Source organism: Girardinichthys multiradiatus, chromosome 14, assembly GCF_021462225.1.
Source record: "Girardinichthys multiradiatus isolate DD_20200921_A chromosome 14, DD_fGirMul_XY1, whole genome shotgun sequence".
Taxonomy (NCBI): domain Eukaryota; kingdom Metazoa; phylum Chordata; class Actinopteri; order Cyprinodontiformes; family Goodeidae; genus Girardinichthys; species Girardinichthys multiradiatus.
Genome location: NC_061807.1, coordinates 34,605,415 through 34,677,503, shown reverse-complemented (window position 1 = coordinate 34,677,503; position 72,089 = coordinate 34,605,415). Strand labels below are relative to the sequence as shown.

The 72,089-nt window shown below is 40.1% G+C and overlaps 1 long non-coding RNA gene across 1 annotated transcript; it reads left to right on the top strand.

The window, feature by feature from the left end:
- Positions 1 to 37,681: 37,681 nt before the first annotated feature.
- On the top strand, positions 37,682 to 57,398 carry LOC124881258. The gene is made up of 2 exons (XR_007041593.1): positions 37,682 to 42,263; positions 57,294 to 57,398. It is a non-coding gene; the product is annotated as an uncharacterized LOC124881258 (long non-coding RNA).
- The last annotated feature ends 14,691 nt before the right edge of the window (positions 57,399 to 72,089 follow it).

The following is a 72,089-nucleotide window of genomic DNA, read 5'->3' as shown; positions in this document are numbered from 1 at the left end:
AACACCGTTTGCTTCTGTGGGGCCTCGGAGAGAAAATGTAAGCAACTCTTACACCTTAATTTCTCCGTTCATGAATGAAAATACTGGATACACAGACAGTATTTCATTCTACTTAACTTTTGCAAATGATCAGTGATCGGTCCTTGGATCCAGTTGAATTTATGTCCTTTTGCCAGCAAAAGACATTCAGCGCGCTGTGTTCCCTCCTGACCCGATGGTCATCGGTGTGGAAGAGAAAGACTTGTGGAAAGGTGGGGCTTTTATTTGGGTATTGGCGCCACAGGAAGTCCGCAGTTATCCCATTTCCTGGCTGTGCTGGAAGAAGGTTAATGCACTTTATTTTGAAAGGTTCCAGGAAAGTATGTACCGGAGTTTTAGTGTTGAACACCCATGGCTGTGTGGTCCCAACAATTGTCTTAGTAATGTTTTTATGCTACACTGTATGGAGTTTTGTATTTGGCAAATTATTTAGTTGTGTAGACAAGTTTGTAAATTGAGTTTGTTTTTGTTTAGATTGTATTTTTGTTTTAACCTATTTTCTAATGGTGCAGACTGATGAGGCTTAAATATTCCAGATCTTCACAACAGGGGGGTTAAGGTGGAAAACTGTGAGAGACAAGAATGCCTCTTATTCCTCCAACACAATTGGTAGAGAATGTAGAAGTCTGTGAATAAATCCAAGAAGAAATTGTCTACACCTTTCTTTAAACTTGTTTTAAGTTACCTCACAGTAGTGCCCTGAGAACTTATTAATAAAATTTAAAAACAAAGACTGTTTATTTGAAATAAAAGTATGTTCCCCCAGTCAGAGTAGAAATAGGAGTTGTAAATGCAAGGTCTAGGAAACATAACATGTTGGTTAAACTACCACTTTCAAAACAGAAAGTCTACAAAAGTGACAACTGCTACAAATAAGTTTTGTGAGTTCAAAATCTCACTGGCACCCATAAGAAACTTAAATGTCATGTCAGAAAATGATCATGTCAATGGATGTTTTTTTTCCCTGTCTTTAATGATGCATGTTGAAATTCAGTGGAAGTAAGCTATTGCTGAAAATGATCTGATGACAGTGACTCAGCTGCCTGCGCATCTTTTACACCAGGACCCTGACCACTACTACCCCAACTCACAGATGGATCCCTGAAAAAAAGTGCGCCTCATTGCACTTTTGAAATGTCAGGGCAGAAAGGGCATTTGTGTCATTTCCCCAACATTCGTTACAGTTTCCTAAGTAGATGACAGAAAATTAAATAGTGAAGTATTTTAATGTACTCTTGTCAGATTTAAGAAGAAAACTGTGTAAAAATTTTTTGGATGCAGCAATGTTTATAACAAGGCAAATTCATACACTGTCAAATGTCGATGATGGGACCTCTGCCCTGTCTCTAACCACTTAGCTGCCCGTCTATTTATAACTAAAATGATTCCATTCGCTTTCAGGCTTTGTCTTTCTCCACCTCCTCTCTATTTCGCTGCATGATCCATTAGCACATCTTTCCATCCACATTTCTTTTCCCTACATCTTTTCCAATTAATGTTCTTTTAGTCACTGCTTTCAATCCTTAGTTTCTGATTTCTATGTAGTACTTTACCATGTCATTTCTTTGCTCTTTATTGAGCTTTAACCCTCCCTTGCAGTGAGTTTATGTAATGAAATCTGATCCAACATTTTAGGATTTAAATGCTTATTGTTTATAAAGTATCTCACAAAAGTGAGTACACTCCTTACATTTTTGCTAATGTTTAATTATATCTTTTCATGGGACAACACTGAAGACATGACACTTTGATACAATTTTAAGTAGTGAGCGTACAACTTGCATAACAGTATAAATGTGCTGGCCCTTCAAATAACTGAATACACAGCCTTTGTCTCAACCGCTGGCAACAAAAGTGAGTACAGCCTACAAGTGAAAATGTCCTAATTGTGCCCAATTAGCAATTTCCCCTCCTGATGTCATGTGACTCATTAGTATTACAAGGTCTCAGGTGTGAATGGGGAGTAGATGTGTTAAATTTAGTGTTAATGCTCTCAGGGCACATTTACACTACTGGTGCTCAAACCAATGCTGGTACTCAATCCATACACCATACACTGCATAAAGTTGGTCTGCATGTCTGTTGGGTTAGAAAGAAGCCTCTTCTAAAGATGATGCACAAGAAAAAACGCAAACAACTTGCTGAAGACAGCAGACTTAGGTCATGGAATACTGGAATACAATAATAAGTGTCCTGTCTACAGTCAAGCATGGTGGTGGGAGTGTCATAGTACAGGGCTTTATGACTGCTGCCAGCTGTGGGGATCTACAGTTCATTGAGGGAACCATGAATGCCAACATGTACTGTGACATACTAAAGCAGAGCATGATGCCCTCCCTTTAGAAACTAGGCCTCAGGGCAGAATTGCAAAATGATAACGACCCCAAATACACCTCCAAGACCACCACTGCCTTGCTAAAGAAACTGAGGGCAAAGGTGCTGGACTGGCCAAACATGTCTCCAGACTTAAACACTTGCATCTGTGGGGCATCCTCAAACGGAAGGTGGAGTATCACAAGGTTTCTAACCTCCGCTAGCTCCATGATGTTGTCATGGAGGAATGGAAGAAGATTCTATTGGCAAGCTGTGAAGCTCTATTGTTTTTAATCTATTTTATTTTGGCCAGGGGAAAAATACTGTTTCAATGGAGCAAGGGGTGGGCAACACTACAGAAGCTGCAGAGTCTTTTGTAGGAGTTGACAATCTGTATATTATGGCTTTGCTAATTTTAAAACATAATGTCACTTAACTGTCCTGCAAAGAATTACATTTAACATCTATTTACATAAAAATAAATTATTTTCCAATGATTTTACTGAATTCGCTTTGTCTGTGCACATAACTTCTTCTGTGCACTTTGCCATGATCAGCTGTGTGCGAGTTCAGCAGATAATATCACTAATAGCCATGGTGCACTGGAATGATCCAAACGCAGGAAAAAAAAGTGTTGCAAGGTGTTTTATCACAGGAGATATGTCATGGCTTTTGTTTGTGATTGGCTTCAAATAAGACCTTAGAAAATCCTACACAGAATCTTCTATTCTCGTCTATTTTTATTATTTTCAGTTTTGACAACCCAAATCTGTTGACACATGTATGGACGATTCTCTCTCTCCGTCATCCGTTAATCTATCTATGCCTCCTTCTGGCCAAAGTGACAGCAGACATTTTTGCATCCCTGTTAGTGCATATGGAGGACCAATACTGCCATAATTAAAAATAAATACAGAAATGAATAAATGCTCAATACATAAATAAGCATACAATTATATGCACAAAAATAAAGTAAATCAATATATGTTGGCAGTAATTAAATTATACGACGAGACATAAATGTATATATCATTTTAATTAGCTTATTTATTATTCACCTTTGTAATAATTACTTTATTTATGTATTAGATACTTATTTTTTAAATGTATTTATTTATGTGTATGTTTTAATATTTTCAGTTTATTTCTTTCTTTGTATTTTTGTTTTACTCTATTTATTTATTCAATGCTATTTATTTCTGCCTGTCCTTTTTATATTTCTGCCTGTGTCACAGCAACAGAGAGCATGAAGTCAATGGGAGAAACCAGTAAGGAACAAAGAGAACCAGCATATATAGCTAGTGAGGCAGGTAGAGAAATGACACGCTAACCAGGTGAGCTAATTAGAGCGAATGAGTTGCAGCTGAGGCAGAAAAAAAAAGCATAAACACAAAGAAACCTAGTGTAGCACACTTAACACTAGGACTCTCAGAATTCTAACACTACTAGAACTCCCAAGCCCATCAATTTGACGGCGAGCATTCTGGATTCGAGGGCAGTGATGACGTCATCGCATTACATACGGTCAGAATGCAAAAGGTTTTCTTGCATGCTATAAAATTATGGTTTTGATAAGAATTAATAATAGTATTTGATCAAAACCTATTATGTTTTATTATTATTTATAAATAGTACTGAAAAATAATGCTGAGTAGCAGGTAAATGTAAAAAAAAAAAGCTTTACTAATCTGACCAAAAGCTAGACAGCTCCTTGTTACGCTTCCCTTCACTCCGTAAACTAGTGCTAAAAATGCCTTCAGCTCATCCACACTCATGTCCAAGAAGGAATCATCTCCTAAAACTCTGCGGGCCTCAGCCACAGCGCAGCCCTCTACGTGGATGAGCATTTCGGCGTCCACCAAGCAAAGGAATGTGGTCTGGGCATCTTGGATCTCGCACTTTGCGTATGTGGTGGGTCCCTCTGCCTCTTTCAACATGTTCTGGTTCTGACGCGTCCCTCTTCTCTCTTCCTCCCCTACCACTGTCCACACTGTACCATCCTTTTCTATCTCCTCCTCCTTCCCAGGTGTGCGCTCGTCTTGCGATGAAAACACTGTAAAGCGCAGAATAGATTGTTGTTACTGGGCTTCTATATCTATGGCCTAACTTATTGTTTATTTCTTTGTCCATTATCAGTACCTTGATTTGTAGCTTCTCTCCTGCCAGTGAGCTGGTTTTCTGGGTTTATAGCTGGACACAGGGCACCTGGCTCATCTCCCTGTCTCTGAACCTGTGCAGATTGTGGCACTGTTGGTGTAGTTTATATATTATTAGTTTACTAATCTATAAACTATAGCCTAAAATGATAATACCGTTACATAAGCTAGTCTTTTACTACCTTGAAATAATGCACCACAACCTCCTGCTAATGGGACGACTTGCGTTTTTTTAGCCCCGCTTTCACTGGAACTGAATAGTGACCAAGAGCCGTCAGAATCCCTCTCAACCTCAGAATCACGATCATCTAATTTTTGAAGCATTTCCAATGCCTCTTAAGCAGAAAAATATCCATCTAGAACCCATTTGTAGGATGCCAACAATCTCCTTCTCAGACTGCGACCTAGAGTGGTGGTTGCTTTGCAATGCTCGCGCATATACTCAGCCGTGGGAGAAAATGTCAATGTAATTAATAGGCCTGTCAAAATAGCGGCTGTGGTAGTTAGAGGTAGAAATACTTAGATCTTTTATTTGTTGTTGTTTTTTTTTTTAAAGAGACATAGGAAATCACAAGACATAGGTTTAGAAAAAGTCAGGATGCCAAGAATACAAGAGTTTTAATAAACCAGAGATATGGCATGTTAAACTTTCAAAACCGTCAAATTGACAGCCCTGGGAATTCTAGTGTTAAAGAGGACCAGTATGGGAGAGGCACTATACATCTACTAGGTTCTGCCAAGAGTAGCGATAGGTCACACCAACTGAATACTGAATGGATTATTTAATTGCTTCCGAACAGAGCAATTAAAACCTTTGTTTACAATGACTGAAAATCCAATACAATAACCAACATAAATAGAGCTCTTTCCCTCTCATACTCATATTCGTAGTCTTCCGCTTTATCCGGGACCGGGTTGCGGGGGCAGTAGACTGAGCAGAGACACTCAGACGTCCCTCTCCCCAAACACCTCCTCCAGGTAGTCCGGGGGGAAGCCGAAGGCGTTCCCAGGCCAGGAGAGAGAGATAGTCCCTCCAGCGTGTCCTGGGCCTCCTCTCGGTGGGACGTGCATGGAACACCTCCCAAGAAAGGCCTCCAGGAAGCATCCGATATAGATGCCCGAGCCACCTCAACTGGCTCCTCTCGATGTGGAGGAGCAGCGGCTCTACTCCGAGCCCCTTCCGGAGGGCCAAGCTCCTCACCCTATCTCTAAGGGAGTGCCCGGCAACCCAACGGAGGAAACTCATTTCAGCCGCTTGTATACGGGATCTTGTTCTTTCGGTCATGATCAAAAGTTCATGGCCATAAGTGAGGGTAGAAATGTAGACTGACCGGTAAATCAAGAGCTTTGCTTTTCAGCTAAGCTCTCTCTTCACCACAACAGACCGGCACAGAGCCCCCATTACTGCGGCAGCCACACCGATCCCTCTGTCGATCTCCTGCTCCATTCCTCCCTCACTCGTGAACAAGACCCCGAGATACTTGAACTTCTCCACTTGAAGCAGGAACTCCCCTCCAACCTGAAGACAAGCCACCCTTTTCCAGTCCAGAACCATGGCCTCGGACTTGGCCTGGTTCTCTTGGCCTTGGTTCTCGGCTGGCCTGGGAACGCCATGGGCTCCCCCTGGAGGAGTTGGAGGAGGTGTCTGGGAGAGGGACGGCTGGGTGTCTGGGGTTTGTTGCCCCTGCGACCCGGTCCCGGATAAAGCGGAATACGACGAGTACGAGTAAGACGAGTACGAGTACGAGTATTTAATTTATGCAATTCTGGCCTTGGACAAAAGTTTGCACTTCATGAGTTTGCTATGAATTAATAATTTAATTTCCAGTGCTTTATACAAATAGTTGCAGAATTCACAAAATAGCTTCTGTGAATACTGCAAGCCACAAGCTTGAGATTAGATTTACAGTGCCTTGTTAAAGTATTCATATTTGTTTTTTTCACAGTTTATCTTGTGACAACCAAAAGGTTTATGTACTTAATTTGGATTGAATGTGATGGACCAGTAATTTCATTCCACTATAAATGCAGTTGTTTTGTCAAGTCCTCAGAGGTTTCTTAGCGAACAAACTTTAAGACATATAAACACACCCGAGAAGTCAAGTTTGGAAGATGTTTAAATCGGATTCATGTTATAAAAATATGTAAAATGTTGAACATCTCACAGAGCACAGATTAGTATATTGTCTGAACACAGAAAAGTATGACTCAAGTCAAAAAACCTGCAAAGACAAGGCTGCCCACCATAACTTATAGTCCAAGCTAGGACACCATTTATTAAAGCTGCTGTCAAAATAATCATGGTAATTCTGGAGGAGCAGCAAAAATCCACACCTCAGGTGGGAAAATCTGTGGACAAGATAAGTGGTAGTGATGCAATGTATTCTGAACTTCATGAAAAAGGTCCAAGAAGAAAGACTTTGGTAAAGAAAGCCATACGAATGCTGTTTAAAGTTTACCAAAAATACCATGTTTGGCTGTTGTTCTACAGGTCCTTCTCAAAATATTAGCATATTGTGATAAAGTTAATTATTTTCCATAATGTCATGATGAAAATTTAACATTCATATATTTTAGATTCATTGCACACTAACTGAAATATTTCAGGTCTTTTATTGTCTTAATACGGATGATTTTGGCATACAGCTCATGAAAACCCAAAATTCCTATCTCACAAAATTAGCATATCATTAAAAGGGTCTCTAAACGAGCTATGAACCTAATCATCTGAATCAACGAGTTAACTCTAAACACCAGCAAAAGATTCCTGAGGCCTTTAAAACTCCCAGCCTGGTTCATCACTCAAAACCCCAATCATGGATAAGACTGCCGACCTGACTGCTGTCCAGAAGGCCACTATTGACACCCTCAAGCAAGAGGGTAAGACACAGAAAGAAATTTCTGAACGAATAGGCTGTTCCCAGAGTGCTGTATCAAGGCACCTCAGTGGGAAGTCTGTAGGAAGGAAATAGTGTGGCAGAAAACGCTGCACAACGAGAAGAGGTGACCGGACCCTGAGGAAGATTGTGGAGAAGGGCTGATTCCAGACCTTGGGGGACCTGCGGAAGCAGTGGACTGAGTCTGGAGTAGAAACATCCAGAGCCACCGTGCACAGGCGTGTGCAGGAAATGGGCTACAGGTGCCGCATTCCCCAGGACAAGCCACTTTTGAACCAGAAACAGCGGCAGAAACGCTTTACCTGGGCTACAGAGAAGCAGCATTGGACTGTTGCTCAGTGGTCCAAAGTACTTTTTTCGGATGAAAGCAAATTCTGCATATCATTCGGAAATCAAGGTGCCAGAGTCTGGAGGAAGACTGGGGAGAAAGAAATGCCAAAATGCCAGTAGTCCAGTGTCAAGTACCCACAGTCAGTGATGGTCTGGGGTGCTGCTGCTGGTGTTGGTCCACTGTGTTTTATCAAGGGCAGGGTCAATGCAGCTAGCTATCAGGAGATTTTGGAGCACTTCATGCTTCCATCTGCTGAAAAGCTTTATGGAGATGAAGATTTCATTTTTCAGCACGACCTGGCACCTGCTCACAGTGCCAAAACCACTGGTAAATGGTTTACTGACCATGGTATCACTGTGCTCAATTGGCCTGCCAACTCTCCTGACCTGAACCCCATAGAGAATCTGTGGGATATTGTGAAGAGAACGTTGAGAGACTCAAGACCCAACACTCTGGATGAGCTAAAGGCCGCTATCAAAGCATCCTGGGCCTCCATAAGACCTCAGCAGTGCCACAGGCTGATTGCCTCCATGCCACACCGCATTGAAGCAGTCATTTCTGCAAAAGGATTCCCGACCAAGTATTGAGTGCATAACTGTACATGATTATTTGAAGGTTGACGTTTTTTGTATTAAAAACACTTTTCTTTTATTGGTCGGATGAAATATGCTAATTTGTGAGATAGGAATTTTGGGTTTTCATGAGCGTTATGCCAAAATCATCCGTATTAAGACGATAAAAGAACTGAAATATTTCAGTTAGTGTGCAATGAATCTAAAATATATGAATGTTAAATTTTCATCATGACATTATGGAAAATAATGAACTTTATCACAATATGCTAATATTTTGAGAAGGACCTGTAAGCCGTGGCTCTCAGGGTCAACTACCTTGCATTTTTTAGGCATCTCCATGCTGCTGCACACCTGGCCTAAATGAATTGGTGAGCAACAGCCTTCTGTGATGCAGAGGTAATGCAATACTTTCAATCAGCTTTGCTAGAGCAGGAACATGTCCAAAACATGCAGGAAACTGGGCCTTGAGGATCATGGTTGGAGACCACCGATGTAGGGGACACAGCAAATATGTGGAAGAAGGTCTCAGATGAGACCAAAATTTAACTTGGCTACATGCAAAGTACTATTGAGAAAGAAAATTAACACAACAAATCTCCCTGCACACACCACAAAACATGGTAAAACATGGTGGTGGCACCATCCTGCTGTGGGATGTTTTTCTTCAGCAGGGAGAGGGAAGCTGGTCAAAATTGATGGTAAGATGTATGGCGCTAAATACAGGTGTTGGGACCATTTAACCGACTTACAGGAACTGAGGAGGGGGGTAGTAGCAGACTTCCCATGATGCCACTGGCTGCATAAAAGCACCCCCCTTTCCAATGGTCCGATCTCTGCCACCCGGACTCCGCTGAGAGACTGGCCGGATAGGCAACGCGCTAATGTCTCTTTGCTGGCAAACAGACATAAACTCTTCAAACTGGATCCAAGGGTGTCATACGATCATCGATCATATGCACTAAGTTAAGTACTGATGAATTACTGTTCAAAGAATCCGGTATTCATTCATAAAAAGGGATAAATTAAGGTATAAGCTTTGCTAACTTTCACTCTGAGGCCTGCAGAAGCAAACTGTCCCAGAAAAGTCCCCAGTAGAGGCGCTGTCTCTACAAGCCGGTTTTCCCTGCCTGAGAGAAGGACACAAGTAGCCGCATAACCGTGGTTACGTGCACTTTGGTCGGCCCGACAGAGTGCCCGCCAGCCACTGCTCTGGAGGTTAGCTGGAAGCTAATCCATTGTTTACAGAGCTCTCTTCAAACTCCGTCGTCGTCCCGACAACCCCTCAGCATGGTTCATGAGGTTAGGTTTTGGGCAGAGAGTAATAGAGCGATATTTAGGATGAAAGGTTCTGAACGTTTTTCATTTTATGAAGTTTGGTTTTGTTTGTGTGAAACTGCTATCTTGGTGCTAGCAAGCTATCTGCTCAGCATATGTGTTCAGGTTGTGTTCTGTGTTTGTGTGTTTTTAAAGTTAAGACAAACTTTATTTAAAGGGTGATATTAAACACAGAAGATTGGCCATAACGCGCCGTCCGCGCTTATGCATTTTAACACTTTTATCTATGGTATTTTTAAAGGTGTGTGTTTGATTCTGGTGCTAAGCTATCAGCCTCATTTGTTAGCTTCAACTGCTAACAGGTAAGGACATGTGCTTGCTGCCAAATAATATTTACCCAGAAAGGTTTAGTTTCAATCCAGTAAATAATGTGTCCCTAACATTATTTTACTAAATTTGACATCTAAGTAAACAACATTAAGCCCCATTCCTCCAGAAAGATTTGGCTCTTTTCCCAAATATTGCCTTTGTTGGGATCCAGCCATGGATTTAAACATCAAACTCCAGTACGAACTCTTCTGGAACTTTTCAAAATAAAGTGGATTAACCTTCTTCCGGCACAGCCAGGAAACGGGATAACTGCGGACTTCTTGTGACGCCACTACCCAAATAAAAGCACAGCCGTTGCTACATCCGCCCTCTTTCCACACGGCCTCTAGTGTGACCGGTCAGGAGAGGCCCAGCGCGCTAATGTCTTTTGCTGGCAAAAAGACATAAACTCTTCAAACTGGATCCAAGATTGTCATAAGATCACGCAATCATATGCACAAGTTAAGTATGAGTGAAGCACTGTTTGTGTACCCGGTGATTTCATTCATAAAGAGGGGAAATTAAGGTATAAGCATTGCTTACTTTCTCTCCGTGGCCTGCCAAAACTGTGTCACAGAGAAATCCCCAGTAGAGAACCTGTTTCTAGCCGAGTCTGAAGGAAGGACAACGGCCCGCATCACCGTGGGTACGGTAATGAACAGCTGGTTGACGGACAGAACAAGCCGTCTTTCAAGCCACCGCTCCGGAGGTCAGGTTAGCTGAAAGCTAACCGCTTGTTGACTGTGGACGTTTCTTCAAACTTCGCCCCTTGGACAACATATCCTCACCATGGTCAGAGGTTAGGTTTGGGCAGATTAACAGTTAGGATGAAATTATCTGAACGTTTTCATTCTATGAAGTTTGGCTTTGTTTGTGTGAAACTCGGCCATCTTAGTGCTAGTAGACTATCTGCAAAACACGTGCCCTGTTTGTGTGTTTTTAAGTTAAGTCAAACTTTACTTGAAGGGTGATTTTAAACACAGAAGATGGCTCATAACGCACCGTTCACGCTTATGCATTTTAACCCTTATATTAATCAAGGTACTTTAAAGGTATGTGTTTGTTTCTGGTGCTAAGCTATCCGCTTCTTCTGTTAGCTCAATGCTAACCGGTAAGAACACGTGCTTGCAACTAAAGAGTATTAAACAGAAAGGTTGTTACTTTTCAAGCTAGTGAATAATAGTCCCAAAGCATTATTTTACTAAATCTGATAACTAAGCAAACACCATTAAGCCCCATTTCTCCAGAAAGATTTGGCTCTTTCCAAAATATTCCCTTAATAATATTTATTCAAATATTATTTTAATAAATAAAGGCAGCTAATGAGACACCATTGAGAAATGGTCATCCAGAAGGTTGGTTTTATTCAGCAGATCATTATTCAAAACATTATTTTATTAAAATAATATTTTATCTGATCTTGCATTGTGAATGGTTGTCTAAGTTAGTTCCAAGACTAACTTATCTTTATTTCCAGATTCTTGAAGATAATCCTTGGTTCTCAAACATAAATAACATTGCATGGTAATGTTGCATCACTCTTTCGATCATGGTTTTCAATTATCTTTAATCAACTTGTTTATATTGTACATAGCCCATTAGTCTTCGTTATTCTTTAATTCTGCTTTGTAGTTCAGTTGGATTGTTTTAGCATAGTAAAGGGTTTGTTGATTGAAATATGTTTGACTTTGAGTTGACTTATTTTTGTTAATAGATTCTTGTATTTTAAGAAATTGTGTGAATTCATTCCATATGTGTGCAGAGTTTTGCTGTTCAATAATGTCAGAGCTCGTCTCACCCTTTTCTAATTTGTCCTAATACCATCGCCTTACTGGGCTAGTATTCACAGGACAACCCTTAACAGACCGAAATATTATTTGATAAAATATTAATATTAAATAATATTCTCAGATTCATAATCCTAACACAGTGCAATCTGAGAAGAAAAACCTGTCAGAGGCTGCAAAATAATTGAAACTGACACAGATCTTCACCATTGAGCAACATTTTATAAACCACAAATTAAGCTGAATCCAGGGTATAAAGAGTTGTTTAACATTTTTGAATTTAAAATTTTAATAAACTTTAGAAATGCTAAACCTTTGTATGAAGCGCTGGAGGGCTTCTTTGGTGACAGACTGCTGCATCCTAACTGCCTATCGTAGGTCTTTTCTCTTTAGACTCTAGCCGTCATTGCTCTAGACAAACCAAACAAGTTGTTTGCATCCTTGCAATTCTTGCCAAAACATTTTCCCTTTTCTTCTAAACAAAATGTTTTTGCATACATATACAAAAGGACACTTTGCACAGTTTCTTTTTCCATTATCTTTTTACACATCTACATTTTGCACCAGTACATTTTGTAGAATCGGCGTCTCCTATATTTCCTCACTTTGTATATTTAACATTTAAAAACAGACTCTATTTTATTTTTATTATTATTACTATTTTTTATGTGTATTTGTATGCTTTCCCCTTGAATGTTAGTTGCTACTGCTATACTTTATTTCCTCACTGAGTGAAAAATAAAAGATTATTGTATATTAAAGTGCTTCGAATCACAAAGAAATTCTTGACAACTTGGGAGCTTTTAACAGTTTTTGACTTCAAAGGTATGCTGGCATCAGTCTCTCAGAAATAAGCAAAACAACAATAGCATTTTTGAGTTTGAGTGGCACATTCAGTAAGAATTATGGTTTCTTTTCACTGTTTTTTAGAAACACATGGTTTTTTTGCTCCTAAAAGGAGAGTTTACAAGGAAAAACATTTACTTTTTGAATTTTTTGAATGAAGCATAAAATCTTTATTGGTACATCCATTTCAGTCCTGCCAACACCTGTAGAAAAATGTGATCAAGCTTGTCATTCAATGTTCTAAAATAGCTCCATCTTGGTTCCATAAGGAAAACGGGTGTACATTCCCAGAAGACACGTTTTCTGAAATGTTAGATCAAAAGCAAACCTTTCCAATATGTTCCTGGCACAAGGAATGCAGAAGCAGAGAAAGTCAACTCGTCTGGTTTCATTCATCAAATATATTGTTAGACCATGTAAGGCATAGAGAAATAGACTACTGACAAAACAATTAGGTCATCATGTTGTAACTGTTTACAATCCTAAGGTTTCCTACTTGTTAGATCTGACGAAAGGGTAAGGTAAAACAGTAGTCTGCAAAGGTCAGAAATAAAGCTTTTAAAAAAATTTGAATCTTGCAGTGAGAACTAAACATACTATATTTCTTGCAGAGTTATTACTGTTCCATATTGAATTACTAATTATCTGAATTTGGTTCCTGGTCCCTACTCAGTATAAATGATATGACAGACTGAAAAAAACAATGACCTAACTAAAGGATTCTTGATTTTAGTACATGACAACTAGCTTATTGGTTGTAACAACATACAATATGGGGGTTGCAAAAATGAGACAGGACAAGAGTTTAGGAATTTTGTTTTTCAGAAACAGGGTAAAGGTGTCCTAAAACACAAATAATCTAAATAATCTGTAATCAGTGTTCATGTGTTTTTTTTCTTGTTTGACCCAGGAAAACAGGTTCCAGAGTGTAATGGTTTAAACAACATCCGGGTCTCTGTTGTCGTGTAGATGGGAAAATTGAATCTTTCTTACGTAGAAGCCCTGTCTCATGCGCAGTATGACTGAAATCAGTAGAAATTAATGAGCACAAGCACAACATAATGTCTGCTGACCAGTTTGAAACCCTATCAATGATAACAATGACAGATTGCAGAGTACTGCTGACTCTTTTGAATCTAACGACTGTTCTCCAAGAAATTGCTCATTTCCTGCCCCATTTTGTAAGCAGGAAGTGTTTGTGCATGTTGTAAAGTTTTAAAGAACACATAATGCATTCTAGTGGCATGGTGGGGAATTACACCATCTTCACATCCCTACTGTTGCAGTGTGACCAGAGATTGTAATTAAAACAATGTCGTTTACGCATGTAAACAGAAACAGAGAAAAAAAATCTAGTTTTAAATGGATTGCTCTCATGTCAACAAGATTGTTCTTTCTGGGTCTCTTATGGCAAAAGTTGTATTTACCAAAGGAAAAGATTGATGGTTGTCATTCAAATCAACTTTTTTATAACCTTGACAAGGGAGATCAGTTTTACAGTGTCAGACATGTGTTCACTAGCCTTGCACAAACTGTTCTGACTAGATAAAGTAAGACAACTATCTTATAACAGCTTCAACGTAATTCCCATGAGACCCAGATTCACAGAGGGGGGACTGAGGTGAAATCTGTGTAATTACTTCGTAGACATTTTGGCTACAGAATTTGAACCCTGCTCAGTGTTGTTTAAATTTTATCTTATACTTTGACTAAAAAGAAGCATCTGCTCTGAACCATTCCATAGATCAACCCTGCTTCAGGCGGACAAAGAAGGGGGTTTGAATACTTTTATCAGGTCATGCAGAGCATCAACCAAGGCACTTTCTAAATTTTCCTCAACAGGTTGAAGGGCGACAGGCAGTTTGTCAGACGACCCCAAACACTGAACTGAAGCCACAGTACACTGTGAAGACAATGAAGCATGGTGGTTCAAGCATCATGATATGCAGAAATTTCTCTTACTATGGTGTCAGGTCTATTCATCGCATGCAAGAGATCACAGATCAATTTGCATTTATCAAAATACTTCAAGAGGTCATGTTGTCTTATGCCTAAGAGGAAATGCCCTTGAAATGGGTGTTTCAGTAAGAAAATGACCCCAAACACACCAGTAAGCGAGCCAAATCTTGGTTCCAGACCAGCAAAATCAAATTTATGGAGTGGCCAGTCCAATCCCCAGACCTTAATCTGATTGAAAACTTCTAGAGTGACATACAAAAAAGCTGTTTTTGAGGCAAAACCAAGAAATGCAGAGGAATTGTGTAATGTTTTCAAAACATCCTGGAATGAAGTACCTGTTCACAGGTTTTAGAAGTTGGTCAACTCCATGCAACTCAGATGTAAGGCTGTTATCAGAAACAGTAGTTATACAACCAACTTTTTGCATAGTGATTCACAAGAATGACAGATCCTACACATTTGTTTAGTTTATGCAGTAAAAAATTAAGTTTGTAAAGAAAATTGCAGACACTGCTATTTTGTTTAACAGCCCAATGTTCACTTTTCTTCATTTTTTGTAATGTGATTAAAAGATTAATAATTTTTTTTAAAGATTTGATTTACAATGTAATGTGTAATGTTCCCAGTGCATAGTATGAAAACTATTTTAATGATTTTCAGCTTTACTCACGCTTATAAAAACAAAGATATTATTTTAAACACAATGTATTTTATAATTTCTATACTTGTCAACACTACATTGAGAATGCATCCTATTTGCATTTGCAAGGTTTTATAAATCCTTATTTTTAGACTGCCAACATATGGCAAATTCAGAACTACCTTCTGTCTTACTTCAAACATAGATGCAGAATGCCAAGTTTAAAGCACTCACCTTCATAGCTTTGGATATGAAGGTGAGTGATTTTACTCATCACATCAGTAGGTCAGTCAAAGTTTATTTGTATAGCACTTTACAACAATCCAAGGGGTGCTCAAGGTGCTTTTCATCTTGGGAGTGCTTAGACAAGAAGGAATAAAAGTAAAAGAGATATGATAAAAGATGATGATAGCTATAAATATATTGTCTGGATGGGCACATATGGGTAGGTGACAGATAAAACATTAACCACAACAAAACAATAACTAGGGTCAAATGCTTGTCTACACAGATTTGTTTTTAGCTATGATTTCCCATGGTGCTACTTGTCAGTTTACATCAGTTGTTGCCTTCAACATACTATGAATATGGCATGCTGAAGTGTTTAGAAACAAAATAGATTCCTGGACTTCAGTAGTGGAAAATTTTATCAGAAGTGCCATCACTTTATTAGAGAATATATTAAAAAAAATGAATTTGCAGGTTAGTGGTTGACCATATAACTATAGGTTTGCATTTTTGTTGCCCATTTGTATGCTTTGCCCTTTGGACATATTGTGTTTTACATGACAAAGTGACATACTGACTGCAACTGAAGAGTGCTATGCAACTTCATCATTACGAGACACATCACAGACTTTAAAAAGATGAGATGTCATACTTGTAAATCACACGGGCCCCCACTATATAACAATTTCCTTTACTGCTAATAAACCTTTTAGCCTTGGGGACCACTTGAAGCATTTGAGGTTACAAGCCCCATTCACAAAGCTCTAAATTATTATCAGGGACACACTATTCACCATACTAGAGGAGGTATTCTTAAATTTAAGCCAATCAACCTAATGAGACTTCGACATGTGGGATTAAATTCCTACACTGTGATGGATGCATACCATTCTCAGAATTCCATATCAATTCTAGAACCTACATTAGCGAAGTAGTACCCTTTTATATGGCATAGATAAAGCTTATTAAACAATCTAAGAGCTTCAATCACTATTTCCTTGTAAAGGTCACTATAGGTACACAGTCACTTCCTCTTCTCTGCTGCTTCAATCTCTTCTTTGAATCTTGGAAAACAGCAGCACAGCCTCTATTCACAGAAATGCTCCAAACAATTCCAATCTATTTTTCTACAGCTTCCCAGCTCTGACATCTTCTGGAGGAGACATGAAAAATAACTCGCCTGAAGATCATCAATAAAGTATTTTACAAAAAAAATGTGAAAGTCGTGAAATCTTAACGTACCTTAATTATAAAGTATATCTCTGAGTTAAGTTGCTCATTCTGTGGAATTGTTTTACATGTCCAAAATACCTGTAGAAGTCAGGTTTAGTGTTATGTGCATTATGTATGCTGTAGTACATATATAGAAAAGCCATTATGGATCATTATTTACTTTAATTTACTTACATAATTCATTTTATTATTAACATAATCCCAAATACTGTATCTTCATATAAAATAGAAACTCAATTCATATATGCAATAGTGAGAGAGGGTATTTTAACTCAAAACATCTGTTTTCACCTCGGGAGAAGAGAACTATTATCTATCATGACTTTGTGTTCATTTAGTACCATTGTTCTTTATCTTGTCTTGTCTTGGTTTTGCTCTTATTGGTACTTCCTTGCTGCCTGTGTTCCTCATTGTACATTTTTAAGTGCGGCTCTTATTTTATTACCGCCACCTTTTTATCCGATGTTGGGACCCCAGCTATAGAAGTGAACATTGACACTGAACTATGCATCTTCGAAGGCCTGTATGCATATTTGCACCTTTCGAAATGACGCTAACCTATTCCTAACACACCCCAGGAAGAGAAAGAGTCAGAGCTGGAATCTCTGACCCAGGCGTTTCCTCCTGTGCTCGGTCTCATTCCGGTGGCAGACAGCAGCTAATGGAGGGACCAGAGCACGCGTCAGCTGAAGGCCTTAAAACTCGCAGGTGAGTAAGGCTTCTACTTTGAAGAATCCTTGGATCCAAAAGTGATTACGATCACGTCGATAGCATGAACAAAGTTAAGTAAGGATTTTGCTGTTCAAGTACCCAGCATTCATTCATAAAAAGGTGAATTAAGACAAGCGTTGTTTGGCTTTTCTTCTGAGGCCTCCAGCAGCCCTAAATGAAGCTGATTTTCCCCCCACGGCTGGAGAACAATGCATCGGGAACGCAGCATCGCATGCCTTCCTGCCTCCACATCCAGGTAGCGAGAGCCATCTCGCGGCCACTGAAGGAGCTGAACATGCCTTCATCGTTCATCGTACAGTTTGGCAGGACAAGCTAAACAGACGACCTCCTTACAGCTGCTGAGATTAGCTGCAACGCTGGTTCCTTTAATGCCCACACGTGGATTACCAGGACAGTTTCGCTTCCCTGAACTCGTTGCCCAGGAAACCTTGTCTTCAGCATGGTTCATGTGAGAGGTAGTGTTAGGGCAGAGAGGATTAGTTTAAAATGAAATAATCTAAATGATGTTCGTTTAAAGAGGGTGGGTTTTTGTTTGTGTTGGCAAAACTCAGCTAAGTACTAGCAGACTAGCTGCTCAGCTAATGATATGTTCTGTGTTGTGCTTTTAGAGTTAAAACAAACTTTATTTAAAGAGTGTTTTTTAAACACATCAATGGTTATGCATTTTGATCCTTTTATTGATGGTATTTTAAAGGTACGTGTTAAATTTTAAAGGGATAGTAACTGTCAGGGTTTGTGGTTGGTTGGGACCAGGATGCAGACAGACGCTTGGAAGCCACATACAGGTCCTTCTCAAAATATTAGCATATTGTGATAAAGTTAATTATTTTCCATAATGTAATGATGAAAATTTAACATTCATATATTTTAGATTCATTGCACACTAACTGAAATATTTCAGGTCTTTTATTGTCTTAATACGGATGATTTTGGCATACAGCTCATGAAAACCCAAAATTCCTATCTCACAAAATTAGCATATCATTAAAAGGGTCTCTAAATGAGCTATGAACCTAATCATCTGAATCAACGAGTTAACTCTAAACACCTGCAAAAGATTCCTGAGGCCTTTAAAACTCCCAGCCTGGTTCATCACTCAAAACCCCAATCATGGGTAAGACTGCCGACCTGACTGCTGTCCAGAAGGCCACTATTGACACCCTCAAGCAAGAGGGTAAGACACAGAAAGAAATTTCTGAACGAATAGGCTGTTCCCAGTGTGCTGTATTAAGGCACCTCAGTGGGAAGTCTGTGGAAAGGAAAAAGTGTGGCAGAAAACGCTGCACAACGAGAAGAGGTGACCGGACCCTGAGGAAGATTGTGGATAAGGGCCGATTCCAGACCTTGGGGGACCTGCGGAAGCAGTGGACTGAGTCTGGAGTAGAAACATCCAGAGCCACCGTGCACAGGCGTGTGCAGGAAATGGGCTACAGGTGCCACATTCCCCAGGTCAAGCCACTTTTGAACCAGAAACAGCGGCAGAAGCGCCTGACCTGGGCTACGGAGAAGCAGCACTGGACTGTTGCTCAGTGGTCCAAAGTACTTTTTTCAGATGAAAGCAAATTCTGCATGTCATTCGGAAATCAAGGTGCCAGAGTCTGGAGGAAGACTGGGGAGAAGGAAATGCCAAAATGCCAGAAGTCCAGTGTCAAGTACCCACAGTCAGTGATGGTCTGGGGTGCCGTGTCAGCTGCTGGTGTTGGTCCACTGTGTTTTATCAAGGGCAGGGTCAATGCAGCTAGCTATCAGGAGATTTTGGAGCACTTCATGCTTCCATCTGCTGAAAAGCTTTATGGAGATGAAGATTTCATTTTTCAGCACGACCTGGCACCTGCTCACAGTGCCAAAACCACTGGTAAATGGTTTACTGACCATGGTATCACTGTGCTCAATTGGCCTGCCAACTCTCCTGACCTGAACCCCATAGAGAATCTGTGGGATATTGTGAAGAGAACGTTGAGAGACTCAAGACCCAACATTCTGGATGAGCTAAAGGCCGCTATCGAAGCATCCTGGGCCTCCATAAGACCTCAGCAGTGCCACAGGCTGATTGCCTCCATGCCACGCCGCATTGAAGCAGTCATTTCTGCCAAAGGATTCCCGACCAAGCATTGAGTGCATAACTGTACATGATTATTTGAAGGTTGACGTTTTTTGTATTAAAAACACTTTTCTTTTATTGGTCGGATGAAATATGCTAATTTTGTGAGATAGGAATTTTGGGTTTTCATGAGCTGTATGCCAAAATCATCCATATTAAGACAATAAAAGACCTGAAATATTTCAGTTAGTGTGCAATGAATCTAAAATATATGAATGTTAAATTTTCATCATTACATTATGGAAAATAATGAACTTTATCACAATATGCTAATATTTTGAGAAGGACCTGTAGTCTTTGAAATCTTCTTTAATCAAAAATAAACAAATGACTTACACGAGGACACGGAAATGGAGACACAGGAAGATAACAGGAGGAACCAATGAAGAACAAGAAGAACCGGTAAGTTAATATGCAGAGGTAAGTGCAATGTGAACCAATGGGGAAGGGAGGCAGGTAATCAGACAATAGATGACAGGTGTGAGGACCAGCCGAGGGAACTGAGGGAATTAGGTTACTGTAGATACTGGTGTATGGGAACACAGCGACATGGGGAAAACTAGACTAAAGACACTCAAGGAAACAGATCTAAGGAAAAGTATAAACATAAATACAGGGATCAAAACAGGGGCGTTTTTAGGGTCTCAAAACATTGGGGGCTTTAGCCCAAATCCAAGATATGTAGATTTCAATAAGACAATTTATAGGTAATTTAAAATTAAAATAATATAGGACATATTGTACCAGTTCCCTGTCTCGGCTGGTTTTAGACTGAATGTAAATTATTGTGAATCAAACAAAAAAGGTTTGCAATGATTTAACTTTTTATTTTTGTTAGAAGCTGAATGAAGAACAAGAAGAAACAGAGTTGAGGCCTGATAAAAAACCATTTTGCTGAAACAAATAATGACACATTTTGAGGTATTTAGAAAAGAACTTAATCTGAATTTTTGCTGACAAATGTTTTTTGTAAACTCAGAGATGTTTACTTTAGGCCAGATAAATGTGCTTCTTTTGTCATCTACATAAATCACTTTTTAAACGTTACATTCTCATTAAAGTGTTCCACTCCTGAGGCTCCATTGTCTTTATTCTTATATTTCAAAAAAGGAAAGTGGTAAAAAGTTGATTTTCCTAAATCTTAGTCAAATGGTAAAATCCTAAAACACATTTATTTTATTATGTCAAGAACTTTTGAAACATTTTATTAAAATTGTTCCTTCTTTTATGAACCTGTTCTCTTTTATCACCATCTTTTGAGCCCTTCATTTCACTTCTGAAGAAATTTGGCCTGCCAAAAATAATAAATGAAACATTTTTCAACACAGTCTGTTGTTCTGCATTGAGCATGTGAGACATTAGTGCAATTCTTACTATTAAACATTTTGAGAGGAAAGGATGTTAAGTTGTGGTGTTTAAAATAGAGCACAGAGCCTCATCCTGGAACTTATCAGTACTAATACAGTGCTCAAAAAAATAAAGGGAACACATAAGCAACACAATATAACTCCAAGTAAATCAAACTTCTGTGAAATCAATCTGTCCACTTAGGAAGCAACACTGATTGACAATCAATTTCACTGCTGTTGTGCAAATGGAATAGACAACAGGGGGAAATCTTTGGCGATTATCAAGACACACTCAATAAAGGAGTGGTTCTGCAGGTGGGGAACACAGACCACTTCTCAGTATCTATGCTTTCTGGCTGATGTTTTGGTCACTTTTGAATGTAGGTGGTGCTTTCACACTCGTGGTAGCATGAGACGGACTCTACAACCCACACAAGTGGCTCAGGTAGTGCAGCTCATCCAGGATGGCACATCAATGCGAGCTGTGGCAAGGTCTGCTGTGTCTGTCAGCGTAGTGTCCAGAGCCTCGAGGCGCTACCAGGAGACAGGCCAGTACACCAGGAGACATGGAGGAGGCTGTAGGAGGGCAACAACCCAGCAGCAGGACCACTACCTCCACCTTTGTGCAAGGAGGAACAGGAGGAGCACTGCCAGAGCCCTGCAAAATGACCTCCAGCAGGCCACAAATGTGCATGTGTCTGCACAAACGGTTAGAAACCAACTCCATGAGGATGGTATGAGGGCCCGATGTCCATAAATGGGGGTTGTGCTCACAGCCCAACACCGTGCAGGACGCTTGGCATTTGCCAGAGAACACCAGGATTGGTAAATTTGCTAACGGCGCCCTGTGCTCTTCACAGATGAAAGCAGGTTCACACTGAGCACATGTGACAGAGTTGACAGAGTCTTGAGACACCATGGAGAGCGATCTGCTGCCTGCAACATCCTTCAGCATGACTGGTTTGGCAGTGGGTCAGTAATGGTGTGGGGTAGGATTTCTTTGGAGGGCCGCACGGGCCTCCATGTGCTCGCCAGAGGTAGCCTGACTACCATTAGGTACCGAGATGAGATCCTCAGACCCCTTGTGAGGCCATATGCTGGTGTGGTTGGCCCTGGGTTCCTCCTAATGCAGGACAATACTAGACCTCATGCGGCTGGAGTGTGTCAGCAGTTCCTGCAAGATGAAGACATTGAAGCTATGGACTGGCCCACCCGTTCCCCAGACCTGATTCTGATTGAGCACATCTGGGACATAACGTCTCGCTCCATCCACCAACGTCATGTTGCACCACAGACTGTCCAGGAGTTGGCGGATGCTTTAGTCCAGGTCTGGGACGAGATCCCTCAGGAGACCATCCACCGTCTCATCAGGAGCATGCCCAGGCATTGTAGGGAGGTCATACACAATACTGAGCCTCATTTTGACTTGTTTTAAGGACATTACATCAAAGTTGGATAAGCCTGTAGTGTGTTTTTCCACTTTAATTTTGTGTGTGACTCCAAATCCAGGCCTCCATTGGTTAATACATTTGATTTCCATTGATGATTTTTGTGTGATTTTGTTGTCAGCACATTCAACTTTGTACAGAACAAAGTATTCAATGAGAATATTTCATCCATTCAGATCTAGGATGTTTTATTTGAGTGTTCCCTTTATTTTTTTGAGCAGTGTATTACAGTTATTTATAACTGTACACATATGGTATGTATGTCTCACCTTCAGTAAAACTGTATCCTTGTTCAATTAGTTTAGTTTATATAATATTACATGTAAAATTCAGAAAAATAAAATAGTTAACTAATCAATAGTCCACCTGTGATTAATTGCTATGATTTATTTCTTAATTATACTGCATCTTTAAAGCCAGAGCTTTATGTTTAGAATCAGCACAGAATATATGAAAGAGAAGAGGGAGCCTTACTTTTGCTCTTTCTACTATGTTTTACTGGAACCAGGAGATATTTTCCTGGTTTATTGAGCAAAAAATTTTTTTCTGTCTACATGTAGAGCTAGACAATAAGACTGGCTGCAGCAATAAGATGCAATGTGATGATCTAAAGGACCTTTTAATGTGTTCAGCTACATTAGGATTAAATGCTTTTAGTTTTACTGAAGTAAAGGACCAGATATTTTCACATTATAATACAAATCCCGCTAGAAGCTCACAGAGAAGGTTGCTGCTGTTTTCTGTCACAGCCACATTTGTAGCTCAGGTGAAAGTCCCTCATCATGACCCTGAAGAGTGAACCTCCACCTCATGTCTTGCTGGGTGAATCAGTAATTAGCTGTAACTTACAATTAGCCCATTCCGAATCAGCATTCAGGTTTTACCGCTATCTTCTCCTGGGTTATACCACTCAGCATCCACCTGTTCCTGAACACACACACGCACCAGGCTCCCACTCCCGGTTGGCTCCGCGGTTGCTCTGAAATGAGCCCTGTTCGAACCGTTCATTGTAACTTTTCAGGTAATGAAAGAGGCAGGTCGACCTGGAGTAAACTGCTGTTCTGGACTTATCCAGAATGGAGTCCGTCTCTGGCTGTGCGTGTAGTTGCACACTCAATAACAATTTTTTGTCTCCTCCTTCTAACTCATTGTCAGGTAAATAAAAATGTGAAGTCCAATACCATTTTGTGGCTGCATCTTTTTAATACTTCTAAATTTCTTCTATCAAGAAGTACGGGGCTATTCAGAAAACATCTGGGGCTTTCGCCCCTGAACCCCAGGTCTAACTACGCGCCTGGATCAAAATACCAACTGGGAAGACAGGGACACGAGGAACAACCTAACTGTAAAAGTAAAAGTAAACAAGCACAACAATACTGAGCGACAAACACCAGTAAATAAAGCCTAGCAGAAAGGAAATAAACAAAAGAGAACTAAACTACATAATAAACTTCATAATAAAAATAGATCTAAAGGAAACACATAATTACAAGGATCTAAAAAAATATTAACTAGACAAAAGTAAACTACTAATCAGATGAACAACGAAAACGACTAACGGTAAAGTAAACAAAACAAAGACCAAAATGGCAGAACCTGACAGTAACAAACCGTAAGGTTCTGTAAGGTAACACGCAACTTATGACCTCCATCTTATGAGTCTATTAAGAATCATTTATCCAAAAAAGGTTGTGTTCTTATTCAAAATAGTATTTCTTTAAATATTATTTAAATAAAGGCAGCTAGTTAAACACCATTGAGAATTAGTCATTCAGAAAGTTGGTTTTAATCTTTATTTTTTTTTATTCATTCTTTAAAATATTATTTTATTAAAATAATGTATTATCTGATCTTGCATTGTGAATGGTTGTTTGAAGGTATACCAATTATTAACTGACTTAACGTAAGATAACCCTTGGTTCTCAAACATAAATAACATTGAATGATAATGTTGCATCACTTTATTGGCCATGGTTTTTAAGCCTCTTTGATTCACTTGTTCACATGTAAATAGTTTATTGGTCTCGCTTATTCTTTCATTTTGCTTGGTAGTTTAGTTGGATTGTTCTAGTATAGTAAAGAGTTTGTTGATTGAAATTTGTTTGACTTTGAGTCAACTTATTTTTGTTAAAAGATTTTAAGTATTTTAAGAAATTGTGTGAATTTATTGCATGTGTGTGCAGACTTTTGCTGTTCAGTAATGTCAGAGCTTGGCTATTGTCCTAATACCACCGCCTTATTGGACTGGTATTCACCTGAAATTTAACAGGCCGAATTATTATTTAATAAAATATTAAAATATTAATAATGAATAATATATTCATAATAACAATCACAACACAGGTCTTTGTTGCCCCTTTCCTCACTCAATGTGGGTACACTATACAGTCTTTCTAATAAATTAACAATTTTTTCATCACCTTGGATTTTATGCACCTTCCTCTATTTCTCCGCTTTTTTCTTGTCCTTTCCATTGTCTTTTTGCTTTGTGACATACATCTCTTTGCTTTACGTTTCTATCACACAGTATAATAAACCGACTGCAGCAACATTAGCATGAATCATTATGAATCAATTTTATGCTGTTGGAAATGAATATGGCCTTACTAAATTAAATGAACCTTTCCCCGGTCAACCCATTATAAGACACTTCCCATAGCCATGACAAAAATAAATTTGTCTCTTGTTCGGAGTCTCATTGTAACGCAAGTTTGTGTGTTTCCTTCCTGTTATCCCCCAAGAGTCTGAGGTGAGTTTTGACCTCTGATATCATAGTGTCCTGAATAACCGAAGAAGCATCTTTGTTGTCTGCTGGAATTAATTTATTCTTAAATTTAGGAGTGTTTTATTGCTTTGAGAGGCTAGAGAGTTGTCTGCTCTACATGCTAAGTGACAGCTGAAACTGAATCAGGCTTTAAAAACACATTTATAAATTAGACTTGAATAGAGTGTGGAAGTCAGTTTTAACTGCTAGTCATTTGGAAGACATGATGATGATGCTAAAGCAACAGATGTCTCCACATATGTTGGATAAGAATGATAACTGACTAGAAAGGGAACTAGCCATGTTCACCAGCAGCAGCAGCAGCAGTCAACCCATTAATCCCATTTTATTCAATGAAAGTTTGCAAGACTACAAGGAGACAGGCTGAGGCTAGCTAACAGTTACAAGGCATTGTATAAACAGCTATTCATTTATGTAATTACGCACCAACACAGTCAACCACTCCCTTTTTTTAAATTATTGCAGTTTGTTGCAGTTTATTTGCAGCTTAAGTGTGGAAAACAAATCTGTCGTTAATATTTCTTTTTAACCAAAAATACCAGTGTCACAATTGTCAGTATCCTTAATATCTTAATCAAATAGATTCAATACGTATTTTCCCCCATAAGATGTATATAAAATGTAACTCAGAAGACATTTTCACTTAACCACTCTTCAAAATAGGAAAGAGAACAGAAATTGAATGAAGGCAGATGTTTGTGGAGCTTCATAAGTCAACAAATTACTACACAATGTTGCCTAAACTTGCCCATATGTACAATGAGAATCAATTGAAAAGCATAATTCGGTAAAACTGTGTAAAAATATATGGTTGGACAAAGACTTGAATTTTTTACTGCCATAACACAAATAATTGGAAGATTTCAGTGTTAGAGGTGTAAAAAACACCAAACCAAGTGGGCACATCATGCCCACTGGTAAGTAAGTTGGAAGATCTGTAATACTGTGTGCCAAGCAAGTCAAATCTGGCTGAAAACACAATGTCAGAAGACAGCCGGTCACTGGGATAGGGGGCGTCATCACTAGTTTTATAATTAGTGCGACTCCGTTAATGGCTGCTTAAAGGTAAAAGTGAAGACCAAAGCCATGTTGTGAGAAGCCTTTAATCCTGAAAAGCCATTACTGAACCATCAAGGACCACAATGGCTGTTATTTACAGGCACTGACCAATAAGCAATGAGAGCAAGAGTGGCCACTGCATTCTGTGATGGTTAGTGTTTTTTGATTTTGGGCATTGTTTTCGTTTGTCAACCCATCAATGGGAAGCTTACTTCATTTTGATAATAGAGCTGTTGCCTCCAGAATGAAGACAATAAGATATCTAGTGTTGAGAATTAAAATCATTTATGTGTTCAGTTTGCATGTGTATGCATAAAACTGAGATAGAACATGTATTGTGAGCCTGAGAGGGAGAAGTCACAGAGGTCACAGCAGGGTTCAGGTTGGAGAAGGGGTTAATCTCAGGTCAGGATGTTTGCCAGCAGCTGTAAGCAGGAAATGCGGGCTGTTTGGCGTGATAAAGTACTCCCATAGGAGTAACTAATTTATAGTGGGGACACAGGAATGTAGAAAACTCCATTAGGGACCTGTGGCTTTGTAACTAATTCCTTAAAAGGAAGTTTCAACCCGTCAGCTTTGAAGTAAGGGATAAAATGCTTTAACACTTATACTAAGACAGACCACTCGGTGAATACGGCCTCGCTTTGCTGACAGAGTCTCTCCCAAAGGGCCCTTTGGTAAATCTTTCTTTCTTTGTATCATTATGTTTGTATTCAATTTTGCATTGGAAATCATTGGATTTATTATTTACCAAATTAAACTTGTGTTAATCTTAATTTCGTGCTCTTCATCTGTTCTTTCTCACAACATCCGGACTGGGGTGTTGAGGCTGTATTATTATATTGGGTGGAATTATTGTGCCTCAACAATTTGGTGCCATGACCCGGATGTTGTGAACACAACCAAAGGCGATCACATCACCAGCGGGGACGAAGGTAAGGGGATTTTAATTGGCGGTTTCCCCGCTGTATGATGTGATGAACCTGAGGTGTAGGATAATTAGCGGTTAGGATAAAAAACTCTGTACCTCAGAGCTGGTTGTTGGCCAAGCCCCCCTTCTACCGGACACGGTGTTGCAGATCATGCTGAGAGTTCCACACTCGGGATTTGGCTCACCCAAAACGCGGATATAGTTTAGTTGGGGACGTTTGGACTCAGGAACGTGTTGGCTCACCTGGAGGTTTACGCTCACCTCGAACAGGATGCAGTTATAGGACGGTGAGCTCCGCCAGGGTCGATAAGCGACTAGAATGTGAGCCGCGGAGGTCGAGAGTAACTTCCCTGGTTAGGACCTAAATGTTACACTCAGTTAACTGGGAACCTTTCTCTTTGTTGCCGGCAAACGTAAGGTTTCAACTGTCTGCTTTGCTTTTTCTTTTCTTTCTCTCTCCTTGCTGTGCACAGTGTTTGTATGTGTATGTGTGTGTGTTAGGCTGCGAGTGAGAGGTGACATCATCGCACAAGCTGTGTGAAATGTTGAGGAAACGGTTGGTTTTGTGCTGCAGTTATCAAATATTAATATGCATGGTGAGATTTACAGGGAGTTTGAGGATGTTGAATGAAGACAAAAGAAAGCCAGCCATTGCACATAGAGTCTGCTTGTGGTTTGTTCCCAACGCAACTATTATAATCAGAATAATTCGAATTATTATTAGAGTGTAAAGGAATCATGAGTTGAGGAGGCCATCATGCCAATGCATTAGTGAAACACATTTGTGCATCACAAATAGGTTGCACATATATTGAATGAAAATGCTTTCTATTCACAAAACCAAATTCACTTACAGATGGTGCCTTTATATCTGTATGTGTGCAGCCCATAGCTCTGATTACATTCAGAAATTGGCTCCTCGCTGCAAATGAGAGCCACAATTTAGTGGAATTTCTATATCTGAGCAACATACGGATGAGACCGTCCCATATGGCTGGCATTGCATAAGTCAGGGATGACTGTGAAATACCCGACCTGTCAGTTAGCTTAGTTTTGGAAGTCACCACAGTATACCCATCTTCTGATGAGTACACAGTGGTTATAGAGAGAGGGACACGGTCAGCAGCAATATTCAGGTAGGCTGTGATATTTAAACAATGCTCAATTTGAACTAATGGACCAAAATTTTGCCAAGGAAATATCTCCCAAGGCCTTCTGACTGCACAAAAATATTGGCTTCTATGTAAAGAAAACCACCCAATGCAAATGTGACAACGGTTTAAAGGCTTAAGAAAATTCTTTGCATAAACGACTATGACGTTTTTGAGATTGTAGTCTTAATTGAGTTTGAAGATAGTAGAGGTCTGCTTTGACTAAAACTCTGATGGCTCCTTACTCTAAAAATGCTGACACAAATTTTGTTTTGCTTTAATTTTAGGCTACTAATCTACTAATTTAGATCTAATTCTTGTATTTTATTTGACAAAGCTGTGACCCATTGATTTTTCAACCAGCACTTCATTACAGCAACCTTCAACAATAAATTTCAGCATGGGTCAATTGGCTGCATTTGCTTTTTATTCAGATCTAGAGATGGAAGGAGATCAAAACTTTACAGAAATTTGCATTTAACCTTTATTATCACAGGCAAATTTTGTAGCATGGCATAATAACCCTGTGATGTATTTGTGTTGCCAGAGCAAGCCGTTCATACTTTACAGTTTTGGAAAATAAACCACATGAAGTGTGAAGGTGGTCACAGGGTGCAGAGCAGCTTGACATACCAATTTTGTAGGTTGAGCCCGAGGTCAATGTTTTTTAGCAGCGGGGTTGAGCTGGATCATTCCTGACACCTGCTTGGCTACATGTTGATTTCTCATGTTCAGCTTGAAGCATTGCCCTTAGATGTTTTTAGAATGAGTCACTGGAGCTCTAAATCTGCATTGTGTGGTCAGGTAGTTGCTCTGGTTTGCAAAAGCTCAAAATGTTAGCATAACAGAGCATTACCAGTTTCTACTCAATTGTTCAATTCAATTCATTTTATTTATGTAGGGCCAATTCATAACACATGTCGTCTCAAGGCGCTTCACAAAAGTCAGGTACATACATTCCAATCAATCATAACCATTGAACAGTGCAGTCAGATTCAGTTATTTATTCAAATTGGATAAAAAGTTTTTCTGTCTAAGGAAAAGTAAATGTTAATGGATGTAGCTCCTTTAGCCATTTCACCTAGAAAGAATGAACAGATAAACTCTGAGCCAGTTTTCAAGGTTAGAGTCTGAAAGAGCACATAGAGTTAGTCACAGTAAAAGCTCAGTCAATCGCCATGTCTAGGAGAGAGAAAGGGTTAAACACTGAAAGACAGGGCTATGTGGATCATCGGTAGAGGGTGAGCATTAAACCTGCAGTGTGTGGTCAGGAAGTTGCTCTGGTTTGCAAAAGCTCAAAATGTTAGCATAACAGAGCATTACCAGTTTCTACTCAATTGTTCATTTTCCAGACTCAAATTTGAAGTTCTCAGTCGTTTTAAAAAATAAAAGAAATAAATACATAGATGCTGTGGCATATGTTTCTACAGCTGATTTTCAAATATCGAACCTGAAACTACAGACTGACCCAAATAAAGAAAGGACACAAGGAAGGTAGCAAGGACACAAGCAGAGCAAAAGGTAGGGCAGGGGGAAGAAAGCAAGGGCTAACAAAAGGAAGAAGAGAAGAAGGACACAAAGAAGAAAGGATGGAAAAAAGAAAGGAAGACAGGTAGAATGGAAAGAGGGACACCAGGAAGAAAAAATGAATGCCAATAGTAGAGGGATAAAAAAGAAAGGAGGGACACAATAATTCAATTCAAATTCAATTCAAAAATACTTTATCAATACCGAAGGGAAATTAAATGTTGTTGTAGCTCATTCTATACAGGAAGAGCCGTTATGAATGCTGATGGCTGTGGGCAGGAGGGATCTCCTGTACCGGTCTGTGTTACAGCAGATCTGAGGAAGCCTCTGACTGAAGACACTCTGTTGTTGTACAACAGTCTCATGAAGAGGATGCTCAGGGTTCTCCATAATATTCTTCATTTTATGAAGAATCTGTCTTTCCACAATGATCTCCAGAGGTTCCAGAGGAGTCCCCAGAGCAGAGCCAGCCTTCTTTATCAGCTTGTTGAGCTTTTTTAAGTCCCTGGCTCTGATGCTGCTTCCCCAGCAGATGATGGCAGAAGAGATCACACTCTCCACAACAGACTTATAGAAGATATGCAGCATCTTGCTGCAAACACCAAAGGACCTACGCTTCCTCAAGAAGTACATTCTGCTCTGTCCCTTCTTGTAGATGGCTTCACAGTTGCATCTCCATTCCAGTTTGTTGTCCAGGTAAACATCAAGGTATTTATACTCCTCCACCACCTCCACGTCTTCTCCCATGATGGAAATCGTTTTTGACTTATTCCTGTTTCTCTTAAAATCTACAATCATCTCCTTTGTTTTATTCACGTTCAAGATGAGATGATTGTTTCCACACCATGCCACAAAGCAGTCCACCTCCTTCCTGTACTCAGCCTCTTGTCCATCTCTGATCCACCCCACGACTGCAGAATCATCCGAGTTCTTCTGCAGATGACAGGAGTGTGTCTGGTACTGGAAGTCTGAGGTGTACAGAGTGAAAAGGAATGGTGAGAGTACAGTCCCCTGTGGTGCTCCTATGCTGCTGACTACCTGGTTAGACACACAACCCTTCAGTCTCACAAACTGTGGTCTCTTTGTCAGGTAGTCTTTGATCCAGGAGATTTTGAGTCCACCACCTGAGTCTTTTAGAGTTAGAAAAAAGGGAGAAAGGTAACAAAGAAGTGTGGAAGAAAAAAACAAGGGAAGAATGAAGGATGGAATGAATGAAGACAGAAATGAGGGAAAGACAAAGAGGAGAGGAAGGGTGGAAGGAAGAAAGCAGGATAAAGCACAAGAGAGAAAGTAAAGCAGGATGCGAACCAGAAAAAATAAGGAATTTAGGAGGGAAAACACAGCTTTAAGACAATTGGATAATGATTAAAGGCTGGAAATCTATGTATTTTTCATTCTGTATTTCCTTTTTCCATAGTTATCAAGACCTGAAAAGTCCGTCAACCAAATATTAGATTCTTCCACACTGTGTAAGAACCCTGGGATAAGCAGGGCTCTTTCTTATTCAAACTGAGACTGAAAACAAAAAGGGGTTGGCCAACAACTTGATAGTGCTGTTAAAAAGATTCAATGAAGCAAACTTTCTTGGCACTCAGTGTTCTTTAATACACATTAGCCCTGGAGCAGATAATTCAGTCAGGAGAATATTAATACCTACACACTCACACACACACAAACAAATGTCTACAGGAGTGGAAACAGAGCTGAGTCAGCTAGGCATCACTTCAGTGATTCCTGTTCAGCCTGTAGCAAACGCCAAACTAAAATTGCTTTTGGGTGATATAAAACTATTCTCATAATCTTGTATGTGTGTATACAATGCATGTGTTTATGTGCCTTTAAATTTATCACTGCCCGCTCTGTTTTATTCACCTTTGTATAGTGGGTGTCTGACTGGAGGGAATTCCTGCAAAGAATGAGCCATCAAAATAACGGTAGACACAGTGTTCTGCTTCGATAAGCTATTTTCCAGCCGTGTTTATCTGCTACAACCATTAGGCCCTTGAGAAAAAATGCCAAAGTTGTTGCTCGACATACGTGCAGCTTGCACCAAGTGATAACGTGAGGCACTTTTTTAAAAGAACCTAATTGGAGTCAGTGTTGCTGAAGGAGATAACAGTGATGTAATTTAATTTTTGCTTGGTCTGAACAAAATGGAACAAGTTTCGAGGTCCCTATTGACCTTTTTTCTGACTATTTTCTTATCTACCACAGACAAAGAGAGTGTACAAAAGTCTGGGGCATTTTTGTCACCCTGCACTAAAGACATAAGCAAAAGCTCCCTGTCCTGGAGAATAGATCACTAAAATATATGCCCACCTGCTCTACAAACAGATGGTTATTAGATTTTAAAAATTATTTCAGCTCTTTAACAAATATTCCATGTGCACATGCAGACTACTCTACAAACATTTGTGAAAGAATCATATACTTACCTCAGTAAATTCTCATATGGTATATGTAATAGGACGGAATCTGTACAACCTTCTACAATGTAATTCAAAAATACTTCCCAAAGCAAAATTAAGTGTTTTTGTAATTCATATTACCCGAGTTTCTTCCAACAGTCATTGTAGATAGTGATGACAGCAAGACAGCAAGGATCTTATGTAGCAGTTTGTCTTACAATGGATCTGAAGAGGTAATAACAGAGTTTAGGGTGAGCAGATGGTCAGGCACAGAATGAACAGGGGTCACCTCTGGAATGAGGATTCATGCTCCTTTGTCTGGGTTTGGCAGTTGCCTGACTGTATTGTGTCAGGTCTAAATTTTGGTGCAGAGGAAATTACGTTGTTTGACCACTGTCTAGAGTTTGGCTCACCCAGGGCAAGCAAATCTTGATGCTTCAGCATACCAAGACATTTTTGACAATTTCATGCTCGCAACTTTGTGGTAATACTTTTGGAATGGCACCTTTCCTTTACGAGATGACTGTGTGCCAGTGAACAAAGCAAATGTCAATAAAGACATTTTGGTATCACCTTATCCTGTTGGTAATTCTAAAAAATAAGTGGACACAGTAAATATCAGTGATTATGAATGCAAATACAACATACATTTTAAGTAAGTATTACCCCATAGAAATGTCTATCAACTCAGAAAACCACAATACTCTACTGTACTTAAAACTGTTTGCTGCAAAAGTGACAACTAAACAAAGCGTTAGCTCAAATTGATTGTTGTTGGAAATTTGCTCTTGAATGGGGCCTGCTCATTAAAGTGGTTATCTCAGATACCTAATGAGAATTTTTCCCTTATTCTCCAGAATGAGATAGCTCTGATTGCTGTCAGAAATATCTCTTACTTTATGTTAAAATAAGATTAATAAATAACAATATAAAAAATATATATATTGTCACACAAGTCAGATACAACTACACACCTAGGGCCTGATCTTCAAAGATCCCAAATATCGGGTGATAATTTGCATGTACTTTAAATTGAATGTGCAATAAGTGGGCATGTTGAGTGCGATTTTCAAAGATTGCGAGTGCAACGCATAGCAAATGCAAAACAGGTGCAGACCGCCCTATTTAAATGAGGAAATTGCTACTGGCCGGAACAAGACGAAAAGCAAACAGATCTTCGGCTGTGTTCCTAGAAATATGCAGGGATTGTTACGCTGCATCATTAAAAATGATCCAGTTGCAGATTTTTTCCTTCTGTTCCGTTCGGCCCGTGCTTTTATGGACTGTAACAGTCAGTTAGCTCTTGATGTCATCTGCCCTGACGAGATTACTTCTCTTATCTTGCTCGACATAACTCGCAACAAATTGGCCAATCAATATTAACAATATAAAAGACAAATATATCTGTTAATTACTTTGTCTCCCCTGATCTTTTAATTATTTTTGGAGGCACACCGGGTTCTGTTGTTTTTTGAGAATATATGTTTGAAGAGTTCGGAGTTTATCATAAACAGCCACAATATTTAAGCCTGAACGTAATATTAGCAACATAAAAATAGATTGTTGTAGGAGTTGGCAATCTGTATGTTATAGCTTTGCTAATTTTAAAACATAGAGTCCTGCAAAAAAGTTAAATTTAACATTTATGTACATAAAAATAAATTATTTTCCAATGATTTTACTAAATTTGTTTTGTTTGTTTTGCCAATATTTTAACGATATACAACGTGTTTATTGGTGACACTTAATAATTTTTTACTGCATAAACAAAACCCTCCCCTGGCATATGTTCACATTTAAGCAATGTAATCAAACTGATCCAGCTCCTATTGCTCTGCATTGACATAACGTTACTGTCAATAATGCAATGTGTTTGGTTTAGTGACAAGGTTAAAGCATACAATGTCTTTGTCACCACATGGAAAACCTGCCTTAAAATGGTGGTTTTTCACCTGATAAGAAGTGAGTTTAGGATCCAGTTTGCAAATTAAGGATTTAATCTACCTTATAATGTCTATAGTTCTTTCCTGTTAATTATATTATCAACATCAAAGCACACTGGGTCTTTTGCATGATGTGTGATTACAAGCTGTGCTTGCTTGATCAGTTATGTGCACATTTTGCCATGATCGGGTTTGTGCGCATTCAGCAAATGATCACTGACAGCGATTATACGCTGGAATGATGTTGGATGAAGTGTTGCAAGCAGTTTTATCAATTTTTAATATGTTTATTTTTGACAACCCAAATTTGTTGGCACATGTACAGAAGATTCTCTCTCCCTGTCATCTGTCAGTTTATCTATGCCTCCTTTTGGCCAAAGTGACAGCAGACATTTTTGCATCCCAGTTAGTACCTGCATTTCAAACCTGATAAATCCACACCCAAAAGGTTGTGCCCGCAAACCATTTCAGGCTTTGAAAATTGCATTGCGGGTGATAAGGGATGATATTTGCATATCCTCCTCCCGTGAATTGGCACGTTTGGGTCATTATCATAAGTGTTGCATATTCATGCAAGCAGAAACGCTAACACGTTTGCGCCCGCAGTTGCGCTGACTTAGCACATGTAATCCGATTACCACCTCATTTGTAGATCAGCTTTGCTGATGCAAAGATCAGGCCTATAGTGTGTAGTTGTATTTGACATTGTAAGGTTTGAAAGAGCTTAAACAAAGTCAAATAAAATTTTGCCAAAATATCCTCGGCTAGATGTCCTCATGAATTATATTTATTTTGCTATGTATACATGTTCACTTTACTTGATAAATATAAGCACGACCGGTGTCAGTGGCAGCCCTAAGCTTTTGAAGTGAATCCAAAAGTCTAAGTAGTAACAAACCTAACAAAGCATACATTATTTTAACATAGTATGAATGTCCTTGGAGTGAATAACAGCTTTCCTTCTACACGGTATTCAGCAAGTGGGGTGTAGTCATTCAGACTCCCAGGATCCATGACATCAGCTACTGCAAGTTTTGTTTCTGGAGAACTGGTAACACCTGATTTGCTCCGGAAAGACTGCTGTAAATAGTTCCCCAATGAATGATATGCAACCATCCACTACACAGGTCTTCAGTACTCTCCCAAAATCTGGCAGTCCACTTGTCTGTCCAACTGAGAGCAATATTCCTATTTTGTTCCAGTCAAGTAAGCAGTATAAATAAGTTAAACAGAGTCCAGGCCTCTGTACTTATTCCAAACAGCCTCTCTGATTGTAGTATCCAAAATTCGAACAGACACTACTGTTTCTTGGCCAGTCTTTATTTTCGGTTTGAAACTAGAGACTGGGTTTGTAGGCATTTCTAAATAATATGCCAACATAAGTTGTTGTCTTGGGGTCAAAGTGTGCAGAATATTTTTAAAAATACCAGAACCACTTTTTTAAACATATCCAGAACTCAATTAATGAACCAAATTTCTTACCCAGCACTGGATAATGCTCCAAATAATGATGCTTAGGATGCAACTTTACGGAAGGAAATATGTCCAAAATCAGCTGTGAAAGCCTTTTTGTATCCAGCAAGTGAGTGTGCACCCAAATTATCTGCAGACACATACAAAATAGTACCTTTCACATAAGAGCCAAACAAATTTACAAATACACCTGTGGTCTCTAATCAGTGGCTCCAAAACTTTGCTGCAACCAAATTGTTTTACATGTAGTGTTGAGAAATAAAATCATGTAATTTCATGCTATTAGTTTAGTTTGCATGTGAGAACATTAAACTGAGATTTAACATGAGTGAGCCTTGAGGAGAGAGCACAACTTTTGGCCATGGTATAGATGCCAAAAGGGAGATTGTCTGATTTACAACACCAGACCGCAAAAAGGGGAAGGCACAGTCAGTAAGCTTTGAAGTCAACAGTATAAAGATGTACTGGAACTTGTAATGACAGAGACATCGGGGTAAAGACAGCCATGCTTTGCTGAAATCTGCGATCTCTCTCCGTAAGGGCCCTTATGTAATTTGCTTTTCTTTATGTAATTCTTTTTCTTTGTGTTATTTTGTATATTCATCTTGCAATAGAAATCATTGGACTTATTATCTTCCAAATTAAACTTGCGTTAATCTTAATTTCCTGCTCTTCATCTGTTCTTTCTCACGACATCCGGACTGGGAGAGGTTGAGGCCGCAAGGATATCAGTGATAGCATTATTTTACCTCAACAATTTGGTGCCGTGACCCAGATGTCGTGAGCATAACCGAAGGAGATCACATCATCAGCGGGGACAAAGGTAAATAGTTTTTACTTGGCTGTTGCCCCGCTGTATGATGTGATGAACCTGAGGTGTATTTAAAGGCGGGTTAGAAGAGCGGTTAGAATAAAAAACTCTGTGCCCCAGAGCTGGTTGCTGGCCTAGCCCCCCTTCTACCGGACGCGGAGTTGCGGATCGTGCTGAAAGTTCCACACTCGGGATTTGGCCCACCCAAAACATAGATATAGTTTAGTTGGGGACGTTTGGACTTTGGTACGGGTTGGCTCACCCGGAGGTTTGCGCTCACCTCGAACAGGACGCACTCATAGGAACGGTTTGCCCCGCCGGGTCGAAAGCGACCAAACTGTGGCCATTGAGGTCGGGAGTAACGTCCATGGTCAGGACCTAAATGCTCAGTTAACTGAGAATCTTTCTCTTTGTTGCCGGAAACCGTAGGGTTTCAACTATCTGCTTTCTTTTATTTCCCTTTTCTCTCCTTGCTGTGCACAGTGTGTGTATACATGTATGTGTATGTGTGTGACTGTGTGTGTTGGGCTGCGCATGGTGGTATCATCGCATGAGCTGTTTGTGAAACGTTGAGGAAATAAGCATTGTGATTCAAACACTGGTTGGTTTTGTGCTGCTGTGCTGCAGTTATCAAATAGTAGCATGGAGGAGTATTATAGGGTGTTTGAGGATGTTGACAGGGGAAATTGTTGGAAACCCCTTGCAAAACAAAATAGATGAATTGTAGCGTATTTGGATTGATCATATAGATTCACACGACGTTAATAAAGTTAAAGAATGTCTGTAAAATAATGTCAAAGTGAAGGGAAATACGTATAACCAGGCGCGTAGTTAGACCTGGCAGGTTTCTTGATAAAAGACAGTTAGAAATATTAAAAAGATGCAGCCACAAAATGGTATTGGACTTCACATTTTTATTTAAAAACAATCAGCTTTTTAAATTTTGTTCCATATAATCACGTCCCGCTCCACAATAACCTGACAATGAGGTAAAAGGAGCTCATTTCAGAGCAACCGTGGAGCCAACCGAAGAGTGGGAGGCTGGTGTGTTCAGGAACAGGTGGAAGCAGAGCGGTATAACCCAGATGAAGATAGTGATAAAACCTGAATGCTAACTCGGAATGGGCTAAAACTTTTGTCAGCAAAATTCAGATTAAGATTTTTTCTAAATACCTCAAAATGTGTCATTATTTGCTTCAACAAAATGGTTTTTCTTCAGTCCTAAACTCTGTTTCTCCTATGTCCTTCATTCAGCTTCTAACCAAAATAAACAGTACAATTATTGCAAACCTTTTTTGTTCACAATAATTTACATTCAGTCTAAAACCAGCCGAGACAGAGAACTGGTACAATATGTCCTATATTATTTTAATGTTAAATTACCTATAAATTGTCAGAGGGTGTGTTGAATAAGGGCAAATATGCACGAAATGTGGAGGACAAGGCAGAGAGAAATTGGAAGCGTTTAATGCAGCTGCTTGCGTGACAAGGAACTAAACACAGACACCGAGGTGTCGCCTTCACCACCGTACATCCACCCTAATAATCCGTTTACTGAGGCCATGGTTAGAAGAGTTAGATTATTAGCTGGTATAACTTTAGCATTGGGAGATTTCAGACAACTTTTGGGCCGCAGCACTACACGTAGTAATCTCTAGGTTATTGAGAATGCGGCCCGCACCTCTCATCAATGCGACGCAACACCTTACTTTGCTGTAGCTGGAGACGCGCTGTGTGACATGTTTCCATCTAAAATTCAGACACCGTGCTTTAATTTTTCTGACACAGGCGAACACATGTTGTTTCTTTATGAGGCGGTAGAAACCTGTATCAAACAGACAGTGACTCGATGGAGTTCAATATTTTAGACAAACTGTGATGGATGGAATACCTGAAGGAAAACAATGCGAGGAAACCCAGATTTAGAAAGGGTTTGGTCACGCTGAGTGGGACAGACATTTGGCACACCATATGAAGGAATATTTGGAGGAGAAAAAAGAACAAATAGAACATGAAAAGAAACAGCTTGATGCATTAGACAAAAAACTTAAAACTGCCCAATTAACCGCAGTAAGATAGAAGAGGAATTGTAAAAAGCCTGATAAAAAAATGATCACTGCAGAGGTTGACAGAGGAGCAAATTGGATGATGGCTCCTGTTACATCTCCGCCCACTTCAGCAGCTATGGGGTGGTTATACCTAGCTCCTACCAATGTATATCAACTGGCTCCACCTATCCAGTGGGAGTCACACCCATATAGTCCTCGTGGCCGGGCCAGGGGTGGGCCGTTTGGAAAGAGGACCGGACGAAGGGGTGGACAGGAAGGAGCTGGTTCCTCCTCCTACCTAGTATGTGGGCAGACGGATCATGGACCGCAGCTGCCCTCAGCGCTATGGGGCACGTCCAGAAGGAGCTCCTCCATCTTTGCATCAAACTCCTCTGACACAACAAGCTCCTGTCACCGCACAATGCAGCACTCATACCACAGTGACACACCCACAGAGAGGTCCAGACTGAGAAAAAGGCAGAACCCATTGTTCCAGTGGAATTAAAGGGACACTTTGCTATTTCTTGTGAACACTGAAGCCACGTTTTCCACGTTGAACATTCCTCCATCCAATAAAATATCTTCTCTGATGGGGTGAAACAGACTCTGGCTGTGTTTCTGTAGAGGAGCCTTGTGTGGACATTTATCAGGGCTTCATTGAGCCTGAAACCCCTTCTAGTGCTGGGATGAGGTCCAGTTTCCTTATCTGGAAACCCTGGATTCGGGCCCTGGCTCCTTGTGGCCTAATACCTGCTCTGCCATGTGTGACTTTGTTTTGTGACAGAAATTAGAAAACAAACAGATTGGTTTCAGGAACAGTTTGAGGAATAGTTTGAGGAATACTTTAGAAAAGAAAATATGGACTATTTCCTCTAAAACATTTATGAAATGTCTGATGAAGCTGTATCTCACATATCTCTACCCTTGCACTTAAGTCATCAGACTAAAGAACAGGGAGGAGTTGTAACACGTTCCCTTGCAGCCACTGATTAGCAACTTACTGCTGTTCCAGCCCTTTCTTTCTCTGCCTCCACTAACATTTACTGTGTTGAAGCTATTGACTCTGCCATTTTAGAACATCATCAGCTATCTAGATAACACGGCAGAGAATTAACTGATCACTCTCTGACTGAGGCTGTTTATCAAGTTGTCTACCACATGTCTTCCCATTTGGCAAAACCAGTACCCACACTCTCCTGCTGCAGAGGTGGGAATTGCTGACACCATTGAGGGGCTGTTAAAAGCAGGCATGTTAGAACCCTGCCAGTCTGCTTGGAACACCCCCATTCTGCCTGTAAAAAGGAAAGTCATAGGTAACTGCAATATGGCTCACGATTTAACATAAATTAATAGTTCTGACAGCTGACTAGCTGAACAGTACAGGGATGTCTTCTCGTTCACTTATAGGAATCAACAACTGAGAGACACCAGGTTGCCTCAAGAGTTTGCCTTATCCCTGGGTCAGATTCTCAAATCAGGCTCTCAAACTGCAGCTCCAGGACTGCATGTTGCCAGCAGAGGTGGTTTCTGATTACAGCCCGAACAGCAACCGCGTGTATTGAAGTTACCAGGTTAACAGGTGTGGAAGTGAGTAAAATGAAAAACTGATTGAAGAATAGAGGTTACTTTTTAGGAACAGTTATTTCAACAACAGGAACCCATATTTTTTTTGCACAAAAATCTGCCATTTTACATCATCCCAAACAAAGATTTGTTGTCATTTTTGGGTTAGACTGCCAAAAGCTGAAACTATGTCCCTGAGTACGCTGGTTTGACAGCACCACTGAGTCTTTTGGTAAAAAGCAGAGTTGGAAAAATCTTAATGCATCACTTAATTGTAACACAGACGCGAGGAATCGTTCATTAAGTTTAAACAGCTGCTGTAGTTTGCTGCACAATTGCTCTTTTCAGGATTACTGTCTGCCTTTTGATTCAGATGTTTCTGTAACAACAAGGTTGTTGCAGAAAAAGCGGGATAGAAGTGATTCAGTATGTTAGCTGTATGCTAGATAATATGGAAAAAGACATGTTGATTTGAAACAATGGTTGAGAAGTGGATTTGTGACTGCAGCACAAAAGCCAATCAAACATGAAAATTAAATGAGATTTATGGCTCGAGCCTTGTTGTTGCCTAAAGGTAGCAGGTTATGCACGCAGCTTCAATTTAGTAAGTGTTGAAGCTGAGAACTTTCAACATCTAAACTTGGAAAAATCAAACAACATCACAAAAGGGGTTCTCCCCTTGAGGAACTTACTGTGTGGAAGAGAAAAGGCCCTGGTGATAAAAGTGGTAAAGCCACTAAACATGAGAGAACACATTTCGGAAAAGGCACATGGAACATCACATGTAAGTATTTTGCAGGTGCCTATCAATCCAGAACAATGGTGGCACCCATATTTAAAAGATATGATGAACTGTTCCATCTGTGGATAATTTAATCCAAAACTTACGATGCATTCATCTCCAGGTAAGTTTAAAATTACACCCAACCTGGGAAGGAGATCATCATTGCCTACACAGACATGGTATCCACAGCGAGAGGATATAGATACAGGTTGGTCTGTGTGGATGGATATTCAGGATGGCCTGAGGCATGGCCCACAAGAAAGGAGGACAGTAAGTATGTGGTAAAATGTTTAATTAATCATTACATTCCCAGACATGGCTTCCCGGAAAAGATAAGATCTGATAATGGAACTCATTTCAGGAGCAAAGATTTGCAACAGGTGGAGCAAATGTTGGAACTACAACATGATTTCGGTACAGTATATCATCCTCAATCACAGGGCAAGGTTGAAATAGTGAACCAAACATTGAAAACAAAATTGGCTGAAATCAGTGCACAGACCAAATTAAATTGGGTGGATGCATTGCCAGTTGCTTTAATGTCTGTCAGGATGTCTGTTAATCAGTCCACAGGTTGCACCACACATGAACTACAGACTGGGACCAGCACAGTGGATACGAGGACAAACAGGTGAATCGGCATGATTATCTTCTAACACGTTCTTTAATGAGTTGCAGACCCTAGCGGCAGAATTCTCCTGAGGATCTGAGGGAACAAGAGGCTCCCCTGTGGTACCAGGAGTCACTGGGTGTTGCTTCAGGTCATCAAGCGGAAGTGGCAGGAACCCAGATTCACAGGCCCGTTCCAAGTCCTGGAAAGAACATCTTGTGCGGTTCGTCTGAGAGGAAAAGGAGAAATCTGGTATCATTGGAGCCAGTCTGCACCAGCTGAGGAGCCTACAAAGTCACAGGCACCAGAGGTGTCTTAAAGGGGCATAATAAATCCCCTGGAGGCTCACCGGTGTGATCGCACTGAGCTGAAGAGGATTTATCCACTCCAGAGACTTTTTCTTTTGGTTTTCAAGAGGATTTATCCACTACAAGGAGTCATTATATTCAACTAATCAACAGATAAATTCAGGACTGGGAATTGGAACATATGTGACTCTTGATTTTGATTATGTGATTATTGAATGTGGTGTCTTTTCTGTCAATTAATCTTTGGAGCATTGGTTATGCTATTGTTGTTTTATATACTCGATGAATGACTTTGAATCAACATTTCTGAGTAAATCCCACAGCGTGTGAAGGTTATAAGCTCCTGGGTAAGTGGAATTGATCTGATCCAAAAAATAAAAATGGTGATGCATGGTTGGGATGTTAGTTTTAAATGGAAATATGGGGGAGGAGGTTTAATAATGACACTGGTGGGAATAATTGTGTTCTTGACGTGTGATGTTTTCCAGAGTGGTGAGCACCCCTCCAGTCCCAATCTCCGCAGTCGTCGTCATCTACTCCGGAAAATGATTGGAATATCGGACACATGCATTAAAGACATGGAGGTATTGAACTAGATCATGTACTTGGTTCAGACACCACATTTCAGTTTGATCTCTGTTCTGTGTTTACATGTGAGGGTAGTGAGCTAGCCTGGACTAAATATAATATGTATCTGAGTATCTATCAGAAAGGTGCAGTGGATGGTATGGAGAACATCGGCATGCCAGTCCAGGGTTTTGTCATTGGGGACACTAAACAAGGAAGAATACTGTCATATAATCCATATGCAGAAACATTTCAGCATTTGGTGACCTTGGCTAGAGGACAAGCAAAGGGTAAATTGACAACTGGAGGTATTAATCCAATATTACTCAGCATTGGAAGAATACAGAACAACCCCTACCAAAACCCTAATATTACAAGAAGGCCACCTACTCTTAGATGTGGAAATATGAGTTCCGGATTTTATATGTATTTAGGAGTAGATTTGCCAGGATGGCTCGCACGAGATCAGGGTAGAATTCTTAGAACTAATCTTGTTTCTGTTATGGCCAAAGGTGGTAAAGAGATAACCCCTGTGGTTCAGATAGACTATAACACCTTAACCCCTGAAGATGCTATCCAAGGGGTTCTAGGATTTCAATTTGTGGTTGACGTGGATGGCTCAGACAGCACGTGAGTCGGCCATGAGCAATTATATAGCATGTGCAGCGGCTAGACCCACTCTGGTCACTGTACCTGCCCCCATATATGAGAACGCAGATCCATTAGGATTTAAATGCGTGATTCTGTTAACTCATGGTAAAGAAAACCCTGCATGTCAAACCTTAGCAAAGGTGTTTCCGGTTATTAGTAATAGCTCACTGGTAGGCCCTTTTTCTCCTCAGAGTGAGGGATATGATTATTCCTGTTTCAATTTTACATTGGTTACTGAAGAACCACAGTTAAAACTGGGAACTGTCTCTCCATCATGGTGTAACACAATGTACCCAGCTGGCACTGTAGGACACTGGGCCTGAGAAGGTTTATATTACTATTGTGGTTGAAGTGTTTTATTAGCCCAAATTTCCCCTAGGGCAGTAGGAAGCTGTGCAATGGTGCGGCTAGTGGCTCCCTTACTGCTGTGGGGGGAGAAATCACCACATGGAGGAATGGTGGGGAAGACCAGATCCTATGATCTCATGGACAGCTCATTAACTTATATTGATGCAATTGGTATTACAGGTGGAGTTCCAGAACAATTTAAATTAGTTGACCAAGTGGCAGAGGGGTTTGAAAATGTACCGGTAATTTCAGCAGTTTTTCCTGTAACCCCAAATAAAAATGTAGACAGGATCAATTACATACATTACAATGTCTTGAGGTTGGCAAATCTGACACGAGATGCGGTTGAAGGGTTGGCAGAACAGTTGGCGCCTACTTCTCTTATGGCGGTACAGAATAGATTGGCTGTGGACATGTGTTGGCTGAAAAGGGGGTGTGTACAATATTTGGTGACGTGCTCCAATTCTGCTCCTGATGGTTCAGTGACTCGAGCATTAGAAGGCTTACGTACTAAGAAAATGCATGAATATTCAGGAATTAGCGGGAGACTGGAGAGGTGGTTCACCAACACCTTTGGTAAGTATCTCATTGCTGATTTCATTGTCTGTATTTGTTGGTATTCTAGTAACATGTGGATGCTTTTGTGTGCCATGTATTCGCTCCCTTACAGTACAAATCATAACATCAACTATTGAAAAAGGGGCACTCACTCATCAGCCACCTCCATATAATATGGAATTAATGGCCCAGTCGTAATTCATGGTTTTCCTTTGTCACTTCGCAGAGTACTAATCTTTTGGTGTGCATTTATTACTATAATTCCTACATTTTTGAATATTGACCTCTTTTACAGAGGTCAAAAGGGGGAATTGTTGAGAATTAAAATCATGTAATTTTATACTATTAGTTTAGTTTGCATGTGAGAACATTAAACTGAGATTTAACATGAGTGAGCCTTGAGGAGAGAGCAGAGGTAAGGATGGCACAAGGGTGTGTTGTGGAATTTTCTTATCAAAGTGGGTAGAAGTTGACTCATAACAAGAGAAAATCCGGACTTTGTCTTTATAAGTTTTATTCAAAGGCATTCAGCATTTGAAGACCCTGACACTGAGGTTAGTCAGTGAAACAGAGCCCTGATCAACATTTACACACAGTATTTATACCAGAACATGACAGTGTTATTTCAACTTCAAAGAGTCTGTGTTTTACGACCCCAGACCCTTCTCGAGTTCAGAGGTGACAAAGTTATCTGGGAACCCATCTGTCCTTCCCAACACATCATCCTAACTGTAGGTTTTAACCATTAAACTTCTGATAATGGCTTTTACAGCTTACTCCCTAACAGATGTTCACAGAAGTGAGGTAACCCAAAGGTCACACACTTTGGAACACTTAATAAAAGAATTTCCATTACAGGTGAAACAGAGGTTAGAAGGTTCTCGGCAGCTGCAAGCAGTAAAAGCTGGCTGTAGGGACAATAAAGCAATAAATGTCAACTTTTGGCCATGGTATAGATACCACAAGGGAGCTTGGCTGATTTACAACACCAGACGGAAAAAGGGAAGGCACAGTCAGTAAGCTTTGAAGTCAACAGTATAAAGATGTACTGGAACTTGTAATGACAGAAACATCGGGGTAAAGACAGCCATGCTTTGCTGAAATCTGCAATCTCTCTCCGTAAGGGCCCTTATGTAATTTGCTTTTCTTTATGTAATTTTCTTTCTTTGTGTTATTTTGTATATTCATCTTGCTTTAGAAATCATTGGACTTAGTATATTCCAAATTAAACTTGCGTTAATCTTAATTTCCTGCTCTTCATCTGTTCTTTCTCACGACATCCGGACTGGGAGAGGTTGAGGCTGCAAGGATATCAGTGATAGCATTATTTTACCTCAACAACAGTTTTGCACAACACAGCAAGATAAACTGAGGACAATGTTGATCTGAATCTTACAGGTACGTTGGCCCAATATATGCCTCATACTTTGAGTTTCTTTTTGGAAATACCAAATAGGTTATGACGTTCAAAATCATCAATATATAAGCCCGGAGCTACGCCTAATTCTTTAGTAAGAAGTTAAATTTTTTTTAAATACTCACCTTCTTGCATTGAACTGTAAATACCTTCCTTTTCACCAGTTTTCTGCAATGTCTGAAGAATTTCCTTCAGTCCAATAACTTACTGTTAGGTTTAAACACCAAACACTTTCACAATTCTGCACAAAGAAAGACACAGAGAAGTTAGTTCATTTTAACCTGCAGGTGAGAGTGTTTCAGAGGCTGCTCAGTTACAATCCTCCACCAACACTCTGAAACAGCCCCTGCTCTCTCTGCCTTTTATTGAAGAGAAAAGGCCCTGGTTACAGAATGTTCCAAGCACAAAAAAGGGAGAGATGCACACTCATAATGATTAGAAACAGCTGCACTGACAGAATGTTCTAGAACATCCTGTCTCTATCTTGCAGCTCTTGTACATATAAGATATAATCACTCTGAACAGCAAGCTTCACTTCTATTAAAGTTAAAACATATATAATCATTAATTAACCCTAACATTTTCCTCCTCTTTATAAATGTTTTAAACACTTGATACATCAATCATTAACCTTTTCTTCTCAGATTTTCAGTTAAGACATCATGGTGTGTTTTATCTGTACATGTCATTAAAAAAGTAGCAGGAGGTCTTTAAGTTTACTGTATACAACTAATTGTCGTTAGGGTCAGGATACAGATCAGGGAAATGCAGAGAAGTCTCTTCTTCTTCCTGGTCATCATCATCATCATCACTGGCTCCTTCTGTCTCCTCAGGTCTCAGGAGGGCATACATCTCTGACATTTCTGTTTTGACTGGCTGAATAGCAGAGGTTATTATGCGAGTGCACAAAGCTCTTATACACGGAATACAACAACATCCACACAATGTGAGAATAGCTGCAAAGACTGCTATTGACATAAGGATAGACAACACTAATTGTTTATATTTACCAAACATTTCTCCAAACCCATCCCACATTGTGGTGTCAACTCCAGAATGATCTTTCATTTTGCTGTTAAGTGACCTAAGGCCCTCCAGGGCCTTGGTGAGGCTCCCATCAGCTGCGGTGTTATTTGGAATAAATGTACAACATTGATGCCCAAATATTGAACATACTCCACCTTTTTCAGCTAAGAGCATATCGACAGCAATTCTATTTTGGAAAGCCATTAAAGAGGTAGCTGACAATTGTTCATGGATGGCTGAGAATCCTTCTTCAGTTTTATTTCCTAGTCGTTGCACATTGTAATGGATGTAATTTATTCTGTCAACATTTTTATTTATTGTGCACCACCAGCATATGGTGGATTCAAAACCTGCTGCTACTTGATCTGCTAACTTATATTCATCAGGAACTCCTCTTGGTATTCCTATGCTATCTATATAAGTAGGGTCGTCTTTACTCCATCCTGATCTTTTTTCTCTATTTTTCCAGGTGTGTGGAAATATGCTGGCTACTGTACCCAACAAATCTGCTACTGAGAGTGGAATAACAGACACGGGAAATATTAATGACACTGATGCACACAATCCAGTTGTGTTGTATGGCAACCTGTCATACAGTTTATCGTCTCCACACCACCACCAGATGTCGCTGCGTGCTTTAGGTTTAAAGCTGACACCTACTGCTATGATGGAGTGACATTGATCTTTATTGAGTCTGCTTATGTTTGATCCCACACCTGTTCGGTTTATACAGGAAAAATTTCCTGGAGCAACCTTATTTGAAAACATCGGTTTTTGTTTTTCGGCGGTAGTCAAAGGATAAATCTTATCCCACATAGTACAGTTTGTCGAGGGTCTTGTGCTGTTCATTACTTCTACTAGGCATTTTTCTGTCAACGTTGAGGGAACCACTTGTAGCAGGGGTCTGGCTCCCATGCATACTACACAATCTGTTTTTGCTGCCTGGGCAGCCTGTTCTGCCATTAAAAGCCAGTTGTTATCTATTTTAGATATTCCTGTAGATATTTTGAACCAGTCATCTGGGGTTACTGGTTCTGTCTTGAACTCCACTAATAGTTTTAGCCCCATATGCCATTTGTTTGTTTTGTTTTCAGGTGTGGCTGCATCATGCCGTATTATCGCAAGTGGCTCAGTAATGTTTTTAACGCATATTTGAATCTGCCAGTAATATTTACTTTGGCTATAATCTACATATGGTGCCGCCACAAAGTCTGTACATCCCGTGTTGTTGGGGGAGATCACAGTCAAGGTTAGACCTCCTCCATCTTTTATCAGGGTCAATTGTCTTCTCCATTTAATTGCTGGACCTGTGGACCAATCAGACCAGTCCTGTCCTGTTTCTGCTACTAAGTATTTCCAACTCCACCATTGCACATCTCCATAGGTCAAATACCACTCCCACTTCTTATACAATGCGGCATGTTTGTTTGCGCCATCACGTGCTGTTCCAAGCGTTCCCCAGGGTATTTTTACTGTAGTGGTTTTCTGTACTGGTACACATAGTTTTGTGGTTCTGATGCTTACATCATTTGGGCAGGAATTAACATTTATTTGTCTTTTACTCAAATCTTTTCTTTCTTCGTAAAAACGTTCCCATAGTAAAATAGCTCCTACAATTACCACTGAGATTATTCCAGCTACTAGCACTATTTTCTTGTGTGTGGGGGTGTACATCTTACTTATAGATTGGAACCTTTCCTAAGCACCTTTAAACAGAGTTGTGGAGATCTTCACCGGTTTGAGACAATTGTAAACTATAATTACAATTCCCTTTGTAGCCGGACTTTTCTCTGTAGGTTTGTTGAAAAGTCACAATGCTACAGCAGATACCACAATGCTATGACCACAACACAAATTATGATGGTTAGAATATACACTGCTATTAAGAAACTTATTTTAGTCATGTTCTATTATTCTTTTACAATGTGTCAGATGGATCCATGAGTTTCTTTCTGCAATCTTAATTGCAGTTCCAGTGGTCAACAACACCTGATAGGGCCCTTCCCACTTAGGTGAATGCCAATGCTTCTTCTTTATGCTTTTTATCAGGACCCAGTCTCCAGGTTCAACTAATGGTTTTTCCTGTGTAGACACAAAAGGCTCATGGTCACTTGCGTGTTCATCTGTTTGTTGTTTTTGCTGTAACATTTTTCTCATGTAATCTGCTAGTGTGCTTTCATCATCAGTTTCCCATTTATTTTTAAAGAATGGTAATCTATATGGCCTCCCAAACAGGGTTTCATAGGGTGTTAGTCCTCCTGTGCTTGTGATGTTTATGTAGAGCTTTACTAAGTCTAAACATTTAGTCCATGGTCTTCCTGTTTCTTCCATGCACTTTTTTAATCGATTTTTTATTGTTCCATTCATTCGTTCTACTAGACCAGCGCTTTGAGGGTGATAAGCGCAGTGATGTCTAAGATCCATTTGTAGGGCTTCTCCTATTTTTTCTATCATTTGATTGACGAAATGAGTTCCATTATCACTATATATTTTTTCTGGAATTCCATATCTAGGTATGATATCTTTACATAGTGCTTTTGCTACGGTCAATGCATCAGGATTTTGTGTAGGAAATAACTCTATCCATTTAGAAAAAGAGTCTATTATTACTAAACAGTACTTTTTTCCTTCACTTTTATTTAATTCTATGAAATCCATATGTATGTGTTGGAAAGGATATTTTGCTTTGGGGAACTGTCCCCTTTTTGGTCTGAAGTTCCCTTGTGCATTGTGTTTGGCACAGATCAAACATGTTCTACAAAAATTTTTTGAATAAGAGTTAAATCCATATGTTGTGTATATTTTGTTCACTAATCCTACCATTCCTCCTCTCGAGACATGAGAAACTCCATGACTCGATATTGCTGCCCATTTGTATAGGTTTTTTGGTAGGATAGGTTTATTTTCTGGTCAGGTGTATATTCCTTCTTTAAGTTGAGCTCCCTTTTGTAGCCAGGTTTGTATTTCATTTTGGGGTGATTGTTGTTGCATTTCCAGTAATGTTTCATCTTTTAGTTCTATTGTTACTAGGAGAAGACTACTTGGTTGTTGTTCTGCAGCTGCTTTAGCAGTTTTATCAGCAAAGGCGTTGCCTTTAGTCACAGTGTCTGTTCCTGTGGTGTGTGCCGCACATTTGCATATTGCAAGCTTTTTTGGCAGTTGGACTGCTTGCAATAACTCTGTTAATAGTGCTGCATGTGTTACAGGTTTTCCAGTGGAGGTAATCATACCCCTATTTTTCCAATGTTGTGCAAAAGTATGCGTTGTTGCATATGCATACTGGCTATCAGTGTATATTGTTGCACTTTTTCCTGTCATTAATTTGCATGCTTCAGTTAAGGCTACTAACTCAGCAGCTTGCGCTGAGTAGTGTGAAGGGAGTGCTTCTGCTTTCAGTACTTTATCAAGAGTTACTACAGCATATCCGGTTTTTGTTTTACCTTTCTCATCTTTTTTGGAAGACCCGTCTACAAATAATGTTTCTCCATCTGTCAGAGGGGTATCTTTTAAGTCTTTTCGGCTTTTTGCTATTTCTTCAGATAATGTTTGGTTTAGTTCTTATTAAAAATAAAAAATAAAAACTCACTCACTGATGAACACAAAAAATGAAGGGCATATTATATCTTATAATCTTAGTTTGTTTTACCCAGTTTTATAGATACAACATACAGTTTCAGTCAGCTTTGTATTTAGTTCAAGTAACTAAAGTTTGTTTCACATATTCACTCACATCTTTATATTATATCAGTAGGTGAAGTTGTTAGTATCTCATGTAGACTGACATATACTGTTGCATTTGGAGAAGATCTCAGATTAAATAAACTTAGTTAGAGCTTCAATCCAGGTTCATTTTATGTCTGCAGACTTTAGCCAATTTTTCTTTTCTTTCTTTTTTTTTTATACATAAAGAGCAAGATTCAAAACATTTTCAAAAGGCAGATTGTGGCAGAATGTAGACAAAACTGCTTATTGATTGACAAAATAACATTCAAGCACACAATCACCATATTAAAAGGCTCTACTTCTAGAGAATCACTAAACTTCTGGGGTCCGGTTTTGGCCCGCGGACCTTGAGTTTGACACATGCAGGGTAGAGTTACAATTTTTTTTTTTTTCAGACCTTTCAGCAGAGACAGACTTCTGCTGTTTGCAGAAGTTTTATCTTTGTTTTCAGGCAGCTGCATCTCTTTGTCAAGGTCGTTTCACAGAGCTGAAATTTAACTTCTCTCAAAGAGGAAAAATCAAGAATGCAAACAATCTGAGCCAAATATGGAATTATTTCCCTGTAAAATGAATCTTTTGCATTTTATCATGATATTGTTGGTAGTATAACACCATAGAATGATTTTTAAAGCACCTGTTTCTCACTAATGCTTGCCTACAAAATCTTTTACTCTCAGATTACTTCTTTAACAACTCTAGTCATTGTTCACTGGGTTGTCCAGTTGGATAGTTTCCATGTTGTCCACATTGTCACCTCCTCTTTTAACTTCTTTTACCATGTCCTCTAAAACCACCTCTTAGTCTTTATAATTTGGGGCTACCTTGGTATTCTAAACTGGGATGGGTGGCAGTCCGCCCCCCCCTTTATTTGTTTTCAGTTAAGCTGAAAGTTTTTTTTCTGTGCTTTTCTTAAGGCCTCAGTATTATGGCTGTCAGTTAAAAGCTGCTCTTATTGTTGTTTTTTTTTTAATTCATCTTTTTGTTTTAATCTGTTTATCAACTGTGAGCACTCAGGGACTGAAAAGTCCCCTTTGAAATTATAATCTGGCAAGGTTTTTTATTGTCTCTTGAATCTTTTAAATGCATAATCTCCAGTTTAAGATCCCCGTGTAGTTTTAGGATTTCAGTGATAATTAAGTTACCTGAAAATCCGTATTTTTATGCCATCGTGTACATATTTCTGTTAAATCAGAGCTTTTTCTCTGTTCTTCCCCCATTGTTCTTTGTTATTTTTCTCTTTTTAGTTTTCATTATTGCTAATTTTAGATCCCCTTGTAATTTTAAGACATCCTTTGTATCTAATTTGCCCAAAAACCCATGTTTTTTTATTTTTTATTCCATCTATGACAGATCATACCTGCTCCTTTTACATAGTTCTCCATAAACTTTACCTCCCCTTCTAAGTCAATTAGTTTACTTTGTTTCTTTTTACTTTGCCCCTTTTCCATTTTGAACTAGATTTAGATCCAGTATGTTTTTTAATACCTGGTGTATTCTAAATACTGGATTTATGTATTTGAAAACAGGATGGTGATCAAGAAGTCAGTTGTGGTAAAATCCACTTCAACCCTGTTCAGGTGGGATTTTCTTGCCTACAAGCATCCACAAAGGCTCACCATTTACTATCTGTTTTCAGTTTATATGAAAGGTAAGGACCTAATGGTCATTACGATTCCATTCACTCTTCCACACGTTTTTCAGTCACACTTTTTTACGCGTTTTATTCTTACTTTAATTACTTTTACAAAAACATAACAGAGGACTCCGCCGTCCTGTGTAGAGTTTAATTAGTCTATTTCAACTAAGGGAGTCTACCCTCCTGCGGAATTTAACTGTCTATTTTAGTTCAACAGAGGACTCCGCCGTCCTGTGTAGAGTTTAATTAGTCTATTTCAACTAAGGGAGTCTACCCTCCTGCGGAATTTAACTGTCTATTTTAGTTCACCTGATAGTGTCTAGAATTGTCAGGGTTTCTCTATACTGTACTATTTTAGGTCATTTGCATTTCATCACTCATTCCTTTTAAATGAAAGACCTACTCACTGGTTCTCTGTGTCCTCGGGAGTACCGTCAGCCGTCAGACCCCAGCCTGTCAGGGAGGGACCAGTCCCGGAAAGGGTATTAGTACTGTGGCCACAGATTTGTCTGGAATCTCACTCACCCACTGGGATCGTCAAGCGTCTTGGTCTCCGGCTCGAAGGACCATTTATGTTAGGTTTAAACACCAAACACTTTCACAATTCTGCACAAAGAAAGACACAGAGAAGTTAGTTCATTTTAACCTGCAGGTGAGAGTGTTTCAGAGGCTGCTCAGTTACAATCCTCCACCAACACTCTGAAACAGCCCCTGCTCTCTCTGCCTTTTATTGAAGAGAAAAGGCCCTGGTTACAGAATGTTCCAAGCACAAAAAAGGGAGAGATGCACACTCATAATGATTAGAAACAGCTGCACTGACAGAATGTTCTAGAACATCCTGTCTCTATCTTGCAGCTCTTGTACATATAAGATATAATCACTCTGAACAGCAAGCTTCACTTCTATTAAAGTTAAAACATATATAATCATTAATTAACCCTAACACTTACTTAACAAATCTAAGATAGGGACATTTACAAATGAATGATTTTTTTCTTGTGCATTAAAAACATACTCAACGTGTTCGATAACGTCTTTTTCACTCTGTGCCCAAAGCACCCTTCCTTGAAAGAAATATGAGTGGATCCAAAGACTGTATTTCAGCTACAGAAGATGCAAACTGCTGTTTGATGGACTGTCCATTTTCAAGAGCAGGTTCTGCTTTAAGTATCAAATCACGTGAAAGTCATACCTCTGTAGAAGAAACATCTTCTGTTACATTATCTGTAGATGTATGGTGTAAACAAAGCTCAGATCATAAATTACTTGGGGTTGAAAACTTATGGCAGTGACTTGTAGGAGCAGTGACGGTTGACAGCAAACTAGATTTGAGCAGTCTACAAAAGAACATCTAACAGTTTCTCTGTTTCTTAAATGAGTCTTCAAAAGTGCAAAATACTTGACAGAAGTTGTCGTCTTTGGACCGGAATCTTTAAAAAAGAAACTGCTTAGTCAATCACTTAACCTGGATGGCATTAAATTGACCTCCGGTAATAAAGTAAAAAACCTTGGTGTTATTTTTGACCAGGACATGTCATTTAAATCCCACATTAAACAGGTTTCTAGGATTTCCTTCTTTCATCTCCAGAACATTGCCAAAATTAGAAATATCCTATCCAGGAGTGATGTTGAAAAACTAGTCCATGCATTTGTTACTTCAAGGCTGGACTAATGTAATTCTTTACTATCAGGATGTCCACAAAATGCTGTTAAAAGCCTTCAGCTGATTCAAAATGCTGCAGCAAGAGTTCTGATGAAAATTAGAAAGGGAGATCATATTTCTCCTACTTTAACTTCCCTTCGTTGGCTCCCTGTTAAATCCAGAATAGAATTTAAAATTCTTCTCCTCACATATAAAGCCCTTAATGATTTAGCTCCATCATACATCAGAGATCTGATTGTTCCATATGTTCCTAACAGGGCACTTCGTTCTCAGACTGCAGGTTTACTGGTGGTTCCTAGAGTCACTAGAAGTAGAATGGGAGGCAAATCCTTTAGTTATCGAGCTCCTCTCCTGTGGAACCAGCTCCCAGTTTTAGTCCATGAGGCAGACACCCTGTCTACTTTTAAGGCTAGGCTTAAAACTTACCTTTTTGATAAAGTTTATAGTTACAGTGGCTTAGGCTATCTTCCTTATTTTTTACCTCCGCCTTCCTCCTTCCCTGTTGGATGGAGTAAGGGGGAGTCAGGTTTAGCCAAAACTGGCTCAGTTATGGCATAGGTGCAAACACACCCTCCATTTTTGCTACCTGTATGACCCCCTCTCTTTTCCAATGGATATATCAGTCAGAGCTAGAGAGGTATCCCGATCCTTGTGGTTTTTAGTATAACAATGGCCATCATTGGGCTCTAGATGGACACATTTTATCAGTTTATTATTTTACTTAGCCCCTACACGTGGCCCGTTCTGGGGTGGCCAGGCTCTGGCACACGGTGGTTTGGTCTGGCCTACCCGGCAGCCTTGAGACAACATTGTTGTAAATAAGCGCTATATAAATAAATAAACTGAAACTGAAACTATCTCTGTAGTTATGCTGCTATACGCTTATGCTGCTGGAGGACATAATGACCACTTTCACCCTCTTCGCTACATTCTCACACTACTCTCCAATTTTGCAATATTTGCTGTTATTTCAACCTTTAACCTTGTTCTCTCTTTTCTCTTCCTAGAAGCTACACCTGGCCTGACTCTGTCTACCTGTGACGCCTTTCTGGAGAGGGGCATCGTCCGAGCTTCTGCTGGCAACAACTTAATCCTCACCCTCTACCGATGATCCACATGGCCCTGTCTTTCAGTGTTTAACCCTTTCTCTCTCCTAGACATGGCAATTGACTGAGCTTTTACTGTGATTAACTCTATGTGCTCTCTTTCAGACTTTAACCTTGAAAACTGGCTCAGAGTTTATCTGTTCTTTCTTTCTAGGTGAAACGACTAAAGGAGTTACATCCATTAACATTTACTTTTCCTTTCCATAGAAAGTACTCTTGGATCAGTGCTTCTGTGTTCTTTTTGTGTCCCTGCTCTGTTCTTTCAAAACCCCCAGTCGGTCGTGGTAGATGGCCGCTCACACTGAGCCTGGTTCTGCAGGAGGTTACTTCCTGTTAAAAGGGAGTTTTTCCTCTCCACTGTCGCTACAAGCATGCTCAGTATGAGGGATTGCTGCAAAGTCAACGCCAGTCACTGTCCACTGTCTCTACATGCTCATCCAGGAGGAGGGAATGCTACAAGTCTCTGACTCGATGCAATCTGCTGGGTTTCCTTAGATAGAAAAACTTTTTATCCAATTTGAATAAATAACTGAATCTGACTGCACTGTTCAATGGTTAGGATTAATTGTAATGTATGTACCTGACTTTTGTGAAGTGCCTTGAGACAACATGTGTTGTGAATTGGCGCTGTAGAAATAAACTGAATTGAACTGAATTGAATTGTATTGAATTGAATGGGACTGGGTTCTGAGAATATACACAAATTACAGCATAACTGACTTACAATTGTACAACATTTTACATGGTCTTTCAGATGGATTTTCAGTTCAACATGAGTTTGAAAAGTCTTCAAATAATTTTTTTAATGCAGACAAGGCCTGAACACCTTCGACAATGTCCGTGACGCTCCTTGTAATGCTGTACAATTCTTCCTTGCCCATTAGAAGAGAATGCACAAAACTTACCTGTCTACTTCATAAACTTGTCATTTGTTCCCCTGATTTTCACATTTTGTCCGATTAAATAAATAAATATACCTTTGAAATGCTGATATTAAAAATATATTTTTTTATAAATTCTTTAAAAAACACAATTATTTGATTCTATATTTGTTTATTTCATGGCTCCCATGCAGCAGTGTCATAATGAAATTATATAAACGGTCAACTTAACATCAAACCTCCCGGTCAGCTAATAAGCCAAGGTGGTTGTTAGTGCAGCCCAGGAAGGAGGAGTCACAGCTGGAATTCCTGTGATGTCATGTAGCCAGCTACAAATCACTTTTTTCCAGTCACACCTCTTTTTCTTTATGAAATGTGAAAATTTTAATAATTAGTAGCTTTTGACTCATTTATAGTAACATAATCCTCTTGCTGCAGCCAGGTTTATGTGAGGCAAAATAAATCAATCTGATTGTCACAAATCAGGTCACTAACTAGCAAAGTCTTTGAAGAGAGAGATCTTATGTTCAGTAAGCCACATTTAATTGTTTTATTCTTCTTTTTAGTCTGAGTTGTGTTTATTTTTATTAGATTTTCCTGATTTCCTCGTTTTAGATAATTTTTTAATCTATTCAATTTTGGCCGTGGGCAAGACACTGTCTTAATAGGGTAATGGGTGGGTAGCAGTACAGAAGCTGCAGAGAGGAGTGTTAAACTACAACCCTGCTTCCTGGTCTGAACCCTGGGTTGTCAGAGGTTTGGAGAACTAATAAATTTCTCTGTAATTCTGTCCATTCTAATTTATTTAATTGCTGAGATCTTCCAGTGAGTCATCCACCTTGATTTTTTGGGCATGTGCCTAAAACATGGCAGGGGTGTCTGCCGTTAGGTTTATTCTCAGTGTTCTGATTGCCGGCTGAGTCGTTGAGCTGGGATCACAGGCGGAGGTGAATCATCGCTGTACCCCATATTCACCTCCACATTCACGTCTAGTCAATGGATTTTCATCTCCAAAACAGCCAATTTCTGTAAAAGTTTGTCCAAGTCCTTTGTGGTGAAGGGAGGCATTTTGTGCTGATTAGCTGGCGTCAACTTGTCCTACTTTCGAGTTCAACTATAAATACATCAAAATCCTTTAGAAAAATAAAATAATAATAATAATCCTTGGGAGTTGGTGGTAAGAAGTTTTAGTCCAATATTTCTGTAATTTTGGCTAAGAGATAAAAAGTTAGGAGTAAAATGCAAGCAAGCAGGGAGCTTAGTAGAAAATCGTGTGAGCAGGCAGAGAGGCAGAAGTAGATGAGAAATTATCTATAGAGTTTGACACCAAACATTTGGAAGAAGGTGTTCGGTTCAGTTGTAGCATCATGCTATGTAGATCCTTTTTTGAACAGGCACAAGAAAGCTGGTCAGAGTTGATGAAAATATGTATGTCGTTGAATACAGGCTAAAACATGTTAGAGGCTGCATAAAACTTGGGGTTGGGGAAGAGGTTCACCTTCTAGCAGGACAATAACACTAAAACACACTGTCAGAGCAACAATGGACTATCACTTTTCATCTGTGATGTTCATGTGATGTGCAAAGCTGGTAGAGACATATTAAATGATAAATGGACTGAATTTATATTGTGCTTTTCTAGTCATACCGACCACCTAAAGTGCTTTACACTGGAGCTGCATTAATCTAATCATACTCACAAACACGCATACACTGAGACACACCTCGGCAGGCAGCTTAGGGTTTAGTACCTTGCCTGGGCATACATCAACATGTGGCCTGAGGAAGCTGAAATTATTAACCACAACTTTAAGATGGCAAGACGGCTACTCTAGGCAATCTCCTCCTTGTTGACAAAAGCAACATCTAATTGGCTGGGCCAAGCCTCAGCTATTTTCAGTCACCACCTTCCATAAATACCGAGGCTCTACATCCAATCATCGGCAGATGTTTTGATTTAGTGAAACAGTTACTCCTGGCCTTTAGGCTTGGTTTAAATATTTTTTGGTTGTTCTAATCTTGTTTTCTCTGTCTTTAGATGCAGTTCCACCAGTTCCAACTGCTGCTACCTATCTTTATCTACATCTACTCCAACAACAATTATCATCTTGTGCTCTTGCCATCCACTAAACCAAAAATTGTGCTTTTGTCTGCTCTTGGGTCCTTTTTACCTAAACAGTTGACAGCCTGCCACCCATTTCAGTGTTGTTAAAATATGTGTTGTATTGGCCTACACATGAAACCCCTATAAAATACATTTGTGTTTGTGGCTGTAACATGATAAAACGCAAAAAAGGTCTATGAAGGCTCTTGCAATGCAATGTCTAAGCTGTTCCTGCCCTCTTCTGGACAGACATCTCAGAGGTCGCTCCTGGAATTTGCTGTAGCCACCCGTTTTCCACAACTTCTAGTTTTTGTCTCTTTGAGTCCTTGGTTTTTCTTTAGGTAGTTATGTTGCTTGTTCCTGATGTTGCTGTTGCTTGGAATTGCTACCCTCTTGTCACCACCATGTCCACCTAGTTAGTTATTACCTGTTTCCCAGTCTCGGTCTGGTTGCACTACAAAACCTCTGCCCAGTCATCATTAACAACTCTTGTTAGGGCTTTCCCATGTTTTATGTGGGACTTCGAGCCCATGCTCCTTGTTCCTTAACATTATTCCATCAACAAAAGCATGGCATTATACAGGTCCTTCTCAAAATATTAGCATATTGTGATAAAGTTCATTATTTTCCATAATGTCATGATGAAAATTTAACATTCATATATTTTAGATTCATTGCACACTAACTGAAATATTTCAGGTCTTTTATTGTCTTAATACGGATGATTTTGGCATACAGCTCATGAAAACCCAAAATTCCTATCTCACAAAATTAGCATATCATTAAAAGGGTCTCTAAACGAGCTATGAACCTAATTATCTGAATCAACGAGTTAACTCTAAACACCTGCAAAAGATTCCTGAGGCCTTTAAAACTCCCAGCCTGGTTCATCACTCAAAACCCCAATCATGGGTAAGACTGCCGACCTGACTGCTGTCCAGAAGGCCACTATTGACACCCTCAAGCAAGAGGGTAAGACACAGAAAGAAATTTCTGAACGAATAGGCTGTTCCCAGAGTGCTGTATCAAGGCACCTCAGTGAGAAGTCTGTGGGAGGGAAAAGGTGTGGTAGAAAACGCTGCACAACGAGAAGAGGTGACCGGACCCTGAGGAAGATTGTGGAGAAGGGCCGATTCCAGACCTTGGGGGACCTGCGGAAGCAGTGGACTGAGTCTGGAGTAGAAACATCCAGAGCCACCGTGCACAGGCGTGTGCAGGAAATGGGCTACAGGTGCCGCATTCCCCAGGTCAGGCCACTTTTGAACCAGAAACAGTGGCAGAAGCGCCTGACCTGGGCTACAGAGAAGCAGCACTGGACTGTTGCTCTGTGGTCCAAAGTACTTTTTTCAGATGAAAGCAAATTCTGCATGTCATTCGGAAATCAAGGTGCCAGAGTCTGGAGGAAGACTGGGGAGAAGGAAATGCCAAAATGCCAGAAGTCCAGTGTCAAGTACCCACAGTCAGTGATGGTCTGGGGTGCCGTGTCAGCTGCTGGTGTTGGTCCACTGTGTTTTATCAAGGGCAGGGTCAATGCAGCTAGCTATCAGGAGATTTTGGAGCACTTCATGCTTCCATCTGCTGAAAAGCTTTATGGAGATGAAGATTTCATTTTTCAGTACGACCTGGCACCTGCTCACAGTGCCAAAACCACTGGTAAATGGTTTACTGACCATGGTATCACTGTGCTCAATTGGCCTGCCAACTCTCCTGACCTGAACCCCATAGAGAATCTGTGGGATATTGTGAAGAGAGACTCAAGACCCAACACTCTGGATGAGCTAAAGGCCGCTATCGAAGCATCCTGGGCCTCCATAAGACCTCAGCAGTGCCACAGGCTGATTGCCTCCATGCCACGCCGCATTGAACCAGTCATTTCTGCAAAAGGATTCCCGACCAAGTATTGAGTGCATAACTGTACATGATTATTTGAAGGTTGATGTTTTTTGTATTAAAAACACTTTTCTTTTATTGGTCGGATGAAATATGCTAATTTTGTGAGATAGGAATTTTGGGTTTTCATGAGCTGTATGCCAAAACTGTCCGTATTAAGACAATAAAAGACCTGAAATATTTCAGTTAGTGTGCAATGAATCTAAAATATATGAATGTTAAATTTTCATCATGACATTATGGAAAATAATGAACTTTATCACAATATGCTAATATTTTGAGAAGGACCTGTATATTTGCTTTGTATCCAGCAGAGTGAGAGACCCATAAATGATGCAAGGCTAGCTTGGATATTGCTGGGATTAATAAGGTCCATGTTAAGCTACCAGAAAATTCTATTAAGTGTTTATAGGTACAAGACACAGATGGCAGAGAACAGATAACACTGAAGAGCAGTAGGGCTAGTATACCTCCAAGCCAGGCAATCAACTTTAAACTGTGTTTTTCCAGCCTTTAGAACTGTCATGGTTTGGCAGTCGCTGGTATTCACTGCAGGATTCCGCTGAAGACAGATGCCAGCCCATGGAATCCTGATATAAACTACAGAGACTGTGGTCCTTCAATACTCACAAAGGCAAAAAACATGCAGAGATATTGACATACAAGCTGGATAAATAGAAATATAAATAACCACGTCCTGCTTTCTGTAAAAGGCAGAAGAGGGGAGATAAAATTAAGGTTGTCATCCAGACTGGATGGACTGTTTGGTGTTCATTCTTCTTAAGCTTATTTAAAACTACAGTAATTTATATCAGATGTTCAGAGACATTCAGGATCATTAAACCTATCAATGTAAAATGCAGCTTTGAAGGACTGTCACAAACTATTGGACAATCATTCATACTAAAATTGGAATTCTGTTTGATAATAAAATTTGTTTTATGATCTCAAACTAGCTGAAAAAAAATCAAAAACAAAATCAATGTGTCAGAAAACAAATACCCTTGAATGGCCCTGTGTATAGTTATATATAAAAACTGTAAAAAAGGGAACACAAAAATTTTTTTCTCAATGCAAATACTGTGTTTTGAGATACCTACAGTATCTCACAAAAGTGAGTACACCCGGGTGTGGCGGTGGCGCAGGTGTAAAGCACCCAACACAGGTACAGAAGCTACAGTACTTGATGTCCATCGTGGGTCCTGGTCTGTTGATCTTTGCTCCATGTCTAACCCCTCTTTCTCCACCCCATTTCCTGTCAGTCTACTTAAAAAAATAAAAGCCACTAGTGTCATAACATTAAAACAAAAGTGGATACATCCCTCATATTTTTGTAAATATTTTATTATATCTTTTCATGAGACAGCACTGAAGATATGACACTGTGATACAATGTAATAGTCAGTGTACAGGTTGCATGTACATTTGCTGTCCCATCCAAATAACTCAACACACCATTAAGCCCTTAATGTCTAAACTGGTGACAACATAATTGAGATCACCCCTAAGAGAAAATGTTAAAATGGTGCCTTTTCCTACCCTGGTTTCATGTGACTCGTTAGTGCTACAAGATCTGAGATGTGGTGTTTTAGCTCTCACACTCTCTCATACTGCTCACTGGAAGTTCAACATGGCAACTCATGGCAAAGAACTCTTTGAGGATCTGGAAAAAAAAACAACTGCTGAACTACTGAACGAGAGCATGATCCCCTCAATTTGAAAAGTAGGCCACAGGGCTGTATTCTAAAATGATAACAACCCAAAGCACACCTCCAAGACAACCACTGCCTTGCTAAATAAACTGAGGGTAAAGGTGTAGCATTGGCCAAGCTTGTCTCCAGACCTAAAACCTATTAAGTATCGGTGGGGCATCCTCAAAAGGAAGGTGGAGGAGCTCAAGGTCTCTAACATCCACCAGCCTCATAATGTCATCATGGAGGAGTGGAAGGAGATTCAAGTGGCGACCTATGAAGCTCAATTGAACTTCATGCCCAGGAGAGCTAAGGCAGTGCTCCGCAATATTGGTGGCCACACAAAATATTGACACTTTAGGCACAATTTGGATATTTTCAATTAGAAGTGTACTCTTCTTCTATTTCTGTTGGCAGTAGTATAAATTATTGGCTGTGTGTTGAGTTATTTTGAAGGGACAACACATTTACACTGTTATACATGCTGTACACTGACTACTTTACTGTAACAAAATGTCATATCTTTAGTGTTGTCCTCATGAAAATATATGATAAAATGTTTACAAAAATGTAAGGCGTGTACTCACTTTTGTGAGATACTGTATGTTAATTTCTTTGTAAGGATCTCACAGAAATTTAATTAAATAACCCCTCTGTAAATGTTCTGTGATCAAAACTATTTCTAAATATGCATCTATTACTAATCACCTGCTTCATAAATAAATGAAACCAAAGAATATGTATTAATGGCAAAACCAAAAGTTGAAGTGCTGCCAACATAATTATTTCACTACTTTTGTATTTGAATCATTTAAATTCCTAAGTTTAAGTTTAGAATTAAGGTCAGTAAATGTTGCACATTTATGTTAACCAAAGAATAATCATTGCTTCAGCTTTTGTCCTTAAGTTTGTCAACACTTGTCTCTTTTCATCCACTTCCATTGGTTCAATATAAATTCATCCAGTTTTGACATTGAGTGATAGTTCTAATCCTCCTATCAGTCAAAAAGGCTGAGTGCAAATTCATCACAGGTATTTTTTTTAGCAGGAGTTTGGCATGCTCACTGCCTTTGGACTCAAGTGTGTCTGTGTTTGTTAGAGATCAGAGTGAGGCATTCATGCACCTGTGTGTGCTTCACATCCCTTCTCATTTCTCTCTCTGTCTCTCTTTTGCTGTCCCTTGTTCCCTTAATCTTGTCTCCTCTCAGCCACCACTTGTTTTTTTTGGATTTGCATGCCCTGAATAAAGGCTGCTCTGGGGAAGATTTTTGTTTAGAACGTATGCAAAAATACACCTGGGTTACAGGGCCCGAAACACGACACAACGGAGTAATCTTCTGAGACTGTCAATGTTTAAGAAAAGTAATTCCTGTGTCGATTTCAGACTGTTGGAAACAAATTTAGACTAATATAGACAGAAAAGGAACAGTTAAAATCCAACAAGTATCACTGTAAATTTATTCTGATAGAAAACAAGTCTACCTTTCCCATGGTTTCTTTGACAAAATAATTACTCTTCATCTTTGCCTAATTGAGCAATTATGAATGGCTAGTGTGTTGTGAAACTTCAGTCAAACCTTTTTGATAAGCAACTGATTTGTTGTTGACCCCGCCCTTTGAAATATTTTAATTTTAAGTGTATGTTAATGTTCATTTTTATTTATTAAGGGGCAGCGCATATTAACATGTTGGACCACTTGTTTGCTGAGTATTGGATTATCTGCACGTTGTTGGACGTCACTGTGCCCCTCCAATGGCATCGGCCATTTTGTACCCAGGACAGCCCGCTCCTACATATCCCATCGAGCATTGCGACTGATATCACTGGGCGTCCCCAGTCTGACGTCACAGGATGCTATATAGGAGGCGCTCATGTTTGAAAAGACGCCTTCCGCTGGAAACCGATCTGGTGATTGAAGCGCACCACTTTAAGAGAAGAACTCTGTGAAGAGTTTCATTCATTCTCTCTCGTTGGACAACGAACCATTCATAACTGAAGTTTTTGGACTAAGAAGGCCAGAGATTTCATTTTGCCGATCGAAGACGTGAGTTAACACGTAACTGAGAACACGGAGCTTCGGAGAGACGAACCGCTACCGTGTTTCATTTTCAAGTCGACTTTGATGGTCAGATCATATTTTTCCTTTTTGTCAAGAAGACCGAAGGACAAAGACTGACCGTTCCCCTGAAGTTAATTGTGGACGCACAATTAACTCAACCCCACGTTTCCTCGCTCGAATTCCCTCGCTCAGGAAGAAGACGACACAAGTAAAACCCATTTCTTTTTTTTATTTCTTTATTAGAAGGCCTGGGCAGGGTCAGAAGTTGTAGAAGCGATCAGAATCGCTGGTTAGGATCTCATGTGTTCTGAATAATATGTGCATGTAACCTTGCTTGTTGAAACTTTGATGTGTTATGTAATATCGGGACCCGCCGTGTCCCCCAGAGCTGTTTGTGTTTACTATCTGAACGCGGGTGCGTTGCAAAACTGGACTGTTAAAACGACCTCATGGTAAAATTCTCCATTTTACCTTTGTCTTCAATCTCACTGTGCTAGCTTGCCGCCAAAAGTTATCAATCCTTTGTGGTCAGGAGAAAGGGGGAAGTTTTATGATCAGAAGATCATAAAAGACACTCTAAGCTGCGCTCCAACCCCCCACCAGTCATCACCACACCCCCCTTTCATATCCTCTCCCTTCATCTGTTGTGCCATAAACTGCTGGTTGACTCAATACATACCCACTACTGTTTGTTGATTTTGCTTATTTAGATGTGTTACCCCTGTGTTTGTAGAATTTTGCATGTTGAGTAGGTGAAAATTAATAAATATTCACATAGATAAAGAGAGAGCATTTGGTGTTTCATTGTGTGCAAAAAGTGATGTGTCAGTCAAAATAAGGTTCAAGTTCCACACGTTTCGGCAGAAACGGTCGATTAAACAGTGACATCTCCGGCAATAGTTATTAACTATTACGGAGTATTTAACGGTTGTAATTGTCAGAGGCGTTGAGCCACAATTACAACACCAGAAATATCTCTGGTCTCAATTTGTAAATGAGGATTTGTAATTATAATTATTGATCAAGATTATTCAATCAATAATCATACTCCCAACAAACATGAATACATTTACAAAAGGACATAACATTTACCAAAGACAACAAAGTTAGCGATTTTAAGAACATTCTTTAAACTCTAAATAAAAAACATCACATCCACAAAACCAGCACAAACAAAATAAGTAACATTTAGATAAGACTCTTGGTCTTTGCCCTGCGATGGACTGGCGATCTGTTCAGGGTGTACCCTGCCTCTCGCCCATAGACTGCTGGAGATAGGCACCAGCTCCCCCGCGACCCACTATGGAATAAGCGGTAGAAAATAACTAACTACCTAACTAGATAAGATATTTCTTAATTCTTAAAACGTGTTAATTTAGATCATGAGTGTAATTTTTGTTATTCCAAAGCCACTGTTTAAAGGTTTTACTAAAAATGTACAGTGATGAAATGTTCCTCCAGTTTAATTGCACTGTGTTCCAAGAGTGCGATGTAAAAACTGAAAATGCCACTACCTGAAATGGTTTTCCAAGAGTCTTGAAGGAGTTCCCAGAGATGCTTAGCACTTGTTGGCCCTTTTGCCTTCACTCTGCGGTCCAGCTCACCCCAAACCATCTCGATTGGGTTCAGGTCCGGTGACTGTGGAAGCCAGGTCATCTGGCGCAGCACCCCATCACTCTCCTTGGTGAAATAGCCCTTACACAGCCTGGCGGTGTGTTTGGGGTCATTGTCCTGTTGAAAAATAAATGATGGTCCAACTAAACGCAAACCGGATGGAATAGCATGCCGCTGCAAGATGCTGTGGTAGCTATGCTGGTTCAGTATGCCTTCAATTTTGAATAAATCCCCAACAGTGTCAACAGCAAAGGAACCCTACACCATCGGTTGGAACCAAAGATCTCAAACTTGGACTCATCAGAACAAAGCACAGGTTTCCACTGGTCTAAAGTCCATTCCTTGTGTTCTTTAGCCCAAACAAGTCTCTTCTGCTTGTTGCCTGTCCTCAGCAGTGGTTTCCTAGCAGCTATTTTACCATGAAGGCCCAATTCACACAGTCTCCTCTTAACAGTTGTTCTAGAGATGTGTTTGCTTCTAGAACTCTGTGTGGCATTGACCTGTTCTCTAATATGAGCTGCTGTTAACCTGCGATTTCTGAGGCTGGTGACTCGGATGAACTTATTGTCCGCAGCAGAGGTGACTCTTGGTCTTCCTTTCCTGGGGCGGTCCTCATGTGAGCCAGTTTCTTTGTAGCGCTTGATGGTTTTTGCGACTGCACTTGGGGACACTTTCAAAGTTTTTCCCAATTGTTCGGACTGGCTGACCTTCATTTCTTAAAGTAATGATGGCTACTCGTTTTTTTTTACTTAGCTGCTTTTTTCTTGCCATAATACACATTCTAACAGTTTATTCAGTAGGACTATCAGCTGTGTACTGTATCTACCTCTTGCACAAACCTGACAGGGCACACCAGTGAAGTGAAAACCATTTCAGGTGACTACCTCTTGAAGCTCATCGACAGATTGCCAAGAGTGTGCGTAGCAGTAATCAAAGCAAAAGATGGCTACTTTGAAGAACCTAGAATATAAGACATATTTTCAATTGTTTCACACTTTTTTGTTCAGTATATAATTCCACATGTGTTAATTCATAGTTTTGATGCCTTCAGCGTGAATCTACAATATTCATAGTCATGAAAATAAAGAAAACTTTGAATGCGAAGGTGTGTCCAAACTTTTGGTCTGTACTGTATATCAAATGTGAGTTTAAATTCCTTAATGAACTCATCATAGGTACACCCAAAGTGATTATAGTTTGTAAAATTTGCCTCCGCCTAGCGGATCGCCCTTCTGGTCAATAGCCCTAACATCGTCGTGTGGAAACAACTGTGGGGATCTGTTGAAAACAAGAGCACACTGTAACAGAAAACCACGACAACTTCCAACCTCCTCTGAGAATTTCTCGGGACTGGGGGAAGTGACATCACGACCGCACAGAAGCTGTTGAGTGGCCAGGGACTCAGGGTGTGCTGCATAAGCGCTGCCATCCGCAGAGAAAACACCTAAGGAGATTGCAGAAACTACCAAAATTGGGTTAAGAACTTGCCAATGCATTATTAAAAATTGGAAGGATATTGGGGACCCATTGTCTTTGAGGAAGAAAACAAATCCTAAATGATCATGATCGACAATCACTTAAACGTTTGGTGAAATTAAATTGTAGAAAAACAACAGTAGAAATCCAGGCTATGTTTAATTGTGAAAGAAAGAGCATATTCCTTTTTCTTTTTTTCTTTTTTAACCGTGTCCTGTCTGGCAGAGTAGCGCTCAGAATTGTTGTCTGAGTGCCAAGAAAAAAAGCCCAACAGATTTACTTTCACAAGTGGAGCATTACAGCTAATGCTTTAAAGCTCTGCTTGACATGTATAAAAAGAAACTATTAGAAACTGCTTTGGGATTATTTCAGTTGTTACAGACACGGAGACAGAAATGAAAAGGAAGAAAAAAAAAAGCAATAAGGGAAAAAGGGAAGCAAAAAGGAAAAGGGGAGAGAAGGAGAATAGAATGGAGGAAAGAAAGAAGGATGAAGAGAATACCCCATAGGGAAACCAGCCCCTGGACCCAGGAGGTGCTCGCCTTCCTTGCCTGGGTGGAGACAGGCAGATCGCCCCACCATCTGAACCTGAACTGGGCTAGCCCGGGCTCGTGCCTGAACCTGAGCAACCCTGACCTCCCGCGCTGACCCCAGTCCCCAACGACCTGCATCCTCATCCGGAGAGGGGCCATGTACAAAGGAGGGGTCTACATGGTCCAAACCAGCCCGCCAACCAGAGCCAACACAGATTAAAACAGTCCCAACCCCCCAATGGATTCTGATCCAAACCCCATGAGCCCCCTACTCCCAATGAACACTGGCATGAGTTTCCCCACAGGGCCACCCCCAACCAGGACACAGATATCGAACACATGTACCCAAACCCAAACACCATGAATTCCCTACCCACAGCACGTGGGCCCACCCCCACAGGTGAGCTTCATCCCTGAATAGCTGACGAAGCAACACCCACACAGCACATCTCCACACACAGCCCCACTCCAAGCACCCCCGCCGCGTCCCGCCCCCACCACACAGCGCGCCGCAACAGCAAGGCAAGGGCCCCGCGCAATGCCACACCAGCCCACGCCCACAGGCGCAACAGGGCAGACACCGTTGAGCACCGAGCTCACAACGGAAGTCTCGACCCCACAACATGATGGGACAAACTCACCCGGCAAGAGGTCCCCTGCCAGCAGCAAGCACTCAGGGCTGGCTCCCCCACCACGCCCCTGCAACCACACAGACACACCACATCACTGCCACTGCAACGATAGCCGAGGTAGAAACATTATCCAGCTCAGCTCTACCATCGCTGCTCAGCCGATCCAGATGCCGGTGACCCCACATCCAAGAAGAGGAAACAATGGCATGGGCATATTCCAAGATGACAATGCTAGAATTCATTGGGCTCACATGTTAAAAGAGAGGTTCAGGAAGCATGAGACATCATTCTCACACATGGACTGGCCACCACAGAGTCCAGACTTTAACCCCATCGAGAATCTTTGGGATGTGCTGGAGAAGGCCTTGCACAGCGGTCAGACTCTACCATCATCAATGCAAAATATTGGTGAAAAAGTAATGCAACACTGGGTGTAAATATATTTTGTGACATTGCAGAAGCTTGTTGAAACAATGCCACAGCAAAAGCGTGCCATAATCAAAGCTAAAGGGCGGTCCAATGAAATATTAAAGTATGTGACTTTTTTTTTTGGTTGTGATGCAGTTTATTTTGCAGATCCCACTTGCACATTGATCTGATGCCTGAGACTAATTCAATACAGCACTAAAACATAAAAAACGAATTACTTAACAGTAACTCCATCGCTGTGAAACATATTTGGATACTGCTTGTGAAGCAGTTTGTTTATCATGACTTTAACAATGACAGAACATCTTTCTGCACTACATCTTCATACAATAAGGTCCCATTGGGCCTTTTTTGAAGAGAAAATGTGGAAGTGTTTTACAGGATTGCAAGTTAATTTAAAAGGTTTGTGGTACTCTCAAGCATGAAACTAAATCTTAAAACTGTAAATTCAGTTTACCAAATGGAATTTTAAACAAACTGCACTCACAGGCTTATTTTTCACATTTTTACTGATTCATGTACCTCACTTTCATAACCTGCCACTATGAATTTTCTAATGTATATTATATATGAGTGACTTTAGTCATTTTAGGGTGTGTTTGAGATGACAGCACAGAGAGGCTTCGAAAGCAAAGTGTTTAATAAGAGTAAAGCGTAGTATTACAGTAACAAATTTTTTTTCTTGTAGAAATTACATACTTTTCTACACTGAATGTTGCAGAGTTGTCAGCCCCTAAATATTAATTTTAAAATACACGATATACATTGTGATAAAGTTCATTATTTTCCATAATGTCATGATGAAAATTTAACATTCATATATTTTAGATTCATTTGATTATTTGAAAGTTGACGTTTTTTGTATTAAAAACACTTTTCTTTTATTGGTCGGATGAAATATGCTAATTTTGTGAGATAGGAATTTTGGGTTTTCATGAGCTGAATGCCAAAATCATCCGTATTAAGACAATAAAAGACCTGAAATATTTCAGTTAGTGTGCAATGAATCTAAAATATATGAATGTTAAATTTTTATCATGACATTATGGAAAATAATGAACTTTATCACAATATGCTAATATTTTGAGAAGGACCTGTATAGGTTCAAAGGGAATTCATGGTAGAGATTTCTACAGCAGTAAGGCTTTGAAATTGGAGTATGGAAAAACACACAGGGAAGGGCACAATGAAGAGAAGATGAAAGGAAGGAAGAAGGAATACAATAAAGAATAAAATAAAAGTACATAACAGGAAAGGAAGGAAGGACACAATAAATTAAGGAATCCCCGTAAAAATATGGTATTTAGGAAGTAATTAGGGTAAAATAAGAAAATAATGGAAATAATGGCAGAGGGGAAGGATACAAGGAAATAGATAAGGAAATAATGGTAATGTTGGACAGACAGGACACAAGAAAGAGAAGATGGAAAGATATGGGAGAGGGGGAAGAAAGGAAAGACATGAGGAATGAATAAAGAAAGAAAACAAAGACACAAGGAAGAACATTGGGAAGTAACAAAGCAAGAATGCAAGGTAAAGAAAAAGAGAACTACGTACCAGATGGAAGGATATGAACAGAGGAAGGACACAAGAAAAAAAAAAGAAGGCAAGACAAGGCTGGCAAAGAGTAGGGTGGGAAGGATACAAGAGAGGAAAGACAGAAGAAAGCAATGAAGGACTAAAGGAAGGATACATGATGTAAAAACTGGGATAGAGAAGTTTGGAAATAGAAAGATTTTTTTATCCCCTATTTTCTTTTTTAATATATATCCAGACCTGGAAAATGCTGATATCTATTTCCAGAATTTAGCCATACTCTTTAAGACGGGTAGAAACGCTGAGTGACTTCTGGTCTTGGTTTTTAATCCACAAAACATATATTTATTGGTTCTTTGCTATGCAAGTGCAGTGGTGATTAAATGTGCTGCCCCACTGCAGTTTCTCATTTTTTTGTATGTTTGTCACATGCATATGTTTTAGATCATCAAACAAGTTTAAATATTAACAAATACATGACAAGGAAACAGAAGCAGTCAATTGCCTAAGGTCGCCACCAGAGGGCAGTGTAGATAGAGAAAGAGAGCTTAGCTCATAATCAGAATCAAAAGCTTTATTGCCACGTACGTTTTGGACATACAATGAATTTGTTTTGGCATAGTCGGTGCAATACAGTACTCAAATTAAACAGTATAAATATAACTACAATATAAATACAAATATATGTGCACAGTTTTAAGTGAGTGAGAGTAAATGTAGAGCAGTGTGTAGAGCAGTATAAGATGCTAGAGAGCGGTACAACAGTGCAGGTGATCAGTGCGCAAGTATGGCAGTGCAAGTAAAGCAGAAGTCCAAGCTGAGCGTTAATGTAACGCATAGAGTTGCAAGTTACAAGTGTCCTGTCAGCAAAAAAAGGGGTGTGTGGGGGAAAGGGAGAGTGTCAAGGTGGTTTCTGGGCTTTGTTAACAAGGCTGGTGGCAGATGGGAAAAAACTGTTCTTGTGGCGTGAGGTTTTGGTCCGGATGGACCGCAGCCTCCTGCCAGAGGGAAGAGTTTCAAAGAGTCTGTGACCGGGGTGGGAGGGATCAGCCAGAATCTTCCCTGCCCGCTTCAGGGTCCTGGAGGTGTACAGTTCCTGGAGCGACAGTAGACTGCAGCCAATCATCTTCTCAGCAGATCGAATGACACGCTGCACCCTGCCCTTATCCTTGGCTGTCGCAGTGGCGTACCAGATGGTGATGGAGGAGGTGAGGATGGTCTCAATGATGGCTGTGTAGAAGTGCACCATCATAGTCTTTGGCTGGTTGAATTTCTTCAGCTGCCGCAGGAAGAACATCCTCTGCTGGGCTTTCTTGATGAGGTAGCTGATGTTTGGCTCCCACTTGAGATCCTGGGAGATGATGGTTCCCAGGAAGCGGAAAGATTCCACAGTGTCAATTGTGGAGTCACAGAGGGTGATGGGGGCAGGTGGGGTTGGGCTCTGCCTGAAGTCCACAACCATCTCCACTGTCTTTAGAGCGTTGAGCTCAAGGTTGTTCTGGCTGCACCAGTCCAACAGATGGTCCACCTCCCATCTGTATGCGGACTCGTCACCATCAGAGATGAGTCCGATCAGGGTGGTGTCGTCCGCAAACTTCAGAAGCTTGACAGGCTGGTGACTGAAGGTGCAGCTGTTGGTGTACAGGGAGAAGAGCAGAGGAGAGAGAACACAGCCTTAGGGGTACCGGTGCTGATGGTCAGGGAGTCAGAGACGTGCTTCCCCAGCCTCACGCGCTGCTTCCTGTCAGACAGGAAGTCAGTGATCCACCTGCAGGTGGAGTCGGGCACACTCAGCTGGGAGAGCTTCTCCTGGAGCAAAGCTGGGACGATGGTGTTGAAGGCAGAGCTGAAATCCACAAACAGGATCCTGGCGTAGGCTCCTGTGGAGTCCAGGTGCCAGAGGATTAAGTGAAGGGCTAGGTTGACTGCATCATCTACAGACCTGTTGGCTCTGTAGGCAAACTGCAGGGGGTCCAGGAGGGGGTCGGTGATGTCTTTTAGGTGTGAGAGCACAAGGCGCTCAAAGGACTTCATCACCACAGAGGTCAGGGCGACGGGTCTGAAGTCATTAAGCCCTGTGGTCCTTGGCTACTTAGCTGTAGCCAGAGTAGCATAATGGTAGCAAAAAAGAGAACTATAATTAGAATACTTAACTAATTATTTTGGGGACGGGGAGTGATTAGGAGAACTATAATGCTGTTGTCTGGATGCCTGAGGTGCCGCAGCGGCACTTGTATGAGCCACAAAACCAGAGAAGATTGAGTTTACTGAGTAGCTGATGCCTGGTTGACCGAGATTGCCCTGTGGTGCCATTTGTATTCATTTTGTTTAATATATAAAATGAGATTAGTGTATTACAAATATTTACCAGAGAAATTATTTTCTCTGGTGTCTTTATGTGTGTAGACCTTCTTACTATTTTAATATATAATTTTTATCAATGCATACAAATGTAAAGAGATAGCATGTGATCTCCTGGAGTACAGTGGTATTTCCAACATGCTTCTAAACGTTGTGCTGTATGACTACAGATGTAACAGGAATGAGCTGAGAATAATTACTGCCCTTTATTGTGTATTTGCCCTCTATTGTTTATTATGAGACATCATGACATAATTTATTGGATAACATAGTCATTAGCCCGGAAAATTAAGAGCTCAGAATGACAGCACTGCTTTTCCTGCTAATGCTGTGTTGTGTCAACTGCTCCTTCGTCCTTTCTTACAGAATTTGTTACTTGTTCTGTCGATAGATTGCAAATATGCCCATTTGTCTGGTTTAACATAGATTAGTGGCAGCATATCTCAGCTAAAACCAGAATGGAACTTGGAGATGGAGAGGTGCTGCTTCAGCATCAAGAGACAGGAAA